Below are 72,089 nucleotides of genomic sequence, written 5' to 3' on the forward strand. Positions count from 1 at the left end.
ACTTAGCGCTAGGAATGTCCAGTTGCATTTTCTACAGACAGAGTGTTTCAAAACTGCTCAATCAAAAGTATGGTTTAACTCTGTTAGCTGAATGCTCAGATCAGAAAGAAGTTTCACAGAATGCTTCTGTGTAGTTTATATTTGAATATATTCCTTTTTCCACTACTACTCTCTTAGCGCTCCAAATGTCCAGTTGCATTTTCTACAGAAAGAGTGTTCAGATCTGCTCAATCAAAAGTATGGTTTAACTCTGTTAGCTGAATGCACAGATCAGAAAGAAGTTTCACAGAATGATTCTGTGTAGTTTATATTTGGAGACATTCCTTTTTCCACTATTACCCTCTTAGCGCTCCGAATCTCCACTTGCATTTTCTACAGAAAGTGTGTTTCAGAACGGCTCAATCAAAACTAAGGTTCAACTCTTTTAGTTGAACAAACAGAACAGAAAGAAGTTTCACACAATTCTTCTGTGTAGTTTTTATTTGTAGACATTCTTTTTCCCAATATAGGCCTCTTAGCGCTCAGAATGTCCAATTGCAGTTTCTACAGAAAGAGTGTTTCAGAACGGCTCAATCAAAAGTAAGTTTCAACTCTGTTATTTGAATGCACAGAACAGAAAGAAGTTTCATACAATGCTTCTGTGTAGTTTATATTTGAACATATATTTTTTCCACTATTACCCACTTAGCGCTACGAATGTCCAGTTGCATTTTCTACAGACAGAGTGTTTCAAAACTGCTCAATCAAAAGTATGGTTTAACTCTGTTAGCTGAATGCTCAGATCAGAAAGAAGTTTCACAGAATGCTTCTGTGTAGTTTATATTTGAATATATTCCTTTTTCCACTACTACGCTCTTAGCGCTCCAAATGTCCAGTTGCATTTTCAACAGAAAGAGTGTTCAGATCTGCTCAATCAAAAGTATGGTTTAACTCTGTTAGCTGAATGCACAGATCAGAAAGAACTTTCACCGAATGATTCTGTGTAGTTTATATTTGAAGACATTCCTTTTTCCACTGTTACCCTCTTAGCGCCCCGAATCTCCACTTGCATTTTCTACAAAAATAGTGTTTCATAACTGCTCAATCAAAAATATGTTTTATCTCTGTTAACTGAATTTACAGATCAGAAATAAGTTTCACAGAATGCATCTGTGTAGTTTTTATTTGAAGATATTCTTTTTCCCAATGTAGGCCTCTTAGCGCTTAGCATGTCCAATTGCAGTTTCTACAGAAAGAGTGTTTCAGAACGGCTCAATCAAAAGTAAGGTTCAACTCAGTTGAATGCACAGAACAGAAAGAATTTTCACAGAATGCTACTGTGTAGTTTATATTTGAATATATTCCTTTTTCCACTATTACCGTCTTAGCGCTCCGAATGTCCACTTGCATTTTCTACAGAAAGAGTGTTCAGAACTGCGCAATCAAAAGTATGGTTTAACTCTGTTAGCTTAATGAACATATCAGAAATAAGTTTCACACAATGCTTCTGTGTAGTTTTTATTTGAAGATATTATTTTTCCCAATAGTGGCCTCTTAGCGCTCAGAATGTCCAATTGCAGTTTCTACAGAAAGAGTGTTTCAGAAAGGCTCAATCAAAAGTAAGGTTCAACTCTGTTAGTTGAATGCACAGAACAGAAAGAAGTTTCATACAATGCTTCTGTGTAGTTTATATTTGAACATATTATTTTTTCCACTATTACCCACTTAGCGCTACGAATGTCCAGTTGCATTTTCTACAGACAGAGTGTTTCAAAACTGCTCAATCAAAGTATGGTTTAACTCTGTTAGCTGAATGCTCAGATCAGAAAGAAGTTTCACAGAATGCTTCTGTGTAGTTTATATTTGAATATATTCCTTTTTCCACTACTACTCTCTTAGCGCTCCAAATGTCCAGTTGCATTATCTACAGAAAGAGTGTTCAGATCTGCTCAATCAAAAGTATGGTTTAACTCTGTTAGCTGAATGCACAGATCAGAAAGAAGTTTCACAGAATGATTCTGTGTAGTTTATATTTGGAGACATTCCTTTTTCCACTATTACCCTCTTAGCGCTCCGAATCTCCACTTGCATTTTCTACAGAAAGAGTGTTTCAGAACGGCTCAATCAAAACTAAGGTTCAACCCTTTTAGTTGAACAAACAGAACAGAAAGAAGTTTCACACAATTCTTCTGTATAGTTTTTATTTGTAGACATTCTTTTTCCCAATATAGGCCTCTTAGCGCTCAGAATGTCCAATTGCAGTTTCTACAGAAAGAGTGTTTCAGAACGGCTCAATCAAAAGTAAGGTTCAACTCTGTTAGTTGAATGCACAGAACAGAAAGAAGTTTCATACAATGATTCTGTGTAGTTTATATTTGAACATATTCTTTTTTCCACTATTACCCACTTAGCGCTACGAATGTCCAGTTGCATTTTCTACAGACAGAGTGTTTCAAAACTGCTCAATCAAAAGTATGGTTTAACTCTGTTAGCTGAATGCTCAGATCAGAAAGAAGTTTCACAGAATGCTTCTGTGTAGTTTATATTTGAATATATTCCTTTTTCCACTACTACGCTCTTAGCGCTCCAAATGTCCAGTTGCATTTTCTACAGAAAGAGTGTTCAGATCTGCTCAATCAAAAGTATGGTTTAACTCTGTTAGCTGAATGCACAGATCAGAAAGAAGTTTCACCGAATGATTCTGTGTAGTTTATATTTGAAGACATTCCTTTTTCCACTGTTACCCTCTTAGCGCTCCGAATCTCCACTTGCATTTTCTACAAAAAGAGTGTTTCATAACTGCTCAATCAAAAATATGTTTTATATCTGTTAACTGAATTTACAGATCAGAAATAAGTTTCACAGAATGCATCTGTGTAGTTTTTATTTGAAGATATTCTTTTTCCCAATGTAGGCCTCTTAGCGCTTAGCATGTCCAATTGCAGTTTCTACCGAAAGAGTGTTTCAGAACGGCTCAATCAAAAGTAAGGTTCAACTCTGTTAGTTGAAGGCACAGAACAGAAAGAATTTTCACAGAATGCTACTGTGTAGTTTATATTTGAATATATTCCTTTTTCCACTATTACCCTCTTAGCGCTCCGAATGTCCACTTGCATTTTCTACAGAAAGAGTGTTCAGAACTGCGCAATCAAAAGTATGGTTTAACTCTGTTAGCTTAATGAACATATCAGAAATAAGTTTCACTCAATGCTTCTGTGTAGTTTTTATTTGAAGATATTATTTTTCCCAATATAGGCCTCTTAGCGCTCAGAATGTCCAATTGCAGTTTCTACAGAAAGAGTGTTTCAGAAAGGCTCAATCAAAAGTAAGGTTCAACTCTGTTAGTTGAATGCACAGAACAGAAAGAAGTTTCATACAATGCTTCTGTGTAGTTTATATTTGAACATATTCTTTTTTCCACTATTACCCACTTAGCGCTACGAATGTCCAGTTGCATTTTCTACAGACAGAGTGTTTCAAAACTGCTCAATCAAAAGTATGGTTTAACTCTGTTAGCTGAATGCTCAGATCAGAAAGAAGTTTCACAGAATGCTTCTGTGTAGTTTATATTTGAATATATTGCTTTTTCCACTACTACGCTCTTAGCGCTCCAAATGTCCAGTTGCATTTTCAACAGAAAGAGTGTTCAGATCTGCTCAATCAAAAGTATGGTTTAACTCTGTTAGCTGAATGCACAGATCAGAAAGAAGTTTCACCGAATGATTCTGTGTAGTTTATATTTGAAGACATTCCTTTTTCCACTATTACGCTCTTAGCGCTCCGAATCTCCACTTGCATTTTCTACAAAAAGAGTGTTTCATAACTGCTCAATCAAAAATATGTTTTATCTCTGTTAACTGAATTTACAGATCAGAAATAAGTTTCACAGAATGCATCTGTGTAGTTTTTATTTGAAGATATTCTTTTTCCCAATGTAGGCCTCTTAGCGCTTAGCATGTCCAATTGCAGTTTCTACAGAAAGAGTGTTTCAGAACGGCTCAATCAAAAGTAAGGTTCAACTCTGTTAGTTGAATGCACAGAACAGAAAGAATTTTCACAGAATGCTACTGTGTAGTTTATATTTGAATATATTCCTTTTTCCACTATTACCGTCTTAGCGCTCCGAATGTCCACTTGCATTTTCTACAGAAAGAGTGTTCAGAACTGCGCAATCAAAAGTATGGTTTAACTCTGTTAGCTTAATGAACATATCAGAAATAAGTTTCACACAATGCTTCTGTGTAGTTTTTATTTGAAGATATTATTTTTCCCAATAGAGGCCTCTTAACGCTCAGAATGTCCAATGGCAGTTTCTACAGAAAGAGTGTTTCAGAACGGCTCAATCAAAAGTAAGGTTCAACTCTGTTAGTTGAATGCACAGAACAGAAAGAAGTTTCATACAATGCTTCTGTGTAGTTTATATTTGAACATATTCTTTTTTCCACTATTACCCACTTAGCGCTACGAATGTCCAGTTGCATTTTCTACAGACAGAGTGTTTCAAAACTGCTCAATCAAAAGTATGGTTTAACTCTGTTAGCTGAATGCTCAGATCAGAAAGAAGTTTCACAGAATGCTTCTGTGTAGTTTATATCTGAATATATTCCTTTTTCCACTACTACGCTCTTACCGCTCCAAATGTCCAGTTGCATTTTCAACAGAAAGAGTGTTCAGATCTGCTCAATCAAAAGTATGGTTTAACTCTGTTAGCTGAATGCACAGATCAGAAAGAAGTTTCACCGAATGATTCTGTGTAGTTTATATTTGAAGACATTCCTTTTTCCACTATTACCCTCTTAGCGCTCCGAATCTCCAATTGCATTTTCTACAAAAAGAGTGTTTCATAACTGCTCAATCAAAAATATGTTTTATCTCTGTTAACTGAATTTACAGATCAGAAATAAGTTTCACAGAGTGCATCTGTGTAGTTTTTATTTGAAGATATTCTTTTTCCCAATGTAGGCCTCTTAGCGCTTAGCATGTCCAATTGCAGTTTCTACAGAAAGAGTGTTTCAGAACGGCTCAATCAAAAGTAAGGTTCAAATCTGTTAGTTGAATGCACAGAACAGAAAGAAGTTTCACAGAATGATTCTGTGTAGTTTATATTTGGAGACATTCCTTTTTCCACTATTACCCTCTTAGCGCTCCGAATGTCCACTTGCATTTCCTACAGAAAGAGTGTTCAGAACTGCGCAATCAAAAGTATGGTTTAACTCTGTTAGCTTAATGAACATATCAGAAATAAGTTTCACACAATGCTTCTGTGTAGTTTTTATTTGAAGATATTATTTTTCCCAATATAGGCCTCTTAGCGCTCAGAATGTCCAATTGCAGTTTCTACAGAAAGAGTGTTTCAGAACGGCTCAATCAAAAGTAAGGTTCAACTCTGTTAGTTGAATGCACAGAACAGAAAGAAGTTTCATACAATGCTTCTGTGTAGTTTATATTTGAACATATTCTTTTTTCCACTATTACCCACTTAGCGCTAGGAATGTCCAGTTGCATTTTCTACAGACAGAGTGTTTCAAAACTGCTCAATCAAAAGTATGGTTTAACTCTGTTAGCTGAATGCTCAGATCAGAAATAAGTTTCACAGAATGCTTCTGTGTAGTTTATATTTGAATATATTCCTTTTTCCACTACTACTCTCTTAGCGCTCCAAATGTCCAGTTGCATTTTCTACAGAAAGAGTGTTCAGATCTGCTCAATCAAAAGTATGGTTTAACTCTGTTAGCTGAATGCACAGATCAGAAAGAAGTTTCACAGAATGATTCTGTGTAGTTTATATTTGGAGACATTGCTTTTTCCACTATTACCCTCTTAGCGCTCCGAATCTCCACTTGCATTTTCTACAGAAAGTGTGTTTCAGAACGGCTCAATCAAAACTAAGGTTCAACTCTTTTAGTTGAACAAACAGAACAGAAAGAAGTTTCACACAATTCTTCTGTGTAGTTTTTATTTGTAGACATTCTTTTTCCCAATATAGGCCTCTTAGCGCTCAGAATGTCCAATTGCAGTTTCTACAGAAAGAGTGTTTCAGAACGGCTCAATCAAAAGTAAGGTTCAACTCTGTTATTTGAATGCACAGAACAGAAAGAAGTTTCATACAATGCTTCTGTGTAGTTTATATTTGAACATATATTTTTTCCACTATTACCCACTTAGCGCTACGAATGTCCAGTTGCATTTTCTACAGACAGAGTGTTTCAAAACTGCTCAATCAAAAGTATGGTTTAACTCTGTTAGCTGAATGCTCAGATCAGAAAGAAGTTTCACAGAATGCTTCTGTGTAGTTTATATTTGAATATATTCCTTTTTCCACTACTACGCTCTTAGCGCTCCAAATGTCCAGTTGCATTTTCAACAGAAAGAGTGTTCAGATCTGCTCAATCAAAAGTATGGTTTAACTCTGTTAGCTGAATGCACAGATCAGAAAGAACTTTCACCGAATGATTCTGTGTAGTTTATATTTGAAGACATTCCTTTTTCCACTATTACCCTCTTAGCGCCCCGAATCTCCACTTGCATTTTCTACAAAAATAGTGTTTCATAACTGCTCAATCAAAAATATGTTTTATCTCTGTTAACTGAATTTACAGATCAGAAATAAGTTTCACAGAATGCATCTGTGTAGTTTTTATTTGAAGATATTCTTTTTCCCAATGTAGGCCTCTTAGCGCTTAGCATGTCCAATTGCAGTTTCTACAGAAAGAGTGTTTCAGAACGGCTCAATCAAAAGTAAGGTTCAACTCAGTTGAATGCACAGAACAGAAAGAATTTTCACAGAATGCTACTGTGTAGTTTATATTTGAATATATTCCTTTTTCCACTATTACCGTCTTAGCGCTCCGAATGTCCACTTGCATTTTCTACAGAAAGAGTGTTCAGAACTGCGCAATCAAAAGTATGGTTTAACTCTGTTAGCTTAATGAACATATCAGAAATAAGTTTCACACAATGCTTCTGTGTAGTTTTTATTTGAAGAGATTATTTTTCCCAATAGAGGCCTCTTAGCGCTCAGAATGTCCAATGGCAGTTTCTACAGAAAGAGTGTTTCAGAACGGCTCAATCAAAAGTAAGGTTCAACTCTGTTAGTTGAATGCACAGAACAGAAAGAAGTTTCATACAATGCTTCTGTGTAGTTTATATTTGAACATATACTTTTTTCCACTATTACCCACTTAGCGCTACGAATGTCCAGTTGCATTTTCTACAGACAGAGTGTTTCAAAACTGCTCAATCAAAAGTATGGTTTAACTCTGTTAGCTGAATGCTCAGATCAGAAAGAAGTTTCACAGAATGCTTCTGTGTAGTTTATATTTGAATATATTACTTTTTCCACTACTACGCTCTTACCGCTCCAAATGTCCAGTTGCATTTTCAACAGAAAGAGTGTTCAGATCTGCTCAATCAAAAGTATGGTTTAACTCTGTTAGCTGAATGCACAGATCAGAAAGAAGTTTCACCGAATGATTCTGTGTAGTTTATATTTGAAGACATTCCTTTTTCCACTATTACCGACTTAGCGCTCCGAATCTCCACTTGCATTTTCTACAAAAAGAGTGTTTCATAACTGCTCAATCAAAAATATGTTTTATCTCTGTTAACTGAATTTACAGATCAGAAATAAGTTTCACAGAGTGCATCTGTGTAGTTTTTATTTGAAGATATTCTTTTTCCCAATGTAGGCCTCTTAGCGCTTAGCATGTCCAATTGCAGTTTCTACAGAAAGAGTGTTTCAGAACGGCTCAATCAAAAGTAAGGTTCAACTCTGTTAGTTGAATGCACAGAACAGAAAGAAGTTTCACAGAATGATTCTGTGTAGTTTATATTTGGAGACATTCCTTTTTCCACTATTACCCTCTTAGCGCTCCGAATGTCCACTTGCATTTCCTACAGAAAGAGTGTTCAGAACTGCGCAATCAAAAGTATGGTTTAACTCTGTTAGCTTAATGAACATATCAGAAATAAGTTTCACACAATGCTTCTGTGTAGTTTTTATTTGAAGATATTATTTTTCGCAATAGAGGCCTCTTAGCGCTCAGAATGTCCAATTGCAGTTTCTACAGAAAGAGTGTTTCAGAAAGGCTCAATCAAAAGTAAGGTTCAACTCTGTTAGTTGAATGCACAGAACAGAAAGAAGTTTCATACAATGCTTCTGTGTAGTTTATATTTGAACATATTCTTTTTTCCACTATTACCCACTTAGCGCTAGGAATGTCCAGTTGCATTTTCTACAGACAGAGTGTTTCAAAACTGCTCAATCAAAAGTATGGTTTAACTGTTAGCTGAATGCTCAGATCAGAAAGAAGTTTCACAGAATGCTTCTGTGTAGTTTATATTTGAATATATTCCTTTTTCCACTACTACTCTCTTAGCGCTCCAAATGTCCAGTTGCATTTTCTACAGAAAGAGTGTTCAGATCTGCTCAATCAAAAGTATGGTTTAACTCTGTTAGCTGAATGCACAGATCAGAAAGATGTTTCACAGAATGATTCTGTGTAGTTTATATTTGGAGACATTCCTTTTTCCACTATTACCCTCTTAGCGCTCCGAATCTCCACTTGCATTTTCTACAGAAAGTGTGTTTCAGAACGGCTCAATCAAAACTAAGGTTCAACTCTTTTAGTTGAACAAACAGAACAGAAAGAAGTTTCACACAATTCTTCTGTGTAGTTTTTATTTGTAGACATACTTTTTCCCAATATAGGCCTCTTAGCGCTCAGAATGTCCAATTGCAGTTTCTACAGAAAGAGTGTTTCAGAACGGCTCAATCAAAAGTAAGTTTCAACTCTGTTATTTGAATGCACAGAACAGAAAGAAGTTTCATACAATGCTTCTGTGTAGTTTATATTTGAACATATATTTTTTCCACTATTACCCACTTAGCGCTACGAATGTCCAGTTGCATTTTCTACAGACAGAGTGTTTCAAAACTGCTCAATCAAAAGTATGGTTTAACTCTGTTAGCTGAATGCTCAGATCAGAAAGAAGTTTCACAGAATGCTTCTGTGTAGTTTATATTTGAATATATTCCTTTTTCCACTACTACGCTCTTAGCGCTCCAAATGTCCAGTTGCATTTTCAACAGAAAGAGTGTTCAGATCTGCTCAATCAAAAGTATGGTTTAACTCTGTTAGCTGAATGCACAGATCAGAAAGAACTTTCACCGAATGATTCTGTGTAGTTTATATTTGAAGACATTCCTTTTTCCACTGTTACCCTCTTAGCGCCCCGAATCTCCACTTGCATTTTCTACAAAAATAGTGTTTCATAACTGCTCAATCAAAAATATGTTTTATCTCTGTTAACTGAATTTACAGATCAGAAATAAGTTTCACAGAATGCATCTGTGTAGTTTTTATTTGAAGATATTCTTTTTCCCAATGTAGGCCTCTTAGCGCTTAGCATGTCCAATTGCAGTTTCTACAGAAAGAGTGTTTCAGAACGGCTCAATCAAAAGTAAGGTTCAACTCAGTTGAATGCACAGAACAGAAAGAATTTTCACAGAATGCTACTGTGTAGTTTATATTTGAATATATTCCTTTTTCCACTATTACCGTCTTAGCGCTCCGAATGTCCACTTGCATTTTCTACAGAAAGAGTGTTCAGAACTGCGCAATCAAAAGTATGGTTTAACTCTGTTAGCTTAATGAACATATCAGAAATAAGTTTCACACAATGCTTCTGTGTAGTTTTTATTTGAAGATATTATTTTTCCCAATAGTGGCCTCTTAGCGCTCAGAATGTCCAATTGCAGTTTCTACAGAAAGAGTGTTTCAGAAAGGCTCAATCAAAAGTAAGGTTCAACTCTGTTAGTTGAATGCACAGAACAGAAAGAAGTTTCATACAATGCTTCTGTGTAGTTTATATTTGAACATATTATTTTTTCCACTATTACCCACTTAGCGCTACGAATGTCCAGTTGCATTTTCTACAGACAGAGTGTTTCAAAACTGCTCAATCAAAGTATGGTTTAACTCTGTTAGCTGAATGCTCAGATCAGAAAGAAGTTTCACAGAATGCTTCTGTGTAGTTTATAATTGAATATATTCCTTTTTCCACTACTACTCTCTTAGCGCTCCAAATGTCCAGTTGCATTATCTACAGAAAGAGTGTTCAGATCTGCTCAATCAAAAGTATGGTTTAACTCTGTTAGCTGAATGCACAGATCAGAAAGAAGTTTCACAGAATGATTCTGTGTAGTTTATATTTGGAGACATTCCTTTTTCCACTATTACCCTCTTAGCGCTCCGAATCTCCACTTGCATTTTCTACAGAAAGAGTGTTTCAGACGGGTCAATCAAAACTAAGGTTCAACCCTTTTAGTTGAACAAACAGAACAGAAAGAAGTTTCACACAATTCTTCTGTATAGTTTTTATTTGTAGACATTCTTTTTCCCAATATAGGCCTCTTAGCGCTCAGAATGTCCAATTGCAGTTTCTACAGAAAGAGTGTTTCAGAACGGCTCAATCAAAAGTAAGGTTCAACTCTGTTAGTTGAATGCACAGAACAGAAAGAAGTTTCATACAATGATTCTGTGTAGTTTATATTTGAACATATTCTTTTTTCCACTATTACCCACTTAGCGCTACGAATGTCCAGTTGCATTTTCTACAGACAGAGTGTTTCAAAACTGCTCAATCAAAAGTATGGTTTAACTCTGTTAGCTGAATGCTCAGATCAGAAAGAAGTTTCACAGAATGCTTCTGTGTAGTTTATATTTGAATATATTCCTTTTTCCACTACTACGCTCTTAGCGCTCCAAATGTCCAGTTGCATTTTCTACAGAAAGAGTGTTCAGATCTGCTCAATCAAAAGTATGGTTTAACTCTGTTAGCTGAATGCACAGATCAGAAAGAAGTTTCACCGAATGATTCTGTGTAGTTTATATTTGAAGACATTCCTTTTTCCACTGTTACCCTCTTAGCGCTCCGAATCTCCACTTGCATTTTCTACAAAAAGAGTGTTTCATAACTGCTCAATCAAAAATATGTTTTATATCTGTTAACTGAATTTACAGATCAGAAATAAGTTTCACAGAATGCATCTGTGTAGTTTTTATTTGAAGATATTCTTTTTCCCAATGTAGGCCTCTTAGCGCTTAGCATGTCCAATTGCAGTTTCTACCGAAAGAGTGTTTCAGAACGGCTCAATCAAAAGTAAGGTTCAACTCTGTTAGTTGAAGGCACAGAACAGAAAGAATTTTCACAGAATGCTACTGTGTAGTTTATATTTGAATATATTCCTTTTTCCACTATTACCCTCTTAGCGCTCCGAATGTCCACTTGCATTTTCTACAGAAAGAGTGTTCAGAACTGCGCAATCAAAAGTATGGTTTAACTCTGTTAGCTTAATGAACATATCAGAAATAAGTTTCACTCAATGCTTCTGTGTAGTTTTTATTTGAAGATATTATTTTTCCCAATATAGGCCTCTTAGCGCTCAGAATGTCCAATTGCAGTTTCTACAGAAAGAGTGTTTCAGAAAGGCTCAATCAAAAGTAAGGTTCAACTCTGTTAGTTGAATGCACAGAACAGAAAGAAGTTTCATACAATGCTTCTGTGTAGTTTATATTTGAACATATTCTTTTTTCCACTATTACCCACTTAGCGCTACGAATGTCCAGTTGCATTTTCTACAGACAGAGTGTTTCAAAACTGCTCAATCAAAAGTATGGTTTAACTCTGTTAGCTGAATGCTCAGATCAGAAAGAAGTTTCACAGAATGCTTCTGTGTAGTTTATATTTGAATATATTGCTTTTTCCACTACTACGCTCTTAGCGCTCCAAATGTCCAGTTGCATTTTCAACAGAAAGAGTGTTCAGATCTGCTCAATCAAAAGTATGGTTTAACTCTGTTAGCTGAATGCACAGATCAGAAAGAAGTTTCACCGAATGATTCTGTGTAGTTTATATTTGAAGACATTCCTTTTTCCACTATTACGCTCTTAGCGCTCCGAATCTCCACTTGCATTTTCTACAAAAAGAGTGTTTCATAACTGCTCAATCAAAAATATGTTTTATCTCTGTTAACTGAATTTACAGATCAGAAATAAGTTTCACAGAATGCATCTGTGTAGTTTTTATTTGAAGATATTCTTTTTCCCAATGTAGGCCTCTTAGCGCTTAGCATGTCCAATTGCAGTTTCTACAGAAAGAGTGTTTCAGAACGGCTCAATCAAAAGTAAGGTTCAACTCTGTTAGTTGAATGCACAGAACAGAAAGAATTTTCACAGAATGCTACTGTGTAGTTTATATTTGAATATATTCCTTTTTCCACTATTACCGTCTTAGCGCTCCGAATGTCCACTTGCATTTTCTACAGAAAGAGTGTTCAGAACTGCGCAATCAAAAGTATGGTTTAACTCTGTTAGCTTAATGAACATATCAGAAATAAGTTTCACACAATGCTTCTGTGTAGTTTTTATTTGAAGATATTATTTTTCCCAATAGAGGCCTCTTAACGCTCAGAATGTCCAATGGCAGTTTCTACAGAAAGAGTGTTTCAGAACGGCTCAATCAAAAGTAAGGTTCAACTCTGTTAGTTGAATGCACAGAACAGAAAGAAGTTTCATACAATGCTTCTGTGTAGTTTATATTTGAACATATTCTTTTTTCCACTATTACCCACTTAGCGCTACGAATGTCCAGTTGCATTTTCTACAGACAGAGTGTTTCAAAACTGCTCAATCAAAAGTATGGTTTAACTCTGTTAGCTGAATGCTCAGATCAGAAAGAAGTTTCACAGAATGCTTCTGTGTAGTTTATATCTGAATATATTCCTTTTTCCACTACTACGCTCTTACCGCTCCAAATGTCCAGTTGCATTTTCAACAGAAAGAGTGTTCAGATCTGCTCAATCAAAAGTATGGTTTAACTCTGTTAGCTGAATGCACAGATCAGAAAGAAGTTTCACCGAATGATTCTGTGTAGTTTATATTTGAAGACATTCCTTTTTCCACTATTACCCTCTTAGCGCTCCGAATCTCCAATTGCATTTTCTACAAAAAGAGTGTTTCATAACTGCTCAATCAAAAATATGTTTTATCTCTGTTAACTGAATTTACAGATCAGAAATAAGTTTCACAGAGTGCATCTGTGTAGTTTTTATTTGAAGATATTCTTTTTCCCAATGTAGGCCTCTTAGCGCTTAGCATGTCCAATTGCAGTTTCTACAGAAAGAGTGTTTCAGAACGGCTCAATCAAAAGTAAGGTTCAACTCTGTTAGTTGAATGCACAGAACAGAAAGAAGTTTCACAGAATGATTCTGTGTAGTTTATATTTGGAGACATTCCTTTTTCCACTATTACCCTCTTAGCGCTCCGAATGTCCACTTGCATTTCCTACAGAAAGAGTGTTCAGAACTGCGCAATCAAAAGTATGGTTTAACTCTGTTAGCTTAATGAACATATCAGAAATAAGTTTCACACAATGCTTCTGTGTAGTTTTTATTTGAAGATATTATTTTTCCCAATATAGGCCTCTTAGCGCTCAGAATGTCCAATTGCAGTTTCTACAGAAAGAGTGTTTCAGAACGGCTCAATCAAAAGTAAGGTTCAACTCTGTTAGTTGAATGCACAGAACAGAAAGAAGTTTCATACAATGCTTCTGTGTAGTTTATATTTGAACATATTCTTTTTTCCACTATTACCCACTTAGCGCTAGGAATGTCCAGTTGCATTTTCTACAGACAGAGTGTTTCAAAACTGCTCAATCAAAAGTATGGTTTAACTCTGTTAGCTGAATGCTCAGATCAGAAATAAGTTTCACAGAATGCTTCTGTGTAGTTTATATTTGAATATATTCCTTTTTCCACTACTACTCTCTTAGCGCTCCAAATGTCCAGTTGCATTTTCTACAGAAAGAGTGTTCAGATCTGCTCAATCAAAAGTATGGTTTAACTCTGTTAGCTGAATGCACAGATCAGAAAGAAGTTTCACAGAATGATTCTGTGTAGTTTATATTTGGAGACATTCCTTTTTCCACTATTACCCTCTTAGCGCTCCGAATCTCCACTTGCATTTTCTACAGAAAGTGTGTTTCAGAACGGCTCAATCAAAACTAAGGTTCAACTCTTTTAGTTGAACAAACAGAACAGAAAGAAGTTTCACACAATTCTTCTGTGTAGTTTTTATTTGTAGACATTCTTTTTCCCAATATAGGCCTCTTAGCGCTCAGAATGTCCAATTGCAGTTTCTACAGAAAGAGTGTTTCAGAACGGCTCAATCAAAAGTAAGGTTCAACTCTGTTATTTGAATGCACAGAACAGAAAGAAGTTTCATACAATGCTTCTGTGTAGTTTATATTTGAACATATATTTTTTCCACTATTACCCACTTAGCGCTACGAATGTCCAGTTGCATTTTCTACAGACAGAGTGTTTCAAAACTGCTCAATCAAAAGTATGGTTTAACTCTGTTAGCTGAATGCTCAGATCAGAAAGAAGTTTCACAGAATGCTTCTGTGTAGTTTATATTTGAATATATTCCTTTTTCCACTACTACGCTCTTAGCGCTCCAAATGTCCAGTTGCATTTTCAACAGAAAGAGTGTTCAGATCTGCTCAATCAAAAGTATGGTTTAACTCTGTTAGCTGAATGCACAGATCAGAAAGAACTTTCACCGAATGATTCTGTGTAGTTTATATTTGAAGACATTCCTTTTTCCACTATTACCCTCTTAGCGCCCCGAATCTCCACTTGCATTTTCTACAAAAATAGTGTTTCATAACTGCTCAATCAAAAATATGTTTTATCTCTGTTAACTGAATTTACAGATCAGAAATAAGTTTCACAGAATGCATCTGTGTAGTTTTTATTTGAAGATATTCTTTTTCCCAATGTAGGCCTCTTAGCGCTTAGCATGTCCAATTGCAGTTTCTACAGAAAGAGTGTTTCAGAACGGCTCAATCAAAAGTAAGGTTCAACTCAGTTGAATGCACAGAACAGAAAGAATTTTCACAGAATGCTACTGTGTAGTTTATATTTGAATATATTCCTTTTTCCACTATTACCGTCTTAGCGCTCCGAATGTCCACTTGCATTTTCTACAGAAAGAGTGTTCAGAACTGCGCAATCAAAAGTATGGTTTAACTCTGTTAGCTTAATGAACATATCAGAAATAAGTTTCACACAATGCTTCTGTGTAGTTTTTATTTGAAGAGATTATTTTTCCCAATAGAGGCCTCTTAGCGCTCAGAATGTCCAATGGCAGTTTCTACAGAAAGAGTGTTTCAGAACGGCTCAATCAAAAGTAAGGTTCAACTCTGTTAGTTGAATGCACAGAACAGAAAGAAGTTTCATACAATGCTTCTGTGTAGTTTATATTTGAACATATACTTTTTTCCACTATTACCCACTTAGCGCTACGAATGTCCAGTTGCATTTTCTACAGACAGAGTGTTTCAAAACTGCTCAATCAAAAGTATGGTTTAACTCTGTTAGCTGAATGCTCAGATCAGAAAGAAGTTTCACAGAATGCTTCTGTGTAGTTTATATTTGAATATATTACTTTTTCCACTACTACGCTCTTACCGCTCCAAATGTCCAGTTGCATTTTCAACAGAAAGAGTGTTCAGATCTGCTCAATCAAAAGTATGGTTTAACTCTGTTAGCTGAATGCACAGATCAGAAAGAAGTTTCACCGAATGATTCTGTGTAGTTTATATTTGAAGACATTCCTTTTTCCACTATTACCCTCTTAGCGCTCCGAATCTCCACTTGCATTTTCTACAAAAAGAGTGTTTCATAACTGCTCAATCAAAAATATGTTTTATCTCTGTTAACTGAATTTACAGATCAGAAATAAGTTTCACAGAGTGCATCTGTGTAGTTTTTATTTGAAGATATTCTTTTTCCCAATGTAGGCCTCTTAGCGCTTAGCATGTCCAATTGCAGTTTCTACAGAAAGAGTGTTTCAGAACGGCTCAATCAAAAGTAAGGTTCAACTCTGTTAGTTGAATGCACAGAACAGAAAGAAGTTTCACAGAATGATTCTGTGTAGTTTATATTTGGAGACATTCCTTTTTCCACTATTACCCTCTTAGCGCTCCGAATGTCCACTTGCATTTCCTACAGAAAGAGTGTTCAGAACTGCGCAATCAAAAGTATGGTTTAACTCTGTTAGCTTAATGAACATATCAGAAATAAGTTTCACACAATGCTTCTGTGTAGTTTTTATTTGAAGATATTATTTTTCGCAATAGAGGCCTCTTAGCGCTCAGAATGTCCAATTGCAGTTTCTACAGAAAGAGTGTTTCAGAAAGGCTCAATCAAAAGTAAGGTTCAACTCTGTTAGTTGAATGCACAGAACAGAAAGAAGTTTCATACAATGCTTCTGTGTAGTTTATATTTGAACATATTCTTTTTTCCACTATTACCCACTTAGCGCTAGGAATGTCCAGTTGCATTTTCTACAGACAGAGTGTTTCAAAACTGCTCAATCAAAAGTATGGTTTAACTGTTAGCTGAATGCTCAGATCAGAAAGAAGTTTCACAGAATGCTTCTGTGTAGTTTATATTTGAATATATTCCTTTTTCCACTACTACTCTCTTAGCGCTCCAAATGTCCAGTTGCATTTTCTACAGAAAGAGTGTTCAGATCTGCTCAATCAAAAGTATGGTTTAACTCTGTTAGCTGAATGCACAGATCAGAAAGATGTTTCACAGAATGATTCTGTGTAGTTTATATTTGGAGACATTCCTTTTTCCACTATTACCCTCTTAGCGCTCCGAATCTCCACTTGCATTTTCTACAGAAAGTGTGTTTCAGAACGGCTCAATCAAAACTAAGGTTCAACTCTTTTAGTTGAACAAACAGAACAGAAAGAAGTTTCACACAATTCTTCTGTGTAGTTTTTATTTGTAGACATTCTTTTTCCCAATATAGGCCTCTTAGCGCTCAGAATGTCCAATTGCAGTTTCTACAGAAAGAGTGTTTCAGAACGGCTCAATCAAAAGTAAGGTTCAACTCTGTTATTTGAATGCACAGAACAGAAAGAAGTTTCATACAATGCTTCTGTGTAGTTTATATTTGAACATATATTTTTTCCACTATTACCCACTTAGCGCTACGAATGTCCAGTTGCATTTTCTACAGACAGAGTGTTTCAAAACTGCTCAATCAAAAGTATGGTTTAACTCTGTTAGCTGAATGCTCAGATCAGAAAGAAGTTTCACAGAATGCTTCTGTGTAGTTTATATTTGAATATATTCCTTTTTCCACTACTACGCTCTTAGCGCTCCAAATGTCAAGTTGCATTTTCAACAGAAAGAGTGTTCAGATCTGCTCAATCAAAAGTATGGTTTAACTCTGTTAGCTGAATGCACAGATCAGAAAGAACTTTCACCGAATGATTCTGTGTAGTTTATATTTGAAGACATTCCTTTTTCCACTATTACCCTCTTAGCGCCCCGAATCTCCACTTGCATTTTCTACAAAAATAGTGTTTCATAACTGCTCAATCAAAAATATGTTTTATCTCTGTTAACTGAATTTACAGATCAGAAATAAGTTTCACAGAATGCATCTGTGTAGTTTTTATTTGAAGATATTCTTTTTCCCAATGTAGGCCTCTTAGCGCTTAGCATGTCCAATTGCAGTTTCTACAGAAAGAGTGTTTCAGAACGGCTCAATCAAAAGTAAGGTTCAACTCAGTTGAATGCACAGAACAGAAAGAATTTTCACAGAATGCTACTGTGTAGTTTATATTTGAATATATTCCTTTTTCCATTATTACCCTCTTAGCGCTCCGAATGTCCACTTGCATTTTCTACAGAAAGAGTGTTCAGAACTGCGCAATCAAAAGTATGGTTTAACTCTGTTAGCTTAATGAACATATCAGAAATAAGTTTCACACAATGCTTCTGTGTAGTTTTTATTTGAAGATATTATTTTTCCCAATAGAGGCCTCTTAGCGCTCAGAATGTCCAATTGCAGTTTCTACAGAAAGAGTGTTTCAGAAAGGCTCAATCAAACGTAAGGTTCAACTCTGTTAGTTGAATGCACAGAACAGAAAGAAGTTTCATACAATGCTTCTGTGTAGTTTATATTTGAACATATTCTTTTTTCCACTATTACCCACTTAGCGCTACGAATGTCCAGTTGCATTTTCTACAGACAGAGTGTTTCAAAACTGCTCAATCAAAAGTATGGTTTAACTCTGTTAGCTGAATGCTCAGATCAGAAAGAAGTTTCACAGAATGCTTCTGTGTAGTTTATATTTGAATATATTCCTTTTTCCACTACTACGCTCTTACCGCTCCAAATGTCCAGTTGCATTATCTACAGAAAGAGTGTTCAGATCTGCTCAATCAAAAGTATGGTTTAACTCTGTTAGCTGAATGCACAGATCAGAAAGAAGTTTCACAGAATGATTCTGTGTAGTTTATATTTGGAGACATTCCTTTTTCCACTATTACCCTCTTAGCGCTCCGAATCTCCAATTGCATTTTCTACAGAAAGAGTGTTTCAGAACGGCTCAATCAAAACTAAGGTTCAACTCTTTTAGTTGAACAAACAGAACAGAAAGAAGTTTCACACAATTCTTCTGTGTAGTTTTTATTTGTAGACATTCTTTTTCCCAATATAGGCCTCTTAGCGCTCAGAATGTCCAATTGCAGTTTCTACAGAAAGAGTGTTTCAGAACGGCTCAATCAAAAGTAAGGTTCAACTCTGTTAGTTGAATGCACAGAACAGAAAGAAGTTTCATACAATGCTTCTGTGTAGTTTATATTTGAACATATTCTTTTTTCCACTATTACCCACTTAGCGCTACGAATGTCCAGTTGCATTTTCTACAGACAGAGTGTTTCAAAACTGCTCAATCAAAAGTATGGTTTAACTCTGTTAGCTGAATGCTCAGATCAGATAGAAGTTTCACAGAATGCTTCTGTGTAGTTTATATTTGAATATATTCCTTTTTCCACTACTACGCTCTTAGCGCTCCAAATGTCCAGTTGCATTTTCTACAGAAAGAGTGTTCAGATCTGCTCAATCAAAAGTATGGTTTAACTCTGTTAGCTGAATGCACAGATCAGAAAGAAGTTTCACCGAATGATTCTGTGTAGTTTATATTTGAAGACATTCCTTTTTCCACTGTTACCCTCTTAGCGCTCCGAATCTCCACTTGCATTTTCTACAAAAAGAGTGTTTCATAACTGCTCAATCAAAAATATGTTTTATATCTGTTAACTGAATTTACAGATCAGAAATAAGTTTCACAGAATGCATCTGTGTAGTTTTTATTTGAAGATATTCTTTTTCCCAATGTAGGCCTCTTAGCGCTTAGCATGTCCAATAGCAGTTACTACAGAAAGAGTGTTTCAGAACGGCTCAATCAAAAGTTAGGTTCAACTCTGTTAGTTGAATGCACAGAACAGAAAGAATTTTCACAGAATGCTACTGTGTAGTTTATATTTGAATATATTCCTTTTTCCACTATTACCCTCTTAGCGCTCCGAATCTCCACTTGCATTTTCTACAAAAAGAGTGTTTCATAACTGCTCAATCAAAAATATGTTTTATATCTGTTAACTGAATTTACAGATCAGAAATAAGTTTCACAGAATGCATCTGTGTAGTTTTTATTTGAAGATATTCTTTTTCCCAATGTAGACCTCTTAGCGCTTAGCATGTCCAATTGCAGTTACTAATGAAAGAGTGTTTCAGAACGGCTCAATCAAAAGTAAGGTTCAACTCTGTTAGTTGAATGCACAGAACAGAAAGAATTTTCACAGAATGCTACTGTGTAGTTTTTATTTGAATATATTCCTTTTTCCACTATTACCCTCTTAGCGCTCCGAATGTCCACTTGCATTTTCTACAGAAAGAGTGTTCAGAACTGCGCAATCAAAAGTATGGTTTAACTCTGTTAGCTTAATGAACATATCAGAAATAAGTTACACACAATGCTTCTGTGTAGTTTTTATTTGAAGATATTATTTTTCCCAATAGAGGCCTCTTAGCGCTCAGAATGTCCAATTGCAGTTTCTACAGAAAGAGTGTTTCAGAAAGGCTCAATCAAATGTAAGGGTCAACTCTGTTAGTTGAATGCACAGAACAGAAAGAAGTTTCATACAATGTTCTGTGTAGTTTATATTTGAACATATTCTTTTTTCCACTATTACCCACTTAGCGCTACGAATGTCCAGTTGCATTTTCTACAGACAGAGTGTTTCAAAACTGCTCAATCAAAAGTATGGTTTAACTCTGTTAGCTGAATGCTCAGATCAGAAAGAAGTTTCACAGAATGCTTCTGTGTAGTTTGTATTTGAATATATTCCTTTTTCCACTACTACTCTCTTAGCGCTCCAAATGTCCAGTTGCATTTTCTACAGAAAGAGTGTTCAGATCTGCTCAATCAAAAGTATGGTTTAACTCTGTTAGCTGAATGCACAGATCAGAAAGAAGTTTCACAGAATGATTCTGTGTAGTTTATATTTGGAGACATTCCTTTTTCCACTATTACCCTCTTAGCGCTCCGAATCTCCACTTGCATTTTCTACAGAAAGAGTGTTTCAGAACGGCTCAATCAAAACTAAGGTTCAACTCTTTTAGTTGAACAAACAGAACAGAAAGAAGTTTCACACAATTCTTCTGTGTAGTTTTTATTTGTAGACATTCTTTTTCCCAATATAGGCCTCTTAGCGCTCAGAATGTCCAATTGCAGTTTCTACAGAAAGAGTGTTTCAGAACGGCTCAATCAAAAGTAAGGTTCAACTCTGTTAGTTGAATGCACAGAACAGAAAGAAGTTTCATACAATGCTTCTGTGTAGTTTATATTTGAACATATTATTTTTTCCACTATTACCCACTTAGCGCTACGAATGTCCAGTTGCATTTTCTACAGACAGAGTGTTTCAAAACTGCTCAATCAAAAGTATGGTTTAACTCTGTTAGCTGAATGCTCAGATCAGAAAGAAGTTTCACAGAATGCTTCTGTGTAGTTTATATTTGAATATATTCGTTTTTCCACTACTACTCTCTTAGCGCTCCAAATGTCCAGTTGCATTTTCAACAGAAAGAGTGTTCAGATCTGCTCAATCAAAAGTATGGTTTAACTCTGTTAGCTGAATGCACAGATCAGAAAGAAGTTTCACCGAATGATTCTGTGTAGTTTATATTTGAAGACATTCCTTTTTCCACTGTTACCCTCTTAGCGCTCCGAATCTCCACTTGCATTTTCTACAAAAAGAGTGTTTCATAACTGCTCAATCAAAAATATGTTTTATATCTGTTAACTGAATTTACAGATCAGAAATAAGTTTCACAGAATGCATCTGTGTAGTTTTTATTTGAAGATATTCTTTTTCCCAATGTAGGCCTCTTAGCGCTTAGCATGTCCAATTGCAGTTACTACAGAAAGAGTGTTTCAGAACGGCTCAATCAAAAGTAAGGTTCAACTCTGTTAGTTGAATGCACAGAACAGAAAGAATTTTCACAGAATGCTACTGTGTAGTTTATATTTGAATATATTCCTTTTTCCACTATTACCCACTTAGCGCTCCGAATGTCCACTTGCATTTTCTACAGAAAGAGTGTTCAGAACTGCGCAATCAAAAGTATGGTTTAACTCTGTTAGCTTAATGAACATATCAGAAATAAGTTTCACACAATGCTTCTGTGTAGTTTTTATTTGAAGATATTATTTTTCCCAATAGTGGCCTCTTAGCGCTCAGAATGTCCAATTGCAGTTTCTACAGAAAGAGTGTTTCAGAAAGGCTCAATCAAAAGTAAGGTTCAACTCTGTTAGTTGAATGCACAGAACAGAAAGAAGTTTCATACAATGCTTCTGTGTAGTTTATATTTGAACATATTCTTTTTTCCACTATTACCCACTTAGCGCTACGAATGTCCAGTTGCATTTTCTACAGACAGAGTGTTTCAAAACTGCTCAATCAAAAGTATGGTTTAACTCTGTTAGCTGAATGCTCAGATCAGAAAGAAGTTTCACAGAATGCTTCTGTGTAGTTTATATTTGAATATATTCCTTTTTCCACTACTACTCTCTTAGCGCTCCAAATGTCCAGTTGCATTATCTACAGAAAGAGTGTTCAGATCTGCTCAATCAAAAGTATGGTTTAACTCTGTTAGCTGAATGCACAGATCAGAAAGAAGTTTCACAGAATGATTCTGTGTAGTTTATATTTGGAGACATTCCTTTTTCCACTATTACCCTCTTAGCGCTCCGAATCTCCACTTGCATTTTCTACAGAAAGAGTGTTTCAGAACGGCTCAATCAAAACTAAGGTTCAACTCTTTTAGTTGAACAAACAGAACAGAAAAAGTTTCACACAATTCTTCTGTGTAGTTTTTATTTGTAGACATTCTTTTTCCCAATATAGGCCTCTTAGCGCTCAGAATGTCCAATTGCAGTTTCTACAGAAAGAGTGTTTCAGAACGGCTCAATCAAAAGTAAGGTTCAACTCTGTTAGTTGAATGCACAGAACAGAAAGAAGTTTCATACAATGATTCTGTGTAGTTTATATTTGAACATATTCTTTTTTCCACTATTACCCACTTAGCGCTACGAATGTCCAGTTGCATTTTCTACAGACAGAGTGTTTCAAAACTGCTCAATCAAAAGTATGGTTTAACTCTGTTAGCTGAATGCTCAGATCAGAAAGAAGTTTCACAGAATGCTTCTGTGTAGTTTATATTTGAATATATTCCTTTTTCCACTACTACGCTCTTACCGCTCCAAATGTCCAGTTGCATTATCTACAGAAAGAGTGTTCAGATCTGCTCAATCAAAAGTATGGTTTAACTCTGTTAGCTGAATGCACAGATCAGAAAGAAGTTTCACAGAATGATTCTGTGTAGTTTATATTTGGAGACATTCCTTTTTCCACTATTACCCTCCTAGCGCTCCGAATCTCCAATTGCATTTTCTACAGAAAGAGTGTTTCAGAACGGCTCAATCAAAACTAAGGTTCAACTCTTTTAGTTGAACAAACAGAACAGAAAGAAGTTTCACACAATTCTTCTGTGTAGTTTTTATTTGTAGACATTCTTTTTCCCAATATAGGCCTCTTAGCGCTCAGAATGTCCAATTGCAGTTTCTACAGAAAGAGTGTTTCAGAACGGCTCAATCAAAAGTAAGGTTCAACTCTGTTAGTTGAATGCACAGAACAGAAAGAATTTTCACAGAATGCTACTGTGTAGTTTTTATTTGAATATATTCCTTTTTCCACTATTACCCTCTTAGCGCTCCGAATGTCCACTTGCATTTTCTACAGAAAGAGTGTTCAGAACTGCGCAATCAAAAGTATGGTTTAACTCTGTTAGCTTAATGAACATATCAGAAATAAGTTACACACAATGCTTCTGTGTAGTTTTTATTTGAAGATATTATTTTTCCCAATAGAGGCCTCTTAGCGCTCAGAATGTCCAATTGCAGTTTCTACAGAAAGAGTGTTTCAGAAAGGCTCAATCAAATGTAAGGGTCAACTCTGTTAGTTGAATGCACAGAACAGAAAGAAGTTTCATACAATGTTCTGTGTAGTTTATATTTGAACATATTCTTTTTTCCACTATTACCCACTTAGCGCTACGAATGTCCAGTTGCATTTTCTACAGACAGAGTGTTTCAAAACTGCTCAATCAAAAGTATGGTTTAACTCTGTTAGCTGAATGCTCAGATCAGAAAGAAGTTTCACAGAATGCTTCTGTGTAGTTTGTATTTGAATATATTCCTTTTTCCACTACTACTCTCTTAGCGCTCCAAATGTCCAGTTGCATTTTCTACAGAAAGAGTGTTCAGATCTGCTCAATCAAAAGTATGGTTTAACTCTGTTAGCTGAATGCACAGATCAGAAAGAAGTTTCACAGAATGATTCTGTGTAGTTTATATTTGGAGACATTCCTTTTTCCACTATTACCCTCTTAGCGCTCCGAATCTCCACTTGCATTTTCTACAGAAAGAGTGTTTCAGAACGGCTCAATCAAAACTAAGGTTCAACTCTTTTAGTTGAACAAACAGAACAGAAAGAAGTTTCACACAATTCTTCTGTGTAGTTTTTATTTGTAGACATTCTTTTTCCCAATATAGGCCTCTTAGCGCTCAGAATGTCCAATTGCAGTTTCTACAGAAAGAGTGTTTCAGAACGGCTCAATCAAAAGTAAGGTTCAACTCTGTTAGTTGAATGCACAGAACAGAAAGAAGTTTCATACAATGCTTCTGTGTAGTTTATATTTGAACATATTCTTTTTTCCACTATTACCCACTTAGCGCTACGAATGTCCAGTTGCATTTTCTACAGACAGAGTGTTTCAAAACTGCTCAATCAAAAGTATGGTTTAACTCTGTTAGCTGAATGCTCAGATCAGAAAGAAGTTTCACAGAATGCTTCTGTGTAGTTTATATTTGAATATATTCCTTTTTCCACTACTACTCTCTTAGCGCTCCAAATGTCCAGTTGCATTTTCAACAGAAAGAGTGTTCAGATCTGCTCAATCAAAAGTATGGTTTAACTCTGTTAGCTGAATGCACAGATCAGAAAGAAGTTTCACCGAATGATTCTGTGTAGTTTATATTTGAAGACATTCCTTTTTCCACTGTTACCCTCTTAGCGCTCCGAATCTCCACTTGCATTTTCTACAAAAAGAGTGTTTCATAACTGCTCAATCAAAAATATGTTTTATATCTGTTAACTGAATTTACAGATCAGAAATAAGTTTCACAGAATGCATCTGTGTAGTTTTTATTTGAAGATATTCTTTTTCCCAATGTAGGCCTCTTAGCGCTTAGCATGTCCAATTGCAGTTACTACAGAAAGAGTGTTTCAGAACGGCTCAATCAAAAGTAAGGTTCAACTCTGTTAGTTGAATGCACAGAACAGAAAGAATTTTCACAGAATGCTACTGTGTAGTTTATATTTGAATATATTCCTTTTTCCACTATTACCCACTTAGCGCTCCGAATGTCCACTTGCATTTTCTACAGAAAGAGTGTTCAGAACTGCGCAATCAAAAGTATGGTTTAACTCTGTTAGCTTAATGAACATATCAGAAATAAGTTTCACACAATGCTTCTGTGTAGTTTTTATTTGAAGATATTATTTTTCCCAATAGTGGCCTCTTAGCGCTCAGAATGTCCAATTGCAGTTTCTACAGAAAGAGTGTTTCAGAAAGGCTCAATCAAAAGTAAGGTTCAACTCTGTTAGTTGAATGCACAGAACAGAAAGAAGTTTCATACAATGCTTCTGTGTAGTTTATATTTGAACATATTCTTTTTTCCACTATTACCCACTTAGCGCTACGAATGTCCAGTTGCATTTTCTACAGACAGAGTGTTTCAAAACTGCTCAATCAAAAGTATGGTTTAACTCTGTTAGCTGAATGCTCAGATCAGAAAGAAGTTTCACAGAATGCTTCTGTGTAGTTTATATTTGAATATATTCCTTTTTCCACTACTACTCTCTTAGCGCTCCAAATGTCCAGTTGCATTATCTACAGAAAGAGTGTTCAGATCTGCTCAATCAAAAGTATGGTTTAACTCTGTTAGCTGAATGCACAGATCAGAAAGAAGTTTCACAGAATGATTCTGTGTAGTTTATATTTGGAGACATTCCTTTTTCCACTATTACCCTCTTAGCGCTCCGAATCTCCACTTGCATTTTCTACAGAAAGAGTGTTTCAGAACGGCTCAATCAAAACTAAGGTTCAACTCTTTTAGTTGAACAAACAGAACAGAAAAAGTTTCACACAATTCTTCTGTGTAGTTTTTATTTGTAGACATTCTTTTTCCCAATATAGGCCTCTTAGCGCTCAGAATGTCCAATTGCAGTTTCTACAGAAAGAGTGTTTCAGAACGGCTCAATCAAAAGTAAGGTTCAACTCTGTTAGTTGAATGCACAGAACAGAAAGAAGTTTCATACAATGATTCTGTGTAGTTTATATTTGAACATATTCTTTTTTCCACTATTACCCACTTAGCGCTACGAATGTCCAGTTGCATTTTCTACAGACAGAGTGTTTCAAAACTGCTCAATCAAAAGTATGGTTTAACTCTGTTAGCTGAATGCTCAGATCAGAAAGAAGTTTCACAGAATGCTTCTGTGTAGTTTATATTTGAATATATTCCTTTTTCCACTACTACGCTCTTACCGCTCCAAATGTCCAGTTGCATTATCTACAGAAAGAGTGTTCAGATCTGCTCAATCAAAAGTATGGTTTAACTCTGTTAGCTGAATGCACAGATCAGAAAGAAGTTTCACAGAATGATTCTGTGTAGTTTATATTTGGAGACATTCCTTTTTCCACTATTACCCTCCTAGCGCTCCGAATCTCCAATTGCATTTTCTACAGAAAGAGTGTTTCAGAACGGCTCAATCAAAACTAAGGTTCAACTCTTTTAGTTGAACAAACAGAACAGAAAGAAGTTTCACACAATTCTTCTGTGTAGTTTTTATTTGTAGACATTCTTTTTCCCAATATAGGCCTCTTAGCGCTCAGAATGTCCAATTGCAGTTTCTACAGAAAGAGTGTTTCAGAACGGCTCAATCAAAAGTAAGGTTCAACTCTGTTAGTTGAATGCACAGAACAGAAAGAAGTTTCATACAATGCTTCTGTGTAGTTTATATTTGAACATATTCTTTTTTCCACTATTACCCACTTAGCGCTACGAATGTCCAGTTGCTATTTCTACAGACAGAGGGTTTCAAAACTGCTCAATCAAAAGTATGGTTTAACTCTGTTAGCTGAATGCTCAGATCAGAAAGAAGTTTCACAGAATGCTTCTGTGTAGTTTATATTTGAATATATTCCTTTTTCCACTACTACGCTCTTAGCGCTCCAAATGTCCAGTTGCATTTTCAACAGAAAGAGTGTTCAGATCTGCTCAATCAAAAGTATGGTTTAACTCTGTTAGCTGAATGCACAGATCAGAAAGAAGTTTCACCGAATGATTCTGTGTAGTTTATATTTGAAGACATTCCTTTTTCCACTATTACGCCCTTAGCGCTCCGAATCTCCACTTGCATTTTCTACAAAAAGAGTGTTTCATAACTGCTCAATCAAAAATATGTTTTATCTCTGTTAACTGAATTTACAGATCAGAAATAAGTTTCACAGAATGCATCTGTGTAGTTTTTATTTGAAGATATTCTTTTTCCCAATGTAGGCCTCTTAGCGCTTAGCATGTCCAATTGCAGTTTCTACAGAAAGAGTGTTTCAGAACGGCTCAATCAAAAGTAAGGTTCAACTCTGTTAGTTGAATGCACAGAACAGAAAGAATTTTCACAGAATGCTACTGTGTAGTTTATATTTGAATATATTCCTTTTTCCACTATTACCGTCTTAGCGCTCCGAATGTACACTTGCATTTTCTACAGAAAGAGTGTTCAGAACTGCGCAATCAAAAGTGTGGTTTAACTCTGTTAGCTTAATGAACATATCAGAAATAAGTTTCACACAATGCTTCTGTGTAGTTTTTATTTGAAGATATTATTTTTCCCAATAGAGGCCTCTTAGCGCTCAGAATGTCCAATGGCAGTTTCTACAGAAAGAGTGTTTCAGAACGGCTCAATCAAAAGTAAGGTTCAACTCTGTTAGTTGAATGCACAGAACAGAAAGAAGTTTCATACAATGCTTCTGTGTAGTTTATATTTGAACATATTCTTTTTTCCACAATTACCCACTTAGCGCTACGAATGTCCAGTTGCATTTTCTACAGACAGAGTGTTTCAAAACTGCTCAATCAAAAGTATGGTTTAACTCTGTTAGCTGAATGCTCAGATCAGAAAGAAGTTTCACAGAATGCTTCTGTGTAGTTTATATTTGAATATATTACTTTTTCCACTACTACGCTCTTACCGCTCCAAATGTCCAGTTGCATTTTCAACAGAAAGAGTGTTCAGATCTGCTCAATCAAAAGTATGGTTTAACTCTGTTAGCTGAATGCACAGATCAGAAAGAAGTTTCACCGAATGATTCTGTGTAGTTTATATTTGAAGACATTCCTTTTTCCACTATTACCCTCTTAGCGCTCCGAATCTCCACTTGCATTTTCTACAAAAAGAGTGTTTCATAACTGCTCAATCAAAAATATGTTTTATCTCTGTTAACTGAATTTACAGATCAGAAATAAGTTTCACAGAGTGCATCTGTGTAGTTTTTATTTGAAGATATTCTTTTTCCCTATGTAGGCCTCTTAGCGCTTAGCATGTCCAATTGCAGTTTCTACAGAAAGAGTGTTTCAGAACGGCTCAATCAAAAGTAAGGTTCAACTCTGTTAGTTGAATGCACAGAACAGAAAGAAGTTTCACAGAATGATTCTGTGTAGTTTATATTTGGAGACATTCCTTTTTCCACTATTACCCTCTTAGCGCTCCGAATGTCCACTTGCATTTCCTACAGAAAGAGTGTTCAGAACTGCGCAATCAAAAGTATGGTTTAACTCTGTTAGCTTAATGAACATATCAGAAATAAGTTTCACACAATGCTTCTGTGTAGTTTTTATTTGAAGATATTATTTTTCGCAATAGAGGCCTCTTAGCGCTCAGAATGTCCAATTGCAGTTTCTACAGAAAGAGTGTTTCAGAAAGGCTCAATCAAAAGTAAGGTTCAACTCTGTTAGTTGAATGCACAGAACAGAAAGAAGTTTCATACAATGCTTCTGTGTAGTTTATATTTGAACATATTCTTTTTTCCACTATTACCCACTTAGCGCTACGAATGTCCAGTTGCATTTTCTACAGACAGAGTGTTTCAAAACTGCTCAATCAAAAGTATGGTTTAACTCTGTTAGCTGAATGCTCAGATCAGAAAGAAGTTTCACAGAATGCTTCTGTGTAGTTTGTATTTGAATATATTCCTTTTTCCACTACTACTCTCTTAGCGCTCCAAATGTCCAGTTGCATTTTCTACAGAAAGAGTGTTCAGATCTGCTCAATCAAAAGTATGGTTTAACTCTGTTAGCTGAATGCACAGATCAGAAAGAAGTTTCACAGAATGATTCTGTGTAGTTTATATTTGGAGACATTCCTTTTTCCACTATTACCCTCTTAGCGCTCCGAATCTCCACTTGCATTTTCTACAGAAAGTGTGTTTCAGAACGGCTCAATCAAAACTAAGGTTCAACTCTTTTAGTTGAACAAACAGAACAGAAAGAAGTTTCACACAATTCTTCTGTGTAGTTTTTATTTGTAGACATTCTTTTTCCCAATATAGGCCTCTTAGCGCTCAGAATGTCCAATTGCAGTTTCTACAGAAAGAGTGTTTCAGAACGGCTCAATCAAAAGTAAGGTTCAACTCTGTTATTTGAATGCACAGAACAGAAAGAAGTTTCATACAATGCTTCTGTGTAGTTTATATTTGAACATATATTTTTTCCACTATTACCCACTTAGCGCTACGAATGTCCAGTTGCATTTTCTACAGACAGAGTGTTTCAAAACTGCTCAATCAAAAGTATGGTTTAACTCTGTTAGCTGAATGCTCAGATCAGAAAGAAGTTTCACAGAATGCTTCTGTGTAGTTTATATTTGAATATATTCCTTTTTCCACTACTACGCTCTTAGCGCTCCAAATGTCCAGTTGCATTTTCAACAGAAAGAGTGTTCAGATCTGCTCAATCAAAAGTATGGTTTAACTCTGTTAGCTGAATGCACAGATCAGAAAGAACTTTCACCGAATGATTCTGTGTAGTTTATATTTGAAGACATTCCTTTTTCCACTATTACCCACTTAGCGCCCCGAATCTCCACTTGCATTTTCTACAAAAATAGTGTTTCATAACTGCTCAATCAAAAATATGTTTTATCTCTGTTAACTGAATTTACAGATCAGAAATAAGTTTCACAGAATGCATCTGTGTAGTTTTTATTTGAAGATATTCTTTTTCCCAATGTAGGCCTCTTAGCGCTTAGCATGTCCAATTGCAGTTTCTACAGAAAGAGTGTTTCAGAACGGCTCAATCAAAAGTAAGGTTCAACTCAGTTGAATGCACAGAACAGAAAGAATTTTCACAGAATGCTACTGTGTAGTTTATATTTGAATATATTCCTTTTTCCATTATTACCCTCTTAGCGCTCCGAATGTCCACTTGCATTTTCTACAGAAAGAGTGTTCAGAACTGCGCAATCAAAAGTATGGTTTAACTCTGTTAGCTTAATGAACATATCAGAAATAAGTTTCACACAATGCTTCTGTGTAGTTTTTATTTGAAGATATTATTTTTCCCAATAGAGGCCTGTTAGCGCTCAGAATGTCCAATTGCAGTTTCTACAGAAAGAGTGTTTCAGAAAGGCTCAATCAAACGTAAGGTTCAACTCTGTTAGTTGAATGCACAGAACAGAAAGAAGTTTCATACAATGCTTCTGTGTAGTTTATATTTGAACATATTCTTTTTTCCACTATTACCCACTTAGCGCTAGGAATGTCCAGTTGCATTTTCTACAGACAGAGTGTTTCAAAACTGCTCAATCAAAAGTATGGTTTAACTCTGTTAGCTGAATGCTCAGATCAGAAAGAAGTTTCACAGAATGCTTCTGTGTACTTTATATTTGAATATATTCCTTTTTCCACTACTACTCTCTTAGCGCTCCAAATGTCCAGTTGCATTTTCTACAGAAAGAGTGTTCAGATCTGCTCAATCAAAAGTATGGTTTAACTCTGTTAGCTGAATGCACAGATCAGAAAGAAGTTTCACAGAATGATTCTGTGTAGTTTATATTTGGAGACATTCCTTTTTCCACTATTACCCTCTTAGCGCTCCGAATCTCCACTTGCATTTTCTACAGAAAGTGTGTTTCAGAACGGCTCAATCAAAACTAAGGTTCAACTCTTTTAGTTGAACAAACAGAACAGAAAGAAGTTTCACACAATTCTTCTGTGTAGTTTTTATTTGTAGACATTCTTTTTCCCAATATAGGCCTCTTAGCGCTCAGAATGTCCAATTGCAGTTTCTACAGAAAGAGTGTTTCAGAACGGCTCAATCAAAAGTAAGGTTCAACTCTGTTATTTGAATGCACAGAACAGAAAGAAGTTTCATACAATGCTTCTGTGTAGTTTATATTTGAACATATATTTTTTCCACTATTACCCACTTAGCGCTACGAATGTCCAGTTGCATTTTCTACAGACAGAGTGTTTCAAAACTGCTCAATCAAAAGTATGGTTTAACTCTGTTAGCTGAATGCTCAGATCAGAAAGAAGTTTCACAGAATGCTTCTGTGTAGTTTATATTTGAATATATTCCTTTTTCCACTACTACGCTCTTAGCGCTCCAAATGTCCAGTTGCATTTTCAACAGAAAGAGTGTTCAGATCTGCTCAATCAAAAGTATGGTTTAACTCTGTTAGCTGAATGCACAGATCAGAAAGAACTTTCACCGAATGATTCTGTGTAGTTTATATTTGAAGACATTCCTTTTTCCACTATTACCCTCTTAGCGCCCCGAATCTCCACTTGCATTTTCTACAAAAATAGTGTTTCATAACTGCTCAATCAAAAATATGTTTTATCTAGGTTAACTGAATTTACAGATCAGAAATAAGTTTCACAGAATGCATCTGTGTAGTTTTTATTTGAAGATATTCTTTTTCCCAATGTAGGCCTCTTAGCGCTTAGCATTTCCAATTGCAGTTTCTACAGAAAGAGTGTTTCAGAATGGCTCAATCAAAAGTAAGGTTCAACTCAGCTGAATGCACAGAACAGAAAGAATTTTCACAGAATGCTACTGTGTAGTTTATATTTGAATATATTCCTTTTTCCATTATTACCCTCTTAGCGCTCCGAATGTCCACTTGCATTTTCTACAGAAAGAGTGTTCAGAACTGCGCAATCAAAAGTATGGTTTAACTCTGTTAGCTTAATGAACATATCAGAAATAAGTTTCACACAATGCTTCTGTGTAGTTTTTATTTGAAGATATTATTTTTCCCAATAGAGGCCTCTTAGCGCTCAGAATGTCCAATTGCAGTTTCTACAGAAAGAGTGTTTCAGAAAGGCTCAATCAAACGTAAGGTTCAACTCTGTTAGTTGAATGCACAGAACAGAAAGAAGTTTCATACAATGCTTCTGTGTAGTTTATATTTGAACATATTCTTTTTTCCACTATTACCCACTTAGCGCTACGAATGTCCAGTTGCATTTTCTACAGACAGAGTGTTTCAAAACTGCTCAATCAAAAGTATGGTTTAACTCTGTTAGCTGAATGCTCAGATCAGAAAGAAGTTTCACAGAATGCTTCTGTGTAGTTTATATTTGAATATATTCCTTTTTCCACTACTACGCTCTTACCGCTCCAAATGTCCAGTTGCATTATCTACAGAAAGAGTGTTCAGATCTGCTCAATCAAAAGTATGGTTTAACTCTGTTAGCTGAATGCACAGATCAGAAAGAAGTTTCACAGAATGATTCTGTGTAGTTTATATTTGGAGACATTCCTTTTTCCACTATTACCCTCTTAGCGCTCCGAATCTCCAATTGCATTTTCTACAGAAAGAGTGTTTCAGAACGGCTCAATCAAAACTAAGGTTCAACTCTTTTAGTTGAACAAACAGAACAGAAAGAAGTTTCACAAAATTCTTCTGTGTAGTTTTTATTTGTAGACATTCTTTTTCCCAATATAGGCCTCTTAGCGCTCAGAATGTCCAATTGCAGTTTCTACAGAAAGAGTGTTTCAGAACGGCTCAATCAAAAGTAAGGTTCAACTCTGTTAGTTGAATGCACAGAACAGAAAGAAGTTTCATACAATGCTTCTGTGTAATTTATATTTGAACATATTCTTTTTTCCACTATTACCCAATTAGCGCTACGAATGTCCACTTGCATTTTCTACAGACAGAGTGTTTCAAAACTGCTCAATCAAAAGTATGGTTTAACTCTGTTAGCTGAATGCTCAGATCAGATAGAAGTTTCACAGAATGCTTCTGTGTAGTTTATATTTGAATATATTCCTTTTTCCACTACTACGCTCTTAGCGCTCCAAATGTCCAGTTGCATTTTCTACAGAAAGAGTGTTCAGATCTGCTCAATCAAAAGTATGGTTTAACTCTGTTAGCTGAATGCTCAGATCAGAAAGAAGTTTCACCGAATGATTCTGTGTAGTTTATATTTGAAGACATTCCTTTTTCCACTGTTACCCTCTTAGCGCTCCGAATCTCCACTTGCATTTTCTACAAAAAGAGTGTTTCATAACTGCTCAATCAAAAATATGTTTTATATCTGTTAACTGAATTTACAGATCAGAAATAAGTTTCACAGAATGCATCTGTGTAGTTTTTATTTGAAGATATTCTTTTTCCCAATGTAGGCCTCTTAGCGCTTAGCATGTCCAATAGCAGTTACTACAGAAAGAGTGTTTCAGAACGGCTCAATCAAAAGTAAGGTTCAACTCTGTTAGTTGAATGCACAGAACAGAAAGAATTTTCACAGAATGCTACTGTGTAGTTTATATTTGAATATATTCCTTTTTCCACTATTACCCTCTTAGCGCTCCGAATCTCCACTTGCATTTTCTACAAAAAGAGTGTTTCATAACTGCTCAATCAAAAATATGTTTTATATCTGTTAACTGAATTTACAGATCAGAAATAAGTTTCACAGAATGCATCTGTGTAGTTTTTATTTGAAGATATTCTTTTTCCCAATGTAGACCTCTTAGCGCTTAGCATGTCCAATTGCAGTTACTAATGAAAGAGTGTTTCAGAACGGCTCAATCAAAAGTAAGGTTCAACTCTGTTAGTTGAATGCACAGAACAGAAAGAATTTTCACAGAATGCTACTGTGTAGTTTTTATTTGAATATATTCCTTTTTCCACTATTACCCTCTTAGCGCTCCGAATGTCCACTTGCATTTTCTACAGAAAGAGTGTTCAGAACTGCGCAATCAAAAGTATGGTTTAACTCTGTTAGCTTAATGAACATATCAGAAATAAGTTACACACAATGCTTCTGTGTAGTTTTTATTTGAAGATATTATTTTTCCCAATAGAGGCCTCTTAGCGCTCAGAATGTCCAATTGCAGTTTCTACAGAAAGAGTGTTTCAGAAAGGCTCAATCAAATGTAAGGTTCAACTCTGTTAGTTGAATGCACAGAACAGAAAGAAGTTTCATACAATGTTCTGTGTAGTTTATATTTGAACATATTCTTTTTTCCACTATTACCCACTTAGCGCTACGAATGTCCAGTTGCATTTTCTACAGACAGAGTGTTTCAAAACTGCTCAATCAAAAGTATGGTTTAACTCTGTTAGCTGAATGCTCAGATCAGAAAGAAGTTTCACAGAATGCTTCTGTGTAGTTTGTATTTGAATATATTCCTTTTTCCACTACTACTCTCTTAGCGCTCCAAATGTCCAGTTGCATTTTCTACAGAAAGAGTGTTCAGATCTGCTCAATCAAAAGTATGGTTTAACTCTGTTAGCTGAATGCACAGATCAGAAAGAAGTTTCACAGAATGATTCTGTGTAGTTTATATTTGGAGACATTCCTTTTTCCACTATTACCCTCTTAGCGCTCCGAATCTCCACTTGCATTTTCTACAGAAAGAGTGTTTCAGAACGGCTCAATCAAAACTAAGGTTCAACTCTTTTAGTTGAACAAACAGAACAGAAAGAAGTTTCACACAATTCTTCTGTGTAGTTTTTATTTGTAGACATTCTTTTTCCCAATATAGGCCTCTTAGCGCTCAGAATGTCCAATTGCAGTTTCTACAGAAAGAGTGTTTCAGAACGGCTCAATCAAAAGTAAGGTTCAACTCTGTTAGTTGAATGCACAGAACAGGAAGAAGTTTCATACAATGCTTCTGTGTAGTTTATATTTGAACATAATCTTTTTTCCACTATTACCCACTTAGCGCTACGAATGTCCAGTTGCATTTTCTACAGACAGAGTGTTTCAAAACTGCTCAATCAAAAGTATGGTTTAACTCTGTTAGCTGAATGCTCAGATCAGAAAGAAGTTTCACAGAATGCTTCTGTGTAGTTTATATTTGAATATATTCCTTTTTCCACTACTACTCTCTTAGCGCTCCAAATGTCCAGTTGCATTTTCAACAGAAAGAGTGTTCAGATCTGCTCAATCAAAAGTATGGTTTAACTCTGTTAGCTGAATGCACAGATCAGAAAGAAGTTTCACCGAATGATTCTGTGTAGTTTATATTTGAAGACATTCCTTTTTCCACTGTTACCCTCTTAGCGCTCCGAATCTCCACTTGCATTTTCTACAAAAAGAGTGTTTCATAACTGCTCAATCAAAAATATGTTTTATATCTGTTAACTGAATTTACAGATCAGAAATAAGTTTCACAGAATGCATCTGTGTAGTTTTTATTTGAAGATATTCTTTTTCCCAATGTAGGCCTCTTAGCGCTTAGCATGTCCAATTGCAGTTGCTACAGAAAGAGTGTTTCAGAACGGCTCAATCAAAAGTAAGGTTCAACTCTGTTAGTTGAATGCACAGAACAGAAAGAATTTTCACAGAATGCTACTGTGTAGTTTATATTTGAATATATTCCTTTTTCCACTATTACCCACTTAGCGCTCCGAATGTCCACTTGCATTTTCTACAGAAAGAGTGTTCAGAACTGCGCAATCAAAAGTATGGTTTAACTCTGTTAGCTTAATGAACATATCAGAAATAAGTTTCACACAATGCTTCTGTGTAGTTTTTATTTGAAGATATTATTTTTCCCAATAGTGGCCTCTTAGCGCTCAGAATGTCCAATTGCAGTTTCTACAGAAAGAGTGTTTCAGAAAGGCTCAATCAAAAGTAAGGTTCAACTCTGTTAGTTGAATGCACAGAACAGAAAGAAGTTTCATACAATGCTTCTGTGTAGTTTATATTTGAACATATTCTTTTTTCCACTATTACCCACTTAGCGCTACGAATGTCCAGTTGCATTTTCTACAGACAGAGTGTTTCAAAACTGCTCAATCAAAAGTATGGTTTAACTCTGTTAGCTGAATGCTCAGATCAGAAAGAAGTTTCACAGAATGCTTCTGTGTAGTTTATATTTGAATATATTCCTTTTTCCACTACTACTCTCTTAGCGCTCCAAATGTCCAGTTGCATTATCTACAGAAAGAGTGTTCAGATCTGCTCAATCAAAAGTATGGTTTAACTCTGTTAGCTGAATGCACAGATCAGAAAGAAGTTTCACAGAATGATTCTGTGTAGTTTATATTTGGAGACATTCCTTTTTCCACTATTACCCTCTTAGCGCTCCGAATCTCCACTTGCATTTTCTACAGAAAGAGTGTTTCAGAACGGCTCAATCAAAACTAAGGTTCAACTCTTTTAGTTGAACAAACAGAACAGAAAGAAGTTTCACACAATTCTTCTGTGTAGTTTTTATTTGTAGACATTCTTTTTCCCAATATAGGCCTCTTAGCGCTCAGAATGTCCAATTGCAGTTTCTACAGAAAGAGTGTTTCAGAACGGCTCAATCAAAAGTAAGGTTCAACTCTGTTAGTTGAATGCACAGAACAGAAAGAAGTTTCATACAATGATTCTGTGTAGTTTATATTTGAACATATTCATTTTTCCACTATTACCCACTTAGCGCTACGAATGTCCAGTTGCATTTTCTACAGACAGAGTGTTTCAAAACTGCTCAATCAAAAGTATGGTTTAACTCTGTTAGCTGAATGCTCAGATCAGAAAGAAGTTTCACAGAATGCTTCTGTGTAGTTTATATTTGAATATATTCCTTTTTCCACTACTACGCTCTTAGCGCTCCAAATGTCCAGTTGCATTTTCTACAGAAAGAGTGTTCAGATCTGCTCAATCAAAAGTATGGTTTAACTCTGTTAGCTGAATGCACAGATCAGAAAGAAGTTTCACCGAATGATTCTGTGTAGTTTATATTTGAAGACATTCCTTTTTCCACTGTTACCCTCTTAGCGCTCCGAATCTCCACTTGCATTTTCTACAAAAAGAGTGTTTCATAACTGCTCAATCAAAAATATGTTTTATATCTGTTAACTGAATTTACAGATCAGAAATAAGTTTCACAGAATGCATCCGTGTAGTTTTTATTTGAAGATATTCTTTTTCCCAATGTAGGCCTCTTAGCGCTTAGCATGTCCAATTGCAGTTACTAAAGAAAGAGTGTTTCAGAACGGCTCAATCAAAAGTAAGGTTCAACTCTGTTAGTTGAATGCACAGAACAGAAAGAATTTTCACAGAATGCTACTGTGTAGTTTATATTTGAATATATTCCTTTTTCCACTATTACCCTCTTAGCGCTCCGAATGTCCACTTGCATTTTCTACAGAAAGAGTGTTCAGAACTGCGCAATCAAAAGTATGGTTTAACTCTGTTAGCTTAATGAACATATCAGAAATAAGTTTCACACAATGCTTCTGTGTAGTTTTTATTTGAAGATATTATTTTTCCCAATAGAGTCCTCTTAGCGCTCAGAATGTCCAATTGCAGTTTCTACAGAAAGAGTGTTTCAGAAAGGCTCAATCAAATGTAAGGTTCAACTCTGTTAGTTGAATGCACAGAACAGAAAGAAGTTTCATACAATGCTTCTGTGTAGTTTATATATGAACATATTCTTTTTTCCACTATTACCCACTTAGCGCTACGAATGTCCAGTTGCATTTTCTACAGACAGAGTGTTTCAAAACTGCTCAATCAAAAGTATGGTTTAACTCTGTTAGCTGAATGCTCAGATCAGAAAGAAGATTCACAGAATGCTTCTGTGTAGTTTGTATTTGAATATATTCCTTTTTCCACTACTACTCTCTTAGCGCTCCAAATGTCCAGTTGCATTTTCTACAGAAAGAGTGTTCAGATCTGCTCAATCAAAAGTATGGTTTAACTCTGTTAGCTGAATGCACAGATCAGAAAGAAGTTTCACAGAATGATTCTGTGTAGTTTATATTTGGAGACATTCCTTTTTCCACTATTACCCTCTTAGCGCTCCGAATCTCCACTTGCATTTTCTACAGAAAGAGTGTTTCAGAACGGCTCAATCAAAACTAAGGTTCAACTCTTTTAGTTGAACAAACAGAACAGAAAGAAGTTTCACACAATTCTTCTGTGTAGTTTTTATTTGTAGACATTCTTTTTCCCAATATAGGCCTCTTAGCGCTCAGAATGTCCAATTGCAGTTTCTACAGAAAGAGTGTTTCAGAACGGCTCAATCAAAAGTAAGGTTCAACTCTATTAGTTGAATGCACAGAACAGAAAGAATTTTCACAGAATGCTACTGTGTAGTTTATATTTGAATATATTCCTTTTTCCACTATTACCCTCTTAGCGCTCCGAATCTCCACTTGCATTTTCTACAAAAAGAGTGTTTCATAACTGCTCAATCAAAAATATGTTTTATATCTGTTAACTGAATTTACAGATCGGAAATAAGTTTCACAGAATGCATCTGTGTAGTTTTTATTTGAAGATATTCTTTTTCCCAATGTAGACCTCTTAGCGCTTAGCATGTCCAATTGCAGTTACTAATGAAAGAGTGTTTCAGAACGGCTCAATCAAAAGTAAGGTTCAACTCTGTTAGTTGAATGCACAGAACAGAAAGAATTTTCACAGAATGCTACTGTGTAGTTTTTATTTGAATATATTCCTTTTTCCACTATTACCCTCTTAGCGCTCCGAATGTCCACTTGAATTTTCTACAGAAAGAGTGTTCAGAACTGCGCAATCAAAAGTATGGTTTAACTCTGTTAGCTTAATGAACATATCAGAAATAAGTTACACACAATGCTTCTGTGTAGTTTTTATTTGAAGATATTATTTTTCCCAATAGAGGCCTCTTAGCGCTCAGAATGTCCAATTGCAGTTTCTACAGAAAGAGTGTTTCAGAAAGGCTCAATCAAATGTAAGGTTCAACTCTGTTAGTTGAATGCACAGAACAGAAAGAAGTTTCATACAATGTTCTGTGTAGTTTATATTTGAACATATTCTTTTTTCCACTATTACCCACTTAGCGCTACGAATGTCCAGTTGCATTTTCTACAGACAGAGTGTTTCAAAACTGCTCAATCAAAAGTATGGTTTAACTCTGTTAGCTGAATGCTCAGATCAGAAAGAAGTTTCACAGAATGCTTCTGTGTAGTTTGTATTTGAATATATTCCTTTTTCCACTACTACTCTCTTAGCGCTCCAAATGTCCAGTTGCATTTTCTACAGAAAGAGTGTTCAGATCTGCTCAATCAAAAGTATGGTTTAACTCTGTTAGCTGAATGCACAGATCAGAAAGAAGTTTCACAGAATGATTCTGTGTAGTTTATATTTGGAGACATTCCTTTTTCCACTATTACCCTCTTAGCGCTCCGAATCTCCACTTGCATTTTCTACAGAAAGAGTGTTTCAGAACGGCTCAATCAAAACTAAGGTTCAACTCTTTTAGTTGAACAAACAGAACAGAAAGAAGTTTCACACAATTCTTCTGTGTAGTTTTTATTTGTAGACATTCTTTTTCCCAATATAGGCCTCTTAGCGCTCAGAATGTCCAATTGCAGTTTCTACAGAAAGAGTGTTTCAGAACGGCTCAATCAAAAGTAAGGTTCAACTCTGTTAGTTGAATGCACAGAACAGGAAGAAGTTTCATACAATGCTTCTGTGTAGTTTATATTTGAACATAATCTTTTTTCCACTATTACCCACTTAGCGCTACGAATGTCCAGTTGCATTTTCTACAGACAGAGTGTTTCAAAACTGCTCAATCAAAAGTATGGTTTAACTCTGTTAGCTGAATGCTCAGATCAGAAAGAAGTTTCACAGAATGCTTCTGTGTAGTTTATATTTGAATATATTCCTTTTTCCACTACTACTCTCTTAGCGCTCCAAATGTCCAGTTGCATTTTCAACAGAAAGAGTGTTCAGATCTGCTCAATCAAAAGTATGGTTTAACTCTGTTAGCTGAATGCACAGATCAGAAAGAAGTTTCACCGAATGATTCTGTGTAGTTTATATTTGAAGACATTCCTTTTTCCACTGTTACCCTCTTAGCGCTCCGAATCTCCACTTGCATTTTCTACAAAAAGAGTGTTTCATAACTGCTCAATCAAAAATATGTTTTATATCTGTTAACTGAATTTACAGATCAGAAATAAGTTTCACAGAATGCATCTGTGTAGTTTTTATTTGAAGATATTCTTTTTCCCAATGTAGGCCTCTTAGCGCTTAGCATGTCCAATTGCAGTTACTACAGAAAGAGTGTTTCAGAACGGCTCAATCAAAAGTAAGGTTCAACTCTGTTAGTTGAATGCACAGAACAGAAAGAATTTTCACAGAATGCTACTGTGTAGTTTATATTTGAATATATTCCTTTTTCCACTATTACCCACTTAGCGCTCCGAATGTCCACTTGCATTTTCTACAGAAAGAGTGTTCAGAACTGCGCAATCAAAAGTATGGTTTAACTCTGTTAGCTTAATGAACATATCAGAAATAAGTTTCACACAATGCTTCTGTGTAGTTTTTATTTGAAGATATTATTTTTCCCAATAGTGGCCTCTTAGCGCTCAGAATGTCCAATTGCAGTTTCTACAGAAAGAGTGTTTCAGAAAGGCTCAATCAAAAGTAAGGTTCAACTCTGTTAGTTGAATGCACAGAACAGAAAGAAGTTTCATACAATGCTTCTGTGTAGTTTATATTTGAACATATTCTTTTTTCCACTATTACCCACTTAGCGCTACGAATGTCCAGTTGCATTTTCTACAGACAGAGTGTTTCAAAACTGCTCAATCAAAAGTATGGTTTAACTCTGTTAGCTGAATGCTCAGATCAGAAAGAAGTTTCACAGAATGCTTCTGTGTAGTTTATATTTGAATATATTCCTTTTTCCACTACTACTCTCTTAGCGCTCCAAATGTCCAGTTGCATTATCTACAGAAAGAGTGTTCAGATCTGCTCAATCAAAAGTATGGTTTAACTCTGTTAGCTGAATGCACAGATCAGAAAGAAGTTTCACAGAATGATTCTGTGTAGTTTATATTTGGAGACATTCCTTTTTCCACTATTACCCTCTTAGCGCTCCGAATCTCCACTTGCATTTTCTACAGAAAGAGTGTTTCAGAACGGCTCAATCAAAACTAAGGTTCAACTCTTTTAGTTGAACAAACAGAACAGAAAGAAGTTTCACACAATTCTTCTGTGTAGTTTTTATTTGTAGACATTCTTTTTCCCAATATAGGCCTCTTAGCGCTCAGAATGTCCAATTGCAGTTTCTACAGAAAGAGTGTTTCAGAACGGCTCAATCAAAAGTAAGGTTCAACTCTGTTAGTTGAATGCACAGAACAGAAAGAAGTTTCATACAATGATTCTGTGTAGTTTATATTTGAACATATTCATTTTTCCACTATTACCCACTTAGCGCTACGAATGTCCAGTTGCATTTTCTACAGACAGAGTGTTTCAAAACTGCTCAATCAAAAGTATGGTTTAACTCTGTTAGCTGAATGCTCAGATCAGAAAGAAGTTTCACAGAATGCTTCTGTGTAGTTTATATTTGAATATATTCCTTTTTCCACTACTACGCTCTTAGCGCTCCAAATGTCCAGTTGCATTTTCTACAGAAAGAGTGTTCAGATCTGCTCAATCAAAAGTATGGTTTAACTCTGTTAGCTGAATGCACAGATCAGAAAGAAGTTTCACCGAATGATTCTGTGTAGTTTATATTTGAAGACATTCCTTTTTCCACTGTTACCCTCTTAGCGCTCCGAATCTCCACTTGCATTTTCTACAAAAAGAGTGTTTCATAACTGCTCAATCAAAAATATGTTTTATATCTGTTAACTGAATTTACAGATCAGAAATAAGTTTCACAGAATGCATCTGTGTAGTTTTTATTTGAAGATATTCTTTTTCCCAATGTAGGCCTCTTAGCGCTTAGCATGTCCAATTGCAGTTACTAAAGAAAGAGTGTTTCAGAACGGCTCAATCAAAAGTAAGGTTCAACTCTGTTAGTTGAATGCACAGAACAGAAAGAATTTTCACAGAATGCTACTGTGTAGTTTATATTTGAATATATTCCTTTTTCCACTATTACCCTCTTAGCGCTCCGAATGTCCACTTGCATTTTCTACAGAAAGAGTGTTCAGAACTGCGCAATCAAAAGTATGGTTTAACTCTGTTAGCTTAATGAACATATCAGAAATAAGTTTCACACAATGCTTCTGTGTAGTTTTTATTTGAAGATATTATTTTTCCCAATAGAGTCCTCTTAGCGCTCAGAATGTCCAATTGCAGTTTCTACAGAAAGAGTGTTTCAGAAAGGCTCAATCAAATGTAAGGTTCAACTCTGTTAGTTGAATGCACAGAACAGAAAGAAGTTTCATACAATGCTTCTGTGTAGTTTATATATGAACATATTCTTTTTTCCACTATTACCCACTTAGCGCTACGAATGTCCAGTTGCATTTTCTACAGACAGAGTGTTTCAAAACTGCTCAATCAAAAGTATGGTTTAACTCTGTTAGCTGAATGCTCAGATCAGAAAGAAGTTTCACAGAATGCTTCTGTGTAGTTTGTATTTGAATATATTCCTTTTTCCACTACTACTCTCTTAGCGCTCCAAATGTCCAGTTGCATTTTCTACAGAAAGAGTGTTCAGATCTGCTCAATCAAAAGTATGGTTTAACTCTGTTAGCTGAATGCACAGATCAGAAAGAAGTTTCACAGAATGATTCTGTGTAGTTTATATTTGGAGACATTCCTTTTTCCACTATTACCCTCTTAGCGCTCCGAATCTCCACTTGCATTTTCTACAGAAAGAGTGTTTCAGAACGGCTCAATCAAAACTAAGGTTCAACTCTTTTAGTTGAACAAACAGAACAGAAAGAAGTTTCACACAATTCTTCTGTGTAGTTTTTATTTGTAGACATTCTTTTTCCCAATATAGGCCTCTTAGCGCTCAGAATGTCCAATTGCAGTTTCTACAGAAAGAGTGTTTCAGAACGGCTCAATCAAAAGTAAGGTTCAACTCTGTTAGTTGAATGCACAGAACAGAAAGAAGTTTCATACAATGCTTCTGTGTAGTTTATATTTGAACATATTCTTTTTTCCACTATTACCCACTTAGCGCTACGAATGTCCAGTTGCATTTCCTACAGACAGAGTGTTTCAAAACTGCTCAATCAAAAGTATGGTTTAACTCTGTTAGCTGAATGCTCAGATCAGAAAGAAGTTTCACAGAATGCTTCTGTGTAGTTTATATTTGAATATATTCCTTTTTCCACTACTACGCTCTTAGCGCTCCAAATGTCCAGTTGCATTTTCTACAGAAAGAGTGTTCAGATCTGCTCAATCAAAAGTATGGTTTAACTCTGTTAGCTGAATGCACAGATCAGAAAGAAGTTTCACCGAATGATTCTGTGTAGTTTATATTTGAAGACATTCCTTTTTCCACTGTTACCCTCTTAGCGCTCCGAATCTCCACTTGCGTTTTCTACAAAAAGAGTGTTTCATAACTGCTCAATCAAAAATATGTTTTATATCTGTTAACTGAATTTACAGATCAGAAATAAGTTTCACAGAATGAATCTGTGTAGTTTTTATTTGAAGATATTATTTTTCCCAATGTAGGCCTCTTAGCGCTTAGCATGTCCAATTGCAGTTACTAAAGAAAGAGTGTTTCAGAACGGCTCAATCAAAAGTAAGGTTCAACTCTGTTAGTTGAATGCACAGAACAGAAAGAATTTTCACAGAATGCTACTGTGTAGTTTATATTTGAATATATTCCTTTTTCCACTATTACCCTCTTAGCGCTCCGAATGTCCACTTGCATTTTCTACAGAAAGAGTGTTCAGAACTGCGCAATCAAAAGTATGGTTTAACTCTGTTAGCTTAATGAACATATCAGAAATAAGTTTCACACAATGCTTCTGTGTAGTTTTTATTTGAAGATATTTTTTTTCCCAATAGAGGCCTCTTAGCGCTCAGAATGTCCAATTGCAGTTTCTACAGAAAGAGTGTTTCAGAAAGGCTCAATCAAAAGTAAGGTTCATCTCTGTTAGTTGAATGCACATAACAGAAAGAAGTTTCATACAATGCTTCTGTGTAGTTTATATTTGAACATATTCTTTTTTCCACTATTACACACTTAGCGCTACGAATGTCCAGTTGCATTTTCTACAGACAGAGTGTTTCAAAACTGCTCAATCAAAAGTATGGTTTAACTCTGTTAGCTGAATGCTCAGATCAGAAAGAAGTTTCACAGAATGCTTCTGTGTAGTTTATATTTGAATATATTCCTTTTTCCACTACTACTCTCTTAGCGCTCCAAATGTCCAGTTGCATTTTCTACAGAAAGAGTGTTCAGATCTGCTCAATCAAAAGTATGGTTTAACTCTGTTAGCTGAATGCTCAGATCAGAAAGAAGTTTCACAGAATGATTCTGTGTAGTTTATATTTGAAGACATTCCTTTTTCCACTATTACCCTCTTAGCGCTCCGAATCTCCACTTGCATTTTCTACAGAAAGAGTGTTTCAGAACGGCTCAATCAAAACTAAGGTTCAACTCTTTTAGTTGAACAAACAGAACAGAAAGAAGTTTCACACAATTCTTCTGTGTAGTTTTTATTTGTAGATATTCTTTTTCCCAATATAGGCCTCTTAGCGCTCAGAATGTCCAATTGCAGTTTCTACAGAAAGAGTGTTTCAGAAAGGCTCAATCAAAAGTAAGGTTCAACTCTGTTATTTGAATGCACAGAACAGAAAGAAGTTTCATACAATGCTTCTGTGTAGTTTATATTTGAACATATATTTTTTCCACTATTACCCACTTAGCGCTACGAATGTCCAGTTGCATTTTCTACAGACAGAGTGTTTCAAAACTGCTCAATCAAAAGTATGGTTTAACTCTGTTAGCTGAATGCTCAGATCAGAAAGAAGTTTCACAGAATGCTTCTGTGTAGTTTATATTTGAATATATTCCTTTTTCCACTACTACGCTCTTAGCGCTCCAAATGTCCAGTTGCATTTTCAACAGAAAGAGTGTTCAGATCTGCTCAATCAAAAGTATGGTTTAACTCTGTTAGCTGAATGCACAGATCAGAAAGAACTTTCACCGAATGATTCTGTGTAGTTTATATTTGAAGACATTCCTTTTTCCACTATTACCCTCTTAGCGCCCCGAATCTCCACTTGCATTTTCTACAAAAATAGTGTTTCATAACTGCTCAATCAAAAATATGTTTTATCTCTGTTAACTGAATTTACAGATCAGAAATAAGTTTCACAGAATGCATCTGTGTAGTTTTTATTTGAAGATATTCTTTTTCCCAATGTAGGCCTCTTAGCGCTTAGCATGTCCAATTGCAGTTTCTACAGAAAGAGTGTTTCAGAACGGCTCAATCAAAAGTAAGGTTCAACTCAGTTGAATGCACAGAACAGAAAGAATTTTCACAGAATGCTACTGTGTAGTTTATATTTGAATATATTCCTTTTTCCATTATTACCCTCTTAGCGCTCCGAATGTCCACTTGCATTTTCTACAGAAAGAGTGTTCAGAACTGCGCAATCAAAAGTATGGTTTAACTCTGTTAGCTTAATGAACATATCAGAAATAAGTTTCACACAATGCTTCTGTGTAGTTTTTATTTGAAGATATTATTTTTCCCAATAGAGGCCTCTTAGCGCTCAGAATGTCCAATTGCAGTTTCTACAGAAAGAGTGTTTCAGAAAGGCTCAATCAAACGTAAGGTTCAACTCTGTTAGTTGAATGCACAGAACAGAAAGAAGTTTCATACAATGCTTCTGTGTAGTTTATATTTGAACATATTCTTTTTTCCACTATTACCCACTTAGCGCTACGAATGTCCAGTTGCATTTTCTACAGACAGAGTGTTTCAAAACTGCTCAATCAAAAGTATGGTTTAACTCTGTTAGCTGAATGCTCAGATCAGAAAGAAGTTTCACAGAATGCTTCTGTGTAGTTTATATTTGAATATATTCCTTTTTCCACTACTACGCTCTTACCGCTCCAAATGTCCAGTTGCATTATCTACAGAAAGAGTGTTCAGATCTGCTCAATCAAAAGTATGGTTTAACTCTGTTAGCTGAATGCACAGATCAGAAAGAAGTTTCACAGAATGATTCTGTGTAGTTTATATTTGGAGACATTCCTTTTTCCACTATTACCCTCTTAGCGCTCCGAATCTCCAATTGCATTTTCTACAGAAAGAGTGTTTCAGAACGGCTCAATCAAAACTAAGGTTCAACTCTTTTAGTTGAACAAACAGAACAGAAAGAAGTTTCACACAATTCTTCTGTGTAGTTTTTATTTGTAGACATTCTTTTTCCCAATATAGGCCTCTTAGCGCTCAGAATGTCCAATTGCAGTTTCTACAGAAAGAGTGTTTCAGAACGGCTCAATCAAAAGTAAGGTTCAACTCTGTTAGTTGAATGCACAGAACAGAAAGAAGTTTCATACAATGCTTCTGTGTAGTTTATATTTGAACATATTCTTTTTTCCACTATTACCCAATTAGCGCTACGAATGTCCACTTGCATTTTCTACAGACAGAGTGTTTCAAAACTGCTCAATCAAAAGTATGGTTTAACTCTGTTAGCTGAATGCTCAGATCAGATAGAAGTTTCACAGAATGCTTCTGTGTAGTTTATATTTGAATATATTCCTTTTTCCACTACTACGCTCTTAGCGCTCCAAATGTCCAGTTGCATTTTCTACAGAAAGAGTGTTCAGATCTGCTCAATCAAAAGTATGGTTTAACTCTGTTAGCTGAATGCACAGATCAGAAAGAAGTTTCACCGAATGATTCTGTGTAGTTTATATTTGAAGACATTCCTTTTTCCACTGTTACCCTCTTAGCGCTCCGAATCTCCACTTGCATTTTCTACAAAAAGAGTGTTTCATAACTGCTCAATCAAAAATATGTTTTATATCTGTTAACTGAATTTACAGATCAGAAATAAGTTTCACAGAATGCATCTGTGTAGTTTTTATTTGAAGATATTCTTTTTCCCAATGTAGGCCTCTTAGCGCTTAGCATGTCCAATAGCAGTTACTACAGAAAGAGTGTTTCAGAACGGCTCAATCAAAAGTAAGGTTCAACTCTGTTAGTTGAATGCACAGAACAGAAAGAATTTTCACAGAATGCTACTGTGTAGTTTATATTTGAATATATTCCTTTTTCCACTATTACCCTCTTAGCGCTCCGAATCTCCACTTGCATTTTCTACAAAAAGAGTGTTTCATAACTGCTCAATCAAAAATATGTTTTATATCTGTTAACTGAATTTACAGATCAGAAATAAGTTTCACAGAATGCATCTGTGTAGTTTTTATTTGAAGATATTCTTTTTCCCAATGTAGACCTCTTAGCGCTTAACATGTCCAATTGCAGTTACTAATGAAAGAGTGTTTCAGAACGGCTCAATCAAAAGTAAGGTTCAACTCTGTTAGTTGAATGCACAGAACAGAAAGAATTTTCACAGAATGCTACTGTGTAGTTTTTATTTGAATATATTCCTTTTTCCACTATTACCCTCTTAGCGCTCCGAATGTCCACTTGCATTTTCTACAGAAAGAGTGTTCAGAACTGCGCAATCAAAAGTATGGTTTAACTCTGTTAGCTTAATGAACATATCAGAAATAAGTTACACACAATGCTTCTGTGTAGTTTTTATTTGAAGATATTATTTTTCCCAATAGAGGCCTCTTAGCGCTCAGAATGTCCAATTGCAGTTTCTACAGAAAGAGTGTTTCAGAAAGGCTCAATCAAATGTAAGGTTCAACTCTGTTAGTTGAATGCACAGAACAGAAAGAAGTTTCATACAATGTTCTGTGTAGTTTACATTTGAACATATTCTTTTTTCCACTATTACCCACTTAGCGCTACGAATGTCCAGTTGCATTTTCTACAGACAGAGTGTTTCAAAACTGCTCAATCAAAAGTATGGTTTAACTCTGTTAGCTGAATGCTCAGATCAGAAAGAAGTTTCACAGAATGCTTCTGTGTAGTTTGTATTTGAATATATTCCTTTTTCCACTACTACTCTCTTAGCGCTCCAAATGTCCAGTTGCATTTTCTACAGAAAGAGTGTTCAGATCTGCTCAATCAAAAGTATGGTTTAACTCTGTTAGCTGAATGCACAGATCAGAAAGAAGTTTCACAGAATGATTCTGTGTAGTTTATATTTGGAGACATTCCTTTTTCCACTATTACCCTCTTAGCGCTCCGAATCTCCACTTGCATTTTCTACAGAAAGAGTGTTTCAGAACGGCTCAATCAAAACTAAGGTTCAACTCTTTTAGTTGAACAAACAGAACAGAAAGAAGTTTCACACAATTCTTCTGTGTAGTTTTTATTTGTAGACATTCTTTTTCCCAATATAGGCCTCTTAGCGCTCAGAATGTCCAATTGCAGTTTCTACAGAAAGAGTGTTTCAGAACGGCTCAATCAAAAGTAAGGTTCAACTCTGTTAGTTGAATGCACAGAACAGGAAGAAGTTTCATACAATGCTTCTGTGTAGTTTATATTTGAACATAATCTTTTTTCCACTATTACCCACTTAGCGCTACGAATGTCCAGTTGCATTTTCTACAGACAGAGTGTTTCAAAACTGCTCAATCAAAAGTATGGTTTAACTCTGTTAGCTGAATGCTCAGATCAGAAAGAAGTTTCACAGAATGCTTCTGTGTAGTTTATATTTGAATATATTCCTTTTTCCACTACTACTCTCTTAGCGCTCCAAATGTCCAGTTGCATTTTCAACAGAAAGAGTGTTCAGATCTGCTCAATCAAAAGTATGGTTTAACTCTGTTAGCTGAATGCACAGATCAGAAAGAAGTTTCACCGAATGATTCTGTGTAGTTTATATTTGAAGACATTCCTTTTTCCACTGTTACCCTCTTAGCGCTCCGAATCTCCACTTGCATTTTCTACAAAAAGAGTGTTTCATAACTGCTCAATCAAAAATATGTTTTATATCTGTTAACTGAATTTACAGATCAGAAATAAGTTTCACAGAATGCATCTGTGTAGTTTTTATTTGAAGATATTCTTTTTCCCAATGTAGGCCTCTTAGCGCTTAGCATGTCCAATTGCAGTTACTACAGAAAGAGTGTTTCAGAACGGCTCAATCAAAAGTAAGGTTCAACTCTGTTAGTTGAATGCACAGAACAGAAAGAATTTTCACAGAATGCTACTGTGTAGTTTATATTTGAATATATTCCTTTTTCCACTATTACCCACTTAGCGCTCCGAATGTCCACTTGCATTTTCTACAGAAAGAGTGTTCAGAACTGCGCAATCAAAAGTATGGTTTAACTCTGTTAGCTTAATGAACATATCAGAAATAAGTTTCACACAATGCTTCTGTGTAGTTTTTATTTGAAGATATTATTTTTCCCAATAGTGGCCTCTTAGCGCTCAGAATGTCCAATTGCAGTTTCTACAGAAAGAGTGTTTCAGAAAGGCTCAATCAAAAGTAAGGTTCAACTCTGTTAGTTGAATGCACAGAACAGAAAGAAGTTTCATACAATGCTTCTGTGTAGTTTATATTTGAACATATTCTTTTTTCCACTATTACCCACTTAGCGCTACGAATGTCCAGTTGCATTTTCTACAGACAGAGTGTTTCAAAACTGCTCAATCAAAAGTATGGTTTAACTCTGTTAGCTGAATGCTCAGATCAGAAAGAAGTTTCACAGAATGCTTCTGTGTAGTTTATATTTGAATATATTCCTTTTTCCACTACTACGCTCTTACCGCTCCAAATGTCCAGTTGCATTATCTACAGAAAGAGTGTTCAGATCTGCTCAATCAAAAGTATGGTTTAACTCTGTTAGCTGAATGCACAGATCAGAAAGAAGTTTCACAGAATGATTCTGTGTAGTTTATATTTGGAGACATTCCTTTTTCCACTATTACCCTCTTAGCGCTCCGAATCTCCAATTGCATTTTCTACAGAAAGAGTGTTTCAGAACGGCTCAATCAAAACTAAGGTTCAACTCTTTTAGTTGAACAAACAGAACAGAAAGAAGTTTCACACAATTCTTCTGTGTAGTTTTTATTTGTAGACATTCTTTTTCCCAATATAGGCCTCTTAGCGCTCAGAATGTCCAATTGCAGTTTCTACAGAAAGAGTGTTTCAGAACGGCTCAATCAAAAGTAAGGTTCAACTCTGTTAGTTGAATGCACAGAACAGAAAGAAGTTTCATACAATGCTTCTGTGTAGTTTATATTTGAACATATTCTTTTTTCCACTATTACCCAATTAGCGCTACGAATGTCCACTTGCATTTTCTACAGACAGAGTGTTTCAAAACTGCTCAATCAAAAGTATATTTTAACTCTGTTAGCTGAATGCTCAGATCAGATAGAAGTTTCACAGAATGCTTCTGTGTAGTTTATATTTGAATATATTCCTTTTTCCACTACTACGCTCTTAGCGCTCCAAATGTCCAGTTGCATTTTCTACAGAAAGAGTGTTCAGATCTGCTCAATCAAAAGTATGGTTTAACTCTGTTAGCTGAATGCACAGATCAGAAAGAAGTTTCACCGAATGATTCTGTGTAGTTTATATTTGAAGACATTCCTTTTTCCACTGTTACCCTCTTAGCGCTCCGAATCTCCACTTGCATTTTCTACAAAAAGAGTGTTTCATAACTGCTCAATCAAAAATATGTTTTATATCTGTTAACTGAATCTACAGATCAGAAATAAGTTTCACAGAATGCATCTGTGTAGTTTTTATTTGAAGATATTCTTTTTCCCAATGTAGGCCTCTTAGCGCTTAGCATGTCCAATAGCAGTTACTACAGAAAGAGTGTTTCAGAACGGCTCAATCAAAAGTAAGGTTCAACTCTGTTAGTTGAATGCACAGAACAGAAAGAATTTTCACAGAATGCTACTGTGTAGTTTATATTTGAATATATTCCTTTTTCCACTATTACCCTCTTAGCGCTCCGAATCTCCACTTGCATTTTCTACAAAAAGAGTGTTTCATAACTGCTCAATCAAAAATATGTTTTATATCTGTTAACTGAATTTACAGATCAGAAATAAGTTTCACAGAATGCATCTGTGTAGTTTTTATTTGAAGATATTCTTTTTCCCAATGTAGACCTCTTAGCGCTTAGCATGTCCAATTGCAGTTACTAATGAAAGAGTGTTTCAGAACGGCTCAATCAAAAGTAAGGTTCAACTCTGTTAGTTGAATGCACAGAACAGAAAGAATTTTCACAGAATGCTACTGTGTAGTTTTTATTTGAATATATTCCTTTTTCCACTATTACCCTCTTAGCGCTCCGAATGTCCACTTGCATTTTCTACAGAAAGAGTGTTCAGAACTGCGCAATCAAAAGTATGGTTTAACTCTGTTAGCTTAATGAACATATCAGAAATAAGTTACACACAATGCTTCTGTGTAGTTTTTATTTGAAGATATTATTTTTCCCAATAGAGGCCTCTTAGCGCTCAGAATGTCCAATTGCAGTTTCTACAGAAAGAGTGTTTCAGAAAGGCTCAATCAAATGTAAGGTTCAACTCTGTTAGTTGAATGCACAGAACAGAAAGAAGTTTCATACAATGTTCTGTGTAGTTTATATTTGAACATATTCTTTTTTCCACTATTACCCACTTAGCGCTACGAATGTCCAGTTGCATTTTCTACAGACAGAGTGTTTCAAAACTGCTCAATCAAAAGTATGGTTTAACTCTGTTAGCTGAATGCTCAGATCAGAAAGAAGTTTCACAGAATGCTTCTGTGTAGTTTGCATTTGAATATATTCCTTTTTCCACTACTACTCTCTTAGCGCTCCAAATGTCCAGTTGCATTTTCTACAGAAAGAGTGTTCAGATCTGCTCAATCAAAAGTATGGTTTAACTCTGTTAGCTGAATGCACAGATCAGAAAGAAGTTTCACAGAATGATTCTGTGTAGTTTATATTTGGAGACATTCCTTTTTCCACTATTACCCTCTTAGCGCTCCGAATCTCCACTTGCATTTTCTACAGAAAGAGTGTTTCAGAACGGCTCAATCAAAACTAAGGTTCAACTCTTTTAGTTGAACAAACAGAACAGAAAGAAGTTTCACACAATTCTTCTGTGTAGTTTTTATTTGTAGACATTCTTTTTCCCAATATAGGCCTCTTAGCGCTCAGAATGTCCAATTGCAGTTTCTACAGAAAGAGTGTTTCAGAACGGCTCAATCAAAAGTAAGGTTCAACTCTGTTAGTTGAATGCACAGAACAGGAAGAAGTTTCATACAATGCTTCTGTGTAGTTTATATTTGAACATAATCTTTTTTCCACTATTACCCACTTAGCGCTACGAATGTCCAGTTGCATTTTCTACAGACAGAGTGTTTCAAAACTGCTCAATCAAAAGTATGGTTTAACTCTGTTAGCTGAATGCTCAGATCAGAAAGAAGTTTCACAGAATGCTTCTGTGTAGTTTATATTTGAATATATTCCTTTTTCCACTACTACTCTCTTAGCGCTCCAAATGTCCAGTTGCATTTTCAACAGAAAGAGTGTTCAGATCTGCTCAATCAAAAGTATGGTTTAACTCTGTTAGCTGAATGCACAGATCAGAAAGAAGTTTCACCGAATGATTCTGTGTAGTTTATATTTGAAGACATTCCTTTTTCCACTGTTACCCTCTTAGCGCTCCGAATCTCCACTTGCATTTTCTACAAAAAGAGTGTTTCATAACTGCTCAATCAAAAATATGTTTTATATCTGTTAACTGAATTTACAGATCAGAAATAAGTTTCACAGAATGCATCTGTGTAGTTTTTATTTGAAGATATTCTTTTTCCCAATGTAGGCCTCTTAGCGCTTAGCATGTCCAATTGCAGTTACTACAGAAAGAGTGTTTCAGAACGGCTCAATCAAAAGTAAGGTTCAACTCTGTTAGTTGAATGCACAGAACAGAAAGAATTTTCACAGAATGCTACTGTGTAGTTTATATTTGAATATATTCCTTTTTCCACTATTACCCACTTAGCGCTCCGAATGTCCACTTGCATTTTCTACAGAAAGAGTGTTCAGAACTGCGCAATCAAAAGTATGGTTTAACTCTGTTAGCTTAATGAACATATCAGAAATAAGTTTCACACAATGCTTCTGTGTAGTTTTTATTTGAAGATATTATTTTTCCCAATAGTGGCCTCTTAGCGCTCAGAATGTCCAATTGCAGTTTCTACAGAAAGAGTGTTTCAGAAAGGCTCAATCAAAAGTAAGGTTCAACTCTGTTAGTTGAATGCACAGAACAGAAAGAAGTTTCATACAATGCTTCTGTGTAGTTTATATTTGAACATATTCTTTTTTCCACTATTACCCACTTAGCGCTACGAATGTCCAGTTGCATTTTCTACAGACAGAGTGTTTCAAAACTGCTCAATCAAAAGTATGGTTTAACTCTGTTAGCTGAATGCTCAGATCAGAAAGAAGTTTCACAGAATGCTTCTGTGTAGTTTATATTTGAATATATTCCTTTTTCCACTACTACTCTCTTAGCGCTCCAAATGTCCAGTTGCATTATCTACAGAAAGAGTGTTCAGATCTGCTCAATCAAAAGTATGGTTTAACTCTGTTAGCTGAATGCACAGATCAGAAAGAAGTTTCACAGAATGATTCTGTGTAGTTTATATTTGGAGACATTCCTTTTTCCACTATTACCCTCTTAGCGCTCCGAATCTCCACTTGCATTTTCTACAGAAAGAGTGTTTCAGAACGGCTCAATCAAAACTAAGGTTCAACTCTTTTAGTTGAACAAACAGAACAGAAAGAAGTTTCACACAATTCTTCTGTGTAGTTTTTATTTGTAGACATTCTTTTTCCCAATATAGGCCTCTTAGCGCTCAGAATGTCCAATTGCAGTTTCTACAGAAAGAGTGTTTCAGAACGGCTCAATCAAAAGTAAGGTTCAACTCTGTTAGTTGAATGCACAGAACAGAAAGAAGTTTCATACAATGATTCTGTGTAGTTTATATTTGAACATATTCTTTTTTCCACTATTACCCACTTAGCGCTACGAATGTCCAGTTGCATTTTCTACAGACAGAGTGTTTCAAAACTGCTCAATCAAAAGTATGGTTTAACTCTGTTAGCTGAATGCTCAGATCAGAAAGAAGTTTCACAGAATGCTTCTGTGTAGTTTATATTTGAATATATTCCTTTTTCCACTACTACGCTCTTAGCGCTCCAAATGTCCAGTTGCATTTTCTACAGAAAGAGTGTTCAGATCTGCTCAATCAAAAGTATGGTTTAACTCTGTTAGCTGAATGCACAGATCAGAAAGAAGTTTCACCGAATGATTCTGTGTAGTTTATATTTGAAGACATTCCTTTTTCCACTGTTACCCTCTTAGCGCTCCGAATCTCCACTTGCATTTTCTACAAAAAGAGTGTTTCATAACTGCTCAATCAAAAATATGTTTTATATCTGTTAACTGAATTTACAGATCAGAAATAAGTTTCACAGAATGCATCTGTGTAGTTTTTATTTGAAGATATTCTTTTTCCCAATGTAGGCCTCTTAGCGCTTAGCATGTCCAATTGCAGTTACTACAGGAAGAGTGTTTCAGAACGGCTCAATCAAAAGTAAGGTTCAACTCTGTTAGTTGAATGCACAGAACAGAAAGAATTTTCACAGAATGCTACTGTGTAGTTTATATTTGAATATATTCCTTTTTCCACTATTACCCTCTTAGCGCTCCGAATGTCCACTTGCATTTTCTACAGAAAGAGTGTTCAGAACTGCGCAATCAAAACTATGGTTTAACTCTGTTAGCTTAATGAACATATCAGAAATAAGTTTCACACAATGCTTCTGTGTAATTTTTATTTGAAGATATTATTTTTCCCAATAGAGGCCTCTTAGCGCTCAGAATGTCCAATTGCAGTTTCTACAGAAAGAGTGTTTCAGTAAGGCTCAATCAAAAGTAAGGTTCAACTCTGTTAGTTGAATGCACAGAACAGTAAGAAGTTTCATACAATGCTTCTGTGTAGTTTATATTTGAACATATTCTTTTTTCCACTATTACCCACTTAGCGCTACGAATGTCCAGTTGCATTTTCTACAGACAGAGTGTTTCAAAACTGCTCAATCAAAAGTATGGTTTAAATCTGTTAGCTGAATGCTCAGATCAGAAAGAAGTTTCACAGAATGCTTCTGTGTAGTTTATATTTGAATATATTCCTTTTTCCACTACTACTCTCTTAGCGCTCCAAATGTCCAGTTGCATTTTCTACAGAAAGAGTGTTCAGATCTGCTCAATCAAAAGTATGGTTTAACTCTGTTAGCTGAATGCACAGATCAGAAAGAAGTTTCACAGAATGATTCTGTGCAGTTTATATTTGGAGACATTCCTTTTTCCACTATTACCCTCTTAGCGCTCCGAATCTCCACTTGCATTTTCTACAGAAAGTGTGTTTCAGAACGGCTCAATCAAAACTAAGGTTCAACTCTTTTAGTTGAACAAACAGAACAGAAAGAAGTTTCACACAATTCTTCAGTGTAGTTTTTATTTGTAGACATTCTTTTTCCCAATATAGGCCTCTTAGCGCTCAGAATGTCCAATTGCAGTTTCTACAGAAAGAGTGTTTCAGAACGGCTCAATCAAAAGTAAGGTTCAACTCTGTTAGTTGAATGCACAGAACAGAAAGAAGTTTCATACAATGCTTCTGTGTAGTTTATATTTGAACATATACTTTTTTCCACTATTACCCACTTAGCGCTACGAATGTCCAGTTGCATTTTCTACAGACAGAGTGTTTCAAAACTGTTCAATCAAAAGTATGGTTTAACTCTGTTAGCTGAATGCTCAGATCAGAAAGAAGTTTCACAGAATGCTTCTGTGTAGTTTATATTTGAATATATTACTTTTTCCACTACTACGCTCTTAGCGCTCCAAATGTCCAGTTGCATTTTCAACAGAAAGAGTGTTCAGATCTGCTCAATCAAAAGTATGGTTTAACTCTGTTAGCTGAATGCACAGATCAGAAAGAAGTTTCACCGAATGATTCTGTGTAGTTTATATTTGAATACATTCCTTTTTCCACTATTACCCTCTTAGCGCTCCGAATCTCCACTTGCATTTTCTACAGAAAGAGTGTTTCAGAACGGCTCAATCAAAACTAAGGTTCAACTCTTTTAGTTGAACAAACAGAACAGAAAGAAGTTTCACAAAATTCTTCTGTGTAGTTTTTATTTGTAGACATTCTTTTTCCCAATATAGGCCTCTTAGCGCTCAGAATGTCCAATTGCAGTTTCTACAGAAAGAGTGTTTCAGAACGGCTCAATCAAAAGTAAGGTTCAACTCTGTTAGTTGAATGCACAGAACAGAAAGAAGTTTCATACAATGCTTCTGTGTAGTTTATATTTGAACATATTCTTTTTTCCACTATTACCCACTTAGCGCTACGAATGTCCAGTTGCATTTTCTACAGACAGAGTGTTTCAAAACTGCTCAATCAAAAGTATGGTTTAACTCTGTTAGCTGAATGCTCAGATCAGAAAGAAGTTTCACAGAATGCTTCTGTGTAGTTTATATTTGAATATATTCCTTTTTCCACTACTACGCTCTTAGCGCTCCAAATGTCCAGTTGCATTTTCTACAGAAAGAGTGTTCAGATCTGCTCAATCAAAAGTATGGTTTAACTCTGTTAGCTGAATGCACAGATCAGAAAGAAGTTTCACCGAATGATTCTGTGTAGTTTATATTTGAAGACATTCCTTTTTCCACTGTTACCCTCTTAGCGCTCCGAATCTCCACTTGCATTTTCTACAAAAAGAGTGTTTCATAACTGCTCAATCAAAAATATGTTTTATATCTGTTAACTGAATTTACAGATCAGAAATAAGTTTCACAGAATGCATCTGTGTAGTTTTTATTTGAAGATATTCTTTTTCCCAATGTAGGCCTCTTAGCGCTTAGCATGTCCAATTGCAGTTACTAAAGAAAGAGTGTTTCAGAACGGCTCAATCAAAAGTAAGGTTCAACTCTGTTAGTTGAATGCACAGAACAGAAAGAATTTTCACAGAATGCTACTGTGTAGTTTATATTTGAATATATTCCTTTTTCCACTATTAACCTCTTAGCGCTCCGAATGTCCACTTGCATTTTCTACAGAAAGAGTGTTCAGAACTGCGCAATCAAAAGTATGGTTTAACTCTGTTAGCTTAATGAACATATCAGAAATAAGTTTCACACAATGCTTCTGTGTAGTTTTTATTTGAAGATATTATTTTTCCCAATAGAGGCCTCTTAGCGCTCAGAATGTCCAATTGCAGTTTCTACAGAAAGAGTGTTTCAGAAAGGCTCAATCAAATGTAAGGTTCAACTCTGTTAGTTGAATGCACAGAACAGAAAGAAGTTTCATACAATGCTTCTGTGTAGTTTATATTTGAACATATTCTTTTTTCCACTATTACCCACTTAGCGCTACGAATGTCCAGTTGCATTTTCTACAGACAGAGTGTTTCAAAACTGCTCAATCAAAAGTATGGTTTAACTCTGTTAGCTGAATGCTCAGATCAGAAAGAAGTTTCACAGAATGCTTCTGTGTAGTTTGTATTTGAATATATTCCTTTTTCCACTACTACTCTCTTAGCGCTCCAAATGTCCAGTTGCATTTTCTACAGAAAGAGTGTTCAGATCTGCTCAATCAAAAGTATGGTTTAACTCTGTTAGCTGAATGCACAGATCAGAAAGAAGTTTCACAGAATGATTCTGTGTAGTTTATATTTGGAGACATTCCTTTTTCCACTATTACCCTCTTAGCGCTCCGAATCTCCACTTGCATTTTCTACAGAAAGAGTGTTTCAGAACGGCTCAATCAAAACTAAGGTTCAACTCTTTTAGTTGAACAAACAGAACAGAAAGAAGTTTCACACAATTCTTCTGTGTAGTTTTTATTTGTAGACATTCTTTTTCCCAATATAGGCCTCTTAGCGCTCAGAATGTCCAATTGCAGTTTCTACAGAAAGAGTGTTTCAGAACGGCTCAATCAAAAGTAAGGTTCAACTCTGTTAGTTGAATGCACAGAACAGAAAGAAGTTTCATACAATGCTTCTGTGTAGTTTATATTTGAACATATTCTTTTTTCCACTATTACCCACTTAGCGCTACGAATGTCCAGTTGCATTTCCTACAGACAGAGTGTTTCAAAACTGCTCAATCAAAAGTATGGTTTAACTCTGTTAGCTGAATGCTCAGATCAGAAAGAAGTTTCACAGAATGCTTCTGTGTAGTTTATATTTGAATATATTCCTTTTTCCACTACTACGCTCTTAGCGCTCCAAATGTCCAGTTGCATTTTCTACAGAAAGAGTGTTCAGATCTGCTCAATCAAAAGTATGGTTTAACTCTGTTAGCTGAATGCACAGATCAGAAAGAAGTTTCACCGAATGATTCTGTGTAGTTTATATTTGAAGACATTCCTTTTTCCACTGTTACCCTCTTAGCGCTCCGAATCTCCACTTGCATTTTCTACAAAAAGAGTGTTTCATAACTGCTCAATCAAAAATATGTTTTATATCTGTTAACTGAATTTACAGATCAGAAATAAGTTTCACAGAATGCATCTGTGTAGTTTTTATTTGAAGATATTATTTTTCCCAATGTAGGCCTCTTAGCGCTTAGCATGTCCAATTGCAGTTACTAAAGAAAGAGTGTTTCAGAACGGCTCAATCAAAAGTAAGGTTCAACTCTGTTAGTTGAATGCACAGAACAGAAAGAATTTTCACAGAATGCTACTGTGTAGTTTATATTTGAATATATTCCTTTTTCCACTATTACCCTCTTAGCGCTCCGAATGTCCACTTGCATTTTCTACAGAAAGAGTGTTCAGAACTGCGCAATCAAAAGTATGGTTTAACTCTGTTAGCTTAATGAACATATCAGAAATAAGTTTCACACAATGCTTCTGTGTAGTTTTTATTTGAAGATATTATTTTTCCCAATAGAGGCCTCTTAGCGCTCAGAATGTCCAATTGCAGTTTCTACAGAAAGAGTGTTTCAGAAAGGCTCAATCAAAAGTAAGGTTCATCTCTGTTAGTTGAATGCACATAACAGAAAGAAGTTTCATACAATGCTTCTGTGTAGTTTATATTTGAACATATTCTTTTTTCCACTATTACACACTTAGCGCTACGAATGTCCAGTTGCATTTTCTACAGACAGAGTGTTTCAAAACTGCTCAATCAAAAGTATGGTTTAACTCTGTTAGCTGAATGCTCAGATCAGAAAGAAGTTTCACAGAATGCTTCTGTGTAGTTTATATTTGAATATATTCCTTTTTCCACTACTACTCTCTTAGCGCTCCAAATGTCCAGTTGCATTTTCTACAGAAAGAGTGTTCAGATCTGCTCAATCAAAAGTATGGTTTAACTCTGTTAGCTGAATGCTCAGATCAGAAAGAAGTTTCACAGAATGATTCTGTGTAGTTTATATTTGAAGACATTCCTTTTTCCACTATTACCCTCTTAGCGCTCCGAATCTCCACTTGCATTTTCTACAGAAAGAGTGTTTCAGAACGGCTCAATCAAAACTAAGGTTCAACTCTTTTAGTTGAACAAACAGAACAGAAAGAAGTTTCACACAATTCTTCTGTGTAGTTTTTATTTGTAGATATTCTTTTTCCCAATATAGGCCTCTTAGCGCTCAGAATGTCCAATTGCAGTTTCTACAGAAAGAGTGTTTCAGAACGGCTCAATCAAAAGTAAGGTTCAACTCTGTTAGTTGAATGCACAGAACAGAAAGAAGTTTCATACAATGCTTCTGTGTAGTTTATATTTGAACATATTCTTTTTTCCACTATTACCCACTTAGCGCTACGAATGTCCAGTTGCATTTTCTACAGAGTGTTTCAAAACTGCTCAATCAAAAGTATGGTTTAACTCTGTTAGCTGAATGCTCAGATCAGAAAGAAGTTTCACAGAATGCTTCTGTGTAGTTTATATTTGAATATATTCCTTTTTCCACTACTACGCTCTTAGCGCTCCAAATGTCCAGTTGCATTTTCTACAGAAAGAGTGTTCAGATCTGCTCAATCAAAAGTATGGTTTAACTCTGTTAGCTGAATGCACAGATCAGAAAGAAGTTTCACCGAATGATTCTGTGTAGTTTATATTTGAAGACATTCCTTTTTCCACTGTTATCCTCTTAGCGCTTCGAATCTCCACTTGCATTTTCTACAAAAAGAGTGTTTCATAACTGCTCAATCAAAAATATGTTTTATATCTGTTAACTGAATTTACAGATCAGAAATAAGTTTCACAGAATGCATCTGTGTAGTTTATATTTGAAGATATTCTTTTTCCCAATGTAGGCCTCTTAGCGCTTAGCATGTCCAATTGCAGTTACTACAGAAAGAGTGTTTCAGAATGGCTCAATCAAAAGTAAGGTTCAACTCTGTTAGTTGAATGCACAGAACAGAAAGAATTTTCACAGAATGCTACTGTGTAGTTTATATTTGAATATATTCCTTTTTCCACTATTACCCTCTTGGCGCTCCGAATGTCCACTTGCATTTTCTACAGAAAGAGTGTTCAGAACTGCGCAATCAAAAGTATGGTTTAACTCTGTTAGCTTAATGAACATATCAGAAATAAGTTTCACACAATGCTTCTGTGTAGTTTTTATTTGAAGATATTATTTTTCCCAATAGAGTCCTCTTAGCGCTCAGAATGTCCAAGTGCAGTTTCTACAGAAAGAGTGTTTCAGAAAGGCTCAATCAAAAGTAAGGTTCAAATCTGTTAGTTGAATGCACAGAACAGAAAGAAGTTTCATACAATGCTTCTGTGTAGTTTATATATGAATATATTCCTTTTTCCACTATTACCCTCTTAGCGCTCCGAATGTCCACTTGCATTTTCTACAGAAAGAGTGTTCAGAACTGCGCAATCAAAAGAATGGTTTAACTCTGTTAGCTTAATGAACATATCAGAAATAAGTTTCACACAATGCTTCTGTGTAGTTTTTATTTGAAGATATTATTTTTCCCAATAGAGGCCTCTTAGCGCTCAGAATGTCCAATTGCAGTTTCTACAGAAAGAGTGTTTCAGAAAGGCTCAATCAAATGTAAGGTTCAACTCTGTTAGTTGAATGCACAGAACAGAAAGAAGTTTCATACAATGCTTCTGTGTAGTTTATATTTGAACATATTCTTTTTTCCACTATTACCCACTTAGCGCTACGAATGTCCAGTTGCATTTTCTACAGACAGAGTGTTTCAAAACTGCTCAATCGAAAGTATGGTTTAACTCTGTTAGCTGAATGCTCAGATCAGAAAGAAGTTTCACAGAATGCTTCTGTGTAGTTTATATTTGAATATAATCCTTTTTCCACTACTACTCTCTTAGCGCTCCAAATGTCCAGTTGCATTTTCTACAGAAAGAGTGTTCAGATCTGCTCAATCAATAGTATGGTTTAAATCTGTTAGCTGAATGCACAGATCAGAAAGAAGTTTCACAGAATGATTCTGTGTAGTTTATATTTGGAGACATTCCTTTTTCCACTATTACCCTATTAGCGCTCCGAATCTCCACTTGCATTTTCTACAGAAAGAGTGTTTCAGAACAGCTCAATCAAAACTAAGGTTCAACTCTTTTAGTTGAACAAACAGAACAGAAAGAAGTTTCACACAATTCTTCTGTTTAGTTTTTATTTGTAGACATTCTTTTTCCCAATATAGGCCTCTTAGCGCTCAGAATGTCCAATTGCAGTTTCTACAGAAAGAGTGTTTCAGAACGGCTCAATCAAAAGTAAGGTTCAACTCTGTTAGTTGAATGCACAGAACAGAAAGAAGTTTCATACAATGCTTCTGTGTAGTTTATATTTGAACATATTCTTTTTTCCACTATTACCCACTTAGCGCTACGAATGTCCCATTGCATTTTCTACAGACAGAGTGTTTCAAAACTGCTCAATCAAAAGTATGGTTTAACTCTGTTAGCTGAATGCTCAGATCAGAAAGAAATTTCACAGAATGCTTCTGTGTAGTTTATATTTGAATATATTCCTTTTTCCACTACTACTCTCTTAGCGCTCCAAATGTCCAGTTGCATTTTCTACAGAAAGAGTGTTCAGATCTGCTCAATCAAAAGTATGGTTTAACTCTGTTAGCTGAATGCACAGATCAGAAAGAAGTTTGACAGAATGATTCTGTGTAGTTTATATTTGGAGACATTCCTTTTTCCACTATTACCCTCTTAGCGCTCCGAATCTCCACTTGCATTTTCTACAGAAAGAGTGTTTCAGAACGGCTCAATCAAAACTAAGGTTCAACTCTTTTAGTTGAACAAACAGAACAGAAAGTAGTTTCACACAATTCTTCTGTGTAGTTTTTATTTGTAGACATTCTTTTTCCCAATATAGGCCTCTTAGCGCTCAGAATGTCCAATTGCAGTTTCTACAGAAAGAGTGTTTCAGAACGGCTCAATCAAAAGTAAGGTTGAACTCTGTTAGTTGAATGCACAGAACAGAAAGAAGTTTCATACAATGCTTCTGTGTAGTTTATATTTGAACATATTCTTTTTTCCACTATTACCCACTTAGCGCTACGAATGTCCAGTTGCATTTTCTACAGACAGAGAGTTTCAAAACTGCTCAATCAAAAGTATGGTTTAACTCTGTTAGCTGTATGCTCAGATCACAAAGAAGTTTCACAGAATGCTTCTGTGTAGTTTATATTTGCATATATTCCTTTTTCCACTACTACGCTCTTAGCGCTCCAAATGTCCAGTTGCATTTTCAACAGAAAGAGTGTTCAGATGTGCTCAATCAAAAGTATGGTTTAACTCTGTTAGCTGAATGCACAGATCAGAAAGAAGTTTCACCGAATGATTCTGTGTAGTTTATATTTGATGACATTCCTTTTTCCACTATTACCCTCTTAGCGCTCCGAATCTCCACTTGCATTTTCTACAAAAAGAGTGTTTCATAACTGCTCAATCAAAAATATGTTTTATCTCTGTTAACTGAATTTACAGATCAGAAATAAGTTTCACAGAATGCATCTGTGTAGTTTTTATTTGAAGATATTCTTTTTCCTAATGTAGGCCTCTTAGCGCTTAGCATGTCCAATTGCAGTTTCTACACAAAGAGTGTTTCAGAACGGCTCAATCAAAAGTAAGGTTCAACTCTGTTAGTTGAATGCACAGAACAGAAAGAATTTTCACAGAATGCTACTGTGTAGTTTATATTTGAATATCTTCCTTTTTCCACTATTACCCTCGTAGCGCTCCGAATGTCCACTTGCATTTTCTACAGAAAGAGTGTTCAGAACTGCGCAATCAAAAGTATGGCTTAACTCTGTTAGCTTAATGAACATATCAGAAATAAGTTTCACACAATGCTTCTGTGTAGTTTTTATTTGAAGATATTATTTTTCCCAATAGAGTCCTCTTAGCGCTCAGAATGTCCAATTGCAGTTTCTACAGAAAGAGTGTTTCAGAAAGGCTCAATCAAAAGTAAGGTTCAACTCTGTTAGTTGAATGCACAGAACAGAAAGAAGTTTCATACAATGCTTCTGTGTAGTTTATATTTGAACATATTCTTTTTTCCACTATTACCCACTTAGCGCTACGAATGTCCAATTGCATTTTCTACAGACAGAGTGTTTCAAAACTGCTCAATCATAAGTATGGTTTAATTCTGTTAGCTGAATGCTCAGATCAGAAAGAAGTTTCACAGAATGCTTCAGTGTAGTTTATATTTGAATATATTCCTTTTTCCACTACTACTCTCTTGGCGCTCCAAATGTCCAGTTGCATTTTCTACAGAAAGAGTGTTCAGATCTGCTCAATCAAAAGTATGGTTTAACTCTGTTAGCTGAATGCACAGATCAGAAAGAAGTTTCACAGAATGATTCTGTGTAGTTTATATTTGGAGACATTCCTTTTTCCACTATTACCCTCTTAGCGCTCCGAATCTCCACTTGCATTTTCTACAGAAAGAGTGTTTCAGAACGGCTCAATCAAAACTAAGGTTCAACTCTTTTAGTTGAACAAACAGAACAGAAAGTAGTTTCACACAATTCTTCTGTGTAGTTTTTATTTGTAGACATTCTTTTTCCCAATATAGGCCTCTTAGCGCTCAGAATGTCCAATTGCAGTTTCTACAGAAAGAGTGTTTCAGAACGGCTCAATCAAAAGTAAGGTTCAACTCTGTTAGTTGAATGCACAGAACAGAAAGAAGTTTCATACAATGCTTCTGTGTAGTTTATATTTGAACATATTCTTTTTTCCACTATTACCCACTTAGCGCTACGAATGTCCAGTTGCATTTTCTACAGACAGAGAGTTTCAAAACTGCTCAATCAAAAGTATGGTCTAACTCTGTTAGCTGTATGCTAGATCAGAAAGAAGTTTCACAGAATGCTTCTGTGTAGTTTATATTTGCATATATTCCTTTTTCCACTACTACGCTCTTAGCGCTCCAAAAGTCCAGTTGCATTTTCAACAGAAAGAGTGTTCAGATGTGCTCAATCAAAAGTATGGTTTAACTCTGTTAGCTGAATGCACAGATCAGAAAGAAGTTTCACCGAATGATTCTGTGTAGTTTATATTTGAAGACATTCCTTTTTCCACTATTACCCTCTTAGCGCTCCGAATCTCCACTTGCATTTTCTACAAAAAGAGTGTTTCATAACTGCTCAATCAAAAATATGTTTTATCTCTGTTAACTGAATTTACAGATCAGAAATAAGTTTCACAGAATGCATCTGTGTAGTTTTTATATGAAGATATTCTTTTTCCTAATGTAGGCCTCTTAGCGCTTAGCATGTCCAACTGCAGTTTCTACACAAAGAGTGTTTCAGAACGGCTCAATCAAAAGTAAGGTTCAATTCTGTTAGTTGAATGCACAGAACAGAAAGAATTTTCACAGAATGCTACTGTGTAGTTTATATTTGAATATATTCCTTTTTCCACTATTACCCTCGTAGCGCTCCGAATGTCCACTTGCATTTTCTACAGAAAGAGTGTTGAGAACTGCGCAATCAAAAGTATGGTTTAACTCTGTTAGCTTAATGAACATATCAGAAATAAGTTTCACACAATGCTTCTGTGTAGTTTTTATTTGAAGATATTATTTTTCCCAGTAGAGTCCTCTTAGCGCTCAGAATGTCCAATTGCAGTTTCTACAGAAAGAGTGTTTCAGAAAGGCTCAATCAAAAGTAAGGTTCAAATCTGTTAGTTGAATGCACAGAACAGAAAGAAGTTTCATAAAATGCTTCTGTGTAGTTTATATTTGAACATATTCTTTTTTCCACTATTACCCACTTAGCGCTACGAATGTCCAATTGCATTCTCTACAGACAGAGTGTTTCAAATCTGCTCAATCATAAGTATGCTTTAACTCTGTTAGCTGAATGCTCAGATCAGAAAGAAGTTTCACAGAATGCTTCTGTGTAGTTTATATTTGAATATATTCCTTTTTCCACTACTACTCTCTTAGCGCTCCAAATGTCCAGTTGCATTTTCTACAGAAAGAGTGTTCAGATCTGCTCAATCAAAAGTATGGTTTAACTCTGTTAGCTGAATGCACAGATCAGAAAGAAGTTTGACAGAATGATTCTGTGTAGTTTATATTTGGAGACATTCCTTTTTCCACTATTACCCTCTTAGCGCTCCGAATCTCCACTTGCACTTTCTACAGAAAGAGTGTTTCAGAACGGCTCAATCAAAACTAAGGTTCAACTCTTTTAGTTGAACAAACAGAACAGAAAGTAGTTTCACACAATTCTTCTGTGTAGTTTTTATTTGTAGACATTCTTTTTCCCAATATAGGCCTCTTAGCGCTCAGAATGTCCAATTGCAGTTTCTACAGAAAGAGTGTTTCAGAACGGCTCAATCAAAAGTAAGGTTGAACTCTGTTAGTTGAATGCACAGAACAGAAAGAAGTTTCATACAATGCTTCTGTGTAGTTTATATTTGAACATATTCTTTTTTCCACTATTACCCACTTAGCGCTACGAATGTCCAGTTGCATTTTCTACAGACAGAGAGTTTCAAAACTGCTCAATCAAAAGTATGGTTTAACTCTGTTAGCTGTATGCTCAGATCACAAAGAAGTTTCACAGAATGCTTCTGTGTAGTTTATATTTGCATATATTCCTTTTTCCACTACTACGCTCTTAGCGCTCCAAATGTCCAGTTGCATTTTCAACAGAAAGAGTGTTCAGATGTGCTCAATCAAAAGTATGGTTTAACTCTGTTAGCTGAATGCACAGATCAGAAAGAAGTTTCACCGAATGATTCTGTGTAGTTTATATTTGATGACATTCCTTTTTCCACTATTACCCTCTTAGCGCTCCGAATCTCCACTTGCATTTTCTACAAAAAGAGTGTTTCATAACTGCTCAATCAAAAATATGTTTTATCTCTGTTAACTGAATTTACAGATCAGAAATAAGTTTCACAGAATGCATCTGTGTAGTTTTTATTTGAAGATATTCTTTTTCCTAATGTAGGCCTCTTAGCGCTTAGCATGTCCAATTGCAGTTTCTACACAAAGAGTGTTTCAGAACGGCTCAATCAAAAGTAAGGTTCAACTCTGTTAGTTGAATGCACAGAACAGAAAGAATTTTCACACAATGCTACTGTGTAGTTTATATTTGAATATCTTCCTTTTTCCACTATTACCCTCGTAGCGCTCCGAATGTCCACTTGCATTTTCTACAGAAAGAGTGTTCAGAACTGCGCAATCAAAAGTATGGCTTAACTCTGTTAGCTTAATGAACATATCAGAAATAAGTTTCACACAATGCTTCTGTGTAGTTTTTATTTGAAGATATTATTTTTCCCAATAGAGTCCTCTTAGCGCTCAGAATGTCCAATTGCAGTTTCTACAGAAAGAGTGTTTCAGAAAGGCTCAATCAAAAGTAAGGTTCAACTCTGTTAGTTGAATGCACAGAACAGAAAGAAGTTTCATACAATGCTTCTGTGTAGTTTATATTTGAACATATTCTTTTTTCCACTATTACCCACTTAGCGCTACGAATGTCCAATTGCATTTTCTACAGACAGAGTGTTTCAAAACTGCTCAATCATAAGTATGGTTTAATTCTGTTAGCTGAATGCTCAGATCAGAAAGAAGTTTCACAGAATGCTTCGGTGTAGTTTATATTTGAATATATTCCTTTTTCCACTACTACTCTCTTGGCGCTCCAAATGTCCAGTTGCATTTTCTACAGAAAGAGTGTTCAGATCTGCTCAATCAAAAGTATGGTTTAACTCTGTTAGCTGAATGCACAGATCAGAAAGAAGTTTCACAGAATGATTCTGTGTAGTTTATATTTGGAGACATTCCTTTTTCCACTATTACCCTCTTAGCGCTCCGAATCTCCACTTGCATTTTCTACAGAAAGAGTGTTTCAGAACGGCTCAATCAAAACTAAGGTTCAACTCTTTTAGTTGAACAAACAGAACAGAAAGTAGTTTCACACAATTCTTCTGTGTAGTTTTTATTTGTAGACATTCTTTTTCCCAATATAGGCCTCTTAGCGCTCAGAATGTCCAATTGCAGTTTCTACAGAAAGAGTGTTTCAGAACGGCTCAATCAAAAGTAAGGTTCAACTCTGTTAGTTGAATGCACAGAACAGAAAGAAGTTTCATACAATGCTTCTGTGTAGTTTATATTTGAATATATTCTTTTTTCCACTATTACCCACTTAGCGCTAGGAATGTCCAGTTGCATTTTCTACAGACAGAGAGTTTCAAAACTGCTCAATCAAAAGTATGGTCTAACTCTGTTAGCTGTATGCTCAGATCAGAAAGAAGTTTCACAGAATGCTTCTGTGTAGTTTATATTTGCATATATTCCTTTTTCCACTACTACGCTCTTAGCGCTCCAAAAGTCCAGTTGCATTTTCAACAGAAAGAGTGTTCAGATGTGCTCAATCAAAAGTATGGTTTAACTCTGTTAGCTGAATGCACAGATCAGAAAGAAGTTTCACCGAATGATTCTGTGTAGTTTATATTTGAAGACATTCCTTTTTCCACTATTACCCTCTTAGCGCTCCGAATCTCCACTTGCATTTTCTACAAAAAGAGTGTTTCATAACTGCTCAATCAAAAATATGTTTTATCTCTGTTAACTGAATTTACAGATCAGAAATAAGTTTCACAGAATGCATCTGTGTAGTTTTTATATGAAGATATTCTTTTTCCTAATGTAGGCCTCTTAGCGCTTAGCATGTCCAACTGCAGTTTCTACACAAAGCGTGTTTCAGAACGGCTCAATCAAAAGTAAGGTTCAATTCTGTTAGTTGAATGCACAGAACAGAAAGAATTTTCACAGAATGCTACTGTGTAGTTTATATTTGAATATATTCCTTTTTCCACTATTACCCTCTTAGCGCTCCGAATGTCCACTTGCATTTTCTACAGAAAGAGTGTTCAGAACTGCGCAATCAAAAGTATGGTTTAACTCTGTTAGCTTAATGAACATATCAGAAATAAGTTTCACACAATGCTTCTGTGTAGTTTTTATTTGAAGATATTATTTTTCCCAATATAGGCCTCTTAGCGCTCAGAATGTCCAATTGCAGTTTCTACAGAAAGAGTGTTTCAGAAAGGCTCAATCAAAAGTAAGGTTCAACTCTGTTAGTTGAATGCACAGAACAGAAAGAAGTTTCATACAATGCTTCTGTGTAGTTTATATTTGAAAATATTCTTTTTTCCACTATTACCCACTTAGCGCTACGAATGTCCAGTTGCATTTTCTACAGACAGAGTGTTTCAAAACTGCTCAATAATAAGTATGGTTTAACTCTGTTAGCTGAATGCTCAGATCAGAAAGAAGTTTCACAGAATGCTTCTGTGTAGTTTATATTTGAATATATTCCTTTTTCCACTACTACTCTCCTAGCGCTCCAAATGTCCAGTTGCATTTTCTACAGAAAGAGTGTTCAGATCTGCTCAATCAAAAGTATGGTTTAACTCTGTTAGCTGAATGCACAGATCAGAAAGAAGTTTCACAGAATGATTCTGTGTAGTTTATATTTGGAGACATTCCTTTTTCCACTATTACCCTCTTAGCGCTCCGAATCTCCACTTGCATTTTCTACAGAAATAGTGTTTCAGAACGGCTCAATCAAAACTAAGGTTCAACTCTTTTAGTTGAACAAACAGAACGGAAAGTAGTTTCACACAATTCTTCTGTGTAGTTTTTATTTGTAGACATTCTTTTTCCCAATATAGGCCTCTTAGCACTCAGAATGTCCAATTGCAGTTTCTACAGAAAGAGTGTTTCAGAACGGCTCAATCAAAAGTAAGGTTCAACTCTGTTAGTTGAATGCACAGAACAGAAAGAAGTTTCATACAATGCTTCTGTGTAGTTTATATTTGAACATATTCTTTTTTCCACTATTACCCACTTAGCGCTACGAATATCCAGTTGCATTTTCTACAGACAGAGAGTTTCAAAACTGCTCAATCAAAAGTATGGTTTAACTCTGTTAGCTGTATGCTCAGATCAGAAAGAAGTTTCACAGAATGCTTCTGTGTAGTTTATATTTGCATATATTCCTTTTTCCACTACTACGCTCTTAGCGCTCCAAATGTCCAGTTGCATTTTCAACAGAAAGAGTGTTCAGATGTGCTCAATCAAAAGTATGGTTTAACTCTGTTAGCTGAATGCACAGATCAGAAAGAAGTTTCACCGAATGATTCTGTGTAGTTTATATTTGATGACATTCCTTTTTCCACTATTACCCCCTTAGCGCTCCGAATCTCCACTTGCATTTTCTACATAAAGAGTGTTTCATAACTGCTCAATCAAAAATATGTTTTATCTCTGTTAACTGAATTTACAGATCAGAAATAAGTTTCACAGAATGCATCTGTGTAGTTTTTATTTGAAGATATTCTTTTTCCTAATGTAGGCCTCTTAGCGCTTAGCATGTCCAATTGCAGTTTCTACACAAAGAGTGTTTCAGAACGGCTCAATCAAAAGTAAGGTTCAACTCTGTTAGTTGAATGCACAGAACAGAAAGAATTTTCACAGAATGCTACTGTGTAGTTTATATTTGAATATATTCCTTTTTCCACTATTACCCTCGTAGCGCTCCGAATGTCCACTTGCATTTTCTACAGAAAGAGTGTTGAGAACTGCGCAATCAAAAGTATGGTTTAACTCTGTTAGCTTAATGAACATATCAGAAATAAGTTTCACACAATGCTTCTGTGTAGTTTTTATTTGAAGATATTATTTTTCCCAATAGAGTCCTCTTAGCGCTCAGAATGTCCAATTGCAGTTTCTACAGAAAGAGTGTTTCAGAAAGGCTCAATCGAAAGTAAGGTTCAAATCTGTTAGTTGAATGCACAGAACAGAAAGAAGTTTCATACAATGCTTCTGTGTAGTTTATATTTGAACATATTCTTTTTTCCACTATTACCCACTTAGCGCTACGAATGTCCAGTTGCATTTTCTACAGACAGAGAGTTTCAAAACTGCTCAATCAAAAGTATGGTTTAACTCTGTTAGCTGTATGCTCAGATCACAAAGAAGTTTCACAGAATGCTTCTGTGTAGTTTATATTTGCATATATTCCTTTTTCCACTACTACGCTCTTAGCACTCCAAATGTCCAGTTGCATTTTCAACAGAAAGAGTGTTCAGATGTGCTCAATCAAAAGTATGGTTTAACACTGTTAGCTGAATGCACAGATCAGAAAGAAGTTTCACCGAATGATTCTGTGTAGTTTATATTTGAAGACATTCCTTTTTCCACTATTACCCTCTTAGCGCTCCGAATCTCCACTTGCATTTTCTACAAAAAGAGTGTGTCATAACTGCACAATCAAAAATATGTTTTATCTCTGTTAACTGAATTTACAGATCAGAAATAAGTTTCACAGAATGCATCTGTGTAGTTTTTATATGAAGATATTCTTTTTCCTAATGTAGGCCTCTTAGCGCTTAGCATGTCCAATTGCAGTTTCTACACAAAGAGTGTTTCAGAACGGCTCAATCAAAAGTAAGGTTCAACTCTGTTAGTTGAATGCACAGAACAGAAAGAATTTTCACAGAATGCTACTGTGTAGTTTATATTTGAATATATTCCTTTTTCCACTATTACCCTCTTAGCGCTCCGAATGTCCACTTGCATTTTCTACAGAAAGAGTGTTCAGAACTGCGCAATCAAAAGTATGGTTTAACTCTGTTAGCTTAATGAACATATCAGAAATAAGTTTCACACAATGCTTCTGTGTAGTTTTTATTTGAAGATATTATTTTTCCCAATATAGGCCTCTTAGCGCTCAGAATGTCCAATTGCAGTTTCTACAGAAAGAGTGTTTCAGAAAGGCTCAATCAAAAGTAAGGTTCAACTCTGTTAGTTGAACGCACAGAACAGAAAGGAGTTTCATACAATGCTTCTGTGTAGTTTATATTTGAAAATATTCTTTTTTCCACTATTACCCACTTAGCGCTACGAATGTCCAGTTGCATTTTCTACAGACAGAGTGTTTCAAAACTGCTCAATCATAAGTATGGTTTAACTCTGTTAGCTGAATGCTCAGATCAGAACGAAGTTTCACAGAATGCTTCTGTGTAGTTTATATTTGAATATATTCCTTTTTCCACTACTACTCTCTTAGCGCTCCAAATGTCCAGTTGCATTTTCTACAGAAAGAGTGTTCAGATCTGCTCAATCAAAAGTATGGTTTAACTCTGTTAGCTGAATGCACAGATCAGAAAGAAGTTTCACAGAATGATTCTGTGTAGTTTATATTTGGAGACATTCCTTTTTCCACTATTACCCTCTTAGCGCTCCGAATCTCCACTTGCATTTTCTACAGAAAGAGTGTTTCAGAACGACTCAATCAAAACTAAGTTTCAACTCTTTTAGTTGAACAAACAGAACGGAAAGTAGTTTCACACAATTCTTCTGTGTAGTTTTTATTTGTAGACATTCTTTTTCCCAATATAGGCCTCTTAGCGCTCAGAATGTCCAATTGCAGTTTCTACAGAAAGAGTGTTTCAGAACGGCTCAATCAAAAGTAAGGTTCAACTCTGTTAGTTGAATGCACAGAACAGAAAGAAGTTTCATACAATGCTTCTTTGTAGTTTATATTTGAACATATTCTTTTTTCCACTATTACCCACTTAGCGCTACGAATATCCAGTTGCATTTTCTACAGACAGAGAGTTTCAAAACTGCTCAATCAAAAGTATGGTTTAACTCTGTTAGCTGTATGCTCAGATCAGAAAGAAGT

The sequence above is a fragment of the Symphalangus syndactylus genome, chromosome 3 (assembly GCF_028878055.3).
Source record: "Symphalangus syndactylus isolate Jambi chromosome 3, NHGRI_mSymSyn1-v2.1_pri, whole genome shotgun sequence".
NCBI classification, from domain to species: domain Eukaryota; kingdom Metazoa; phylum Chordata; class Mammalia; order Primates; family Hylobatidae; genus Symphalangus; species Symphalangus syndactylus.